Source organism: Typopeltis vanoorti, chromosome 20 (genome assembly GCF_054136105.1).
Source record: "Typopeltis vanoorti isolate ZY-2024b chromosome 20, IOZ_Tvanoo_1.0, whole genome shotgun sequence".
In the NCBI taxonomy this organism is placed as follows: Eukaryota; Metazoa; Arthropoda; class Arachnida; order Uropygi; family Thelyphonidae; genus Typopeltis; species Typopeltis vanoorti.
The window spans coordinates 65,219,646-65,278,256 of NC_143568.1; the positions used below are offsets into that span (position 1 = coordinate 65,219,646).

Here is a 58,611-nt window from a genome sequence, read left to right on the forward strand (position 1 = left end):
CTTGTATAAAATTCAATCAGGCACAGTCTAAGATAACACATCCAATCTCCAAAACAATTCAGTCATCTCATATCCGTAATTCCCGATTGTTGTTATGTCGTATTTATCTAAAATACGACGAACGCTGCACGTATTCACCTTTTTTGTGTATCTATTTCGGTATTTGTATAAACAAACAATAAATAAACTTCGTGAAGATTTTTTTTTAGGTTTGTATTTATTATATGTACTGTATGTATTTCTTTTTATAAGTGACGTGTTTTATTGTAGCTTCACGTTTATTTTCTGATTAATCTACCCGATAAGGGTCATTTCACTGATCAGCGTATTATTTTCAACATGATGCCAAAGAAAACTAAGAAAGAAGAGAAGAAAATCACAATAGAAATTAAGAGATTGTGGAAAAATATGAGAAAGGAGTCAGGCGAAGTGATCTGTGCAAGCCGTATGACTTGGTCCAAATCCACCATAGTTGCAATTGTCATGAAAGCAGATTTTTATAAGGAACTGGATGTTGCCAAAGGGGGTATCTATCGTGTCATCTCGAAGAAATAGTTATGGAAGAAATGGAAACTTTACTACTCGTCTGGATTAATGACATGCAACTGAAAGGAGATAGTGTATCTCAAAACATGATCTGTTTACAAGCTCAAACTATTTGCAAAGATCTTTTGCAGAACTTGCCATCCACTAGCAGTAGCAAAGACATTGGCAAAGAGTTTAAAGCTAGCAAAGGATGGTTTGAGAAATTCAAGAATAGAACCAGTATCCATAGTGTTGTTAGACATGGAGAAGGTGCTAGTGCTGACAAAGAAGCCGCTGAAAGGTTCGTGAAGGAATTTCAGAAACTGATGGAGTCAGAAGGTTAAAGACCAGAACAAGTTTTCAACTGCAATGAAACTGGGCTTTTCTCGAAGAAAATGCCTAAGAGAACGTTCATCACTAAGGTGGAAATGGCATTGTCAGGACACAAGCGAATGAAAGAGAGATTAACTTTGCTTTTTTGTGCCAATGCCAGTGGTGACCTGAAGATAAAACCTCTGTTGGTTTACCACTCTGAAAATCCTAGTCTTTAAAAAGCAGAAAATTCACAAGCACAAACTCAGCATTATGTGGAGAGGTAACAGCAGAGCCTGGGTAACCAGGCAATTTTGCTGTGAGTGGATGACAGAGGTCTTTGCTCCCACAGTGAAACGGTATCTACAAGAAAAGGGTCTGCCTGAGAAAGTTCATATAATGGACAATGGTCCAGCACATCCACCACAGTTGAAAAATTTGGATGAAGAGTTTAATTTCATCAAAATTAAGTTCTTGCCTCCTAATACCACACCACTCCTACAGCCAATGGATCAATGTTATTTCCAACTTCCAAAAGCTTTATACCAAAGCTCTGTCGAAGTTATTACCGACATAGAATTAACCCTCATGGAATTCTGGAAGAATCACTTCAATATTCTTCATTGTTTGTGTCTTATTAGTCATGCATGGGAAGATGTTTCTGTGAGAACTCTACAATCAGCCTGGAAAAAGTTATGGGCCGATGTCCAAGGAACTGCATTGGAAGGACCTAAAAGGAAATTGACATTGTAGATACAGTTGTCTCCCTGGTCAAGACCATGCATTTGGAAGTAGATGAAGCAGACATAGAGGAGCACAACGTTCAGCTGACCACTGAAGAGCTACAGGAGTTAAGAAGAGAGCAGGAAAAAGAAAGAGATGAGGAGAAAAAGCAAATGTCTTCAGAGGACAAAGAAGAGAGCAACAAAAAGGGAGTAATTCCAACAAGTGATGTAAAAAAAAAAACTAGGGAAAATTGCAAGAATTGGTTAACAAGTGGCATCCAAATCAAGGTGTTGTTTCTAGAGCCACCAATATCTTCAATGACAATGTCATTAATCACTTTAGAAGGATGTTAAGGAAACGACAGATTCAGTCAACGTTGGATAGGTTTTTTAAACCTCCCTCACCTAAGAGACAAAAAGAAGCAACTGATGACAACAAATCAAAAACTCCTGAACGACAAAACCAGCCATAAGAATTATTTTTTTTTTTTACAATTTAATGGAAGATGATTTTCATACTAATCATGTAAAACCAAAGATTTCATAAATAAAAATTAATATGTAATGGTATACAAAATTCATATTTATTGTGTAAAAATGCTCCTTCTCACTCCTACTCCATTTCTTCATTTAGTTGAGAATAGTTTTTTTTTTTAATTTTTGAATCTGGGAACGGATGAATTGATTTCCATAAGATATAATGGAAAATTGGGTTTCGAGATACGAACCGCGGTCAGGAACGAATTAAGTTTGTAAGTCAATGTACCACTGTATTAACTATTCAGTCAATGTCGAAACCTAAGCTCGAACCTTTAACATGTTGTATTGCATTTATATAATGTTGTAAGCGTTATTATTTATAAACACAAACAAAATTTAATTTTTTTTCGTTTTTGCCTTGGAGATGCTGCAGTGCTTATGTACAAGCTGCCACTGACCCCAATTTTAATGGTTTTGCTGCTAGATTTTTCATCAATCAAAGATGAAACAAGGTACACAAAGTTGACCCATCTACTCGGTTTTGTTCCATCCTTCCCCAACAGTCATTTCCTGTTGTGAAGGGTAAGAAAATTGAAACGGGCTGCAGTTTATCTCTGATTTGCTAATAATTCTTTCCTCTTTAGTATTTTTTTTTTTTAATTTCTTTAATTTCAAATGATCAGACAGCTTACTTTCAGTGTTTTATGTTAATATTGTATGTGTGATCTATTAAAAGTGAACACCACTTTAAAAATAGTTTAATAACAATATACTTATTACATCACTGCATAAAATAGTTATCTTTATTTAAATTGCAAAGTGAGTTAGAGACATATTTTATATAATATACAGTAATATGATCTACAGATAAAAATAAATAAATTCATAATCTGACAACTGATGCACATTTGCAATTCTGAAATAAATTTTAATTGTCATTAAAAATAAAGAGAATTTTTACAAGTGGGTATAAAAAGAAAGAATAAGTTATTAGATGCTCATTTATGGAGTTTACCCAAAGCTGACTCTTATTTTAAAGTAACACAAATAAAGCATCAAGTTTAAAAGCTTATCATTTGAAGACATTGCTACATATTTTGCAATGATGAAATCACCAGAACTAATTTCAAATAATATGAATGATTTTTATTAATAAAATTATTTATTAATTTTATTTATTTGTTTAAGCAACTGAGTCCACTGTGTTTCTAAAATAAAAGAGCTGAAAGTAAGTTATGTTACATAAGACAGGGTGAGTTAGGTTTCATACAACAGAAGATGGAATGAAAGATGAGGAAGAGAAGCTGGTTCATGAAGCAGGGACTAGACAGTAAATGGATGGTGATCAGCAACTTATCTTGTTATACACCCTTGGAAGAAAGAAGAGGAATGATGGTAGCCAGTTCAGAACAATCTCCATGAAAGTACCTATAGAAGAAATATAAGGAAGAAACAGAATATTTGTGAGATAGTGTCTGGGATGAATCTCTCAGAGGAATCATTAATCAGACTGCTCACTCACAAACAGCATCAAGCACAAAATCATCAGAGTGGTTTTGAGTGGTGTACTCAAAACTTCTCTAAAGGGGTTTTGGGTGCACTATCCCCAAACATGCAAGCCATATGCATGGATAATCATATTTGGGATTTATGCAGTGTTATGAGTTGTACAGGTGAGAAATAGTGACTTGGGAAGAACAAGTTTTTGGAGACTGCAGAAACTATTGCGGTGATGTTTGTGCCAGGCATGGCTGAAGGTTTAAGAAGCCAAAGGGAAAAACTCTGATCATGTTTGGATATTAAATGCAAGGACATAGTACAAGAGATCTTTCTTGCAAGAAATTAGACTGGAACTGTATTCTAGTTGCATTGAGTAGTCGGCGTCGGCCTGATTGGCCGAGTGATTAGCATATCCGCTTTCCAGCCAAAAGGCTGCAGGTTCAAATCCCGCCGTGGGCATGGATGTTTGTGATTGTCTGTGAAAATACTAGTGGTGGTGGTTGGCGGTAGATGGCATTAGTGTAGATCTGCGCCGACCACCACTAGTATGGCATTAGTGTAGATCAGGCCTGCACAACATGTGGGCCGCATGCATCCCGCAATGCTATTTATTTTGGCCCATCTGCTTGATTGAAATTAATTAATCATACCAGGGAATATGAAATTAGACGATTTGAATTAAAATTTTACTAAGACTCTGCATGTTTACATTCATGTGATTAATGTCACAATCATGTTCTTTCAACTCGACAATAAATTGCATTTGGAGTTATTCCCACTGTCGTATATTTAATAACAAATTATTACAATCACTTCGAGGTTTTGTTAGCGCTAGTGTCGCTGCGGGGAAATTCAAACTTACATCTCCGTGATAACGACTTGATGTCTACGAATGAGAACGAATCGTATTACGCAAAGTTGGCCGTGCCTTGACTGGCTTTGGCAGTGTAGTGGTTGGTTGTAGTTGGAGCAATACATTACATAACTGTTATCATAATCTGCATTATTGTGAGTTTTTCATCATTCGTTTTTTGTAACTAATATTGTCAATCTCGACACAATGAGCTTAAGTAAAAAGTTTAAAATAGATTAGGAACATAGAGTATTTAACCCTGAGTGGACAAACAAATTTTTTTTTAGGTTGTTTAAGGACAAAATAGTGTGCACTGTTTACCGGGAATCTATCACTGTGCTGAAAGAGTACAATCTGAGATGTCATTTTGAATCGAAACATCCTAACCTTGGCAAGCTGGATGCAAGTGAAAAGCAAATTAAAGCAGCAAAGTTATTGAAAGTTCTTAAGGGTGAGCAACAAGATTTAAAACAAGTGACATCTACAAATGAAGTTGCCACAAAGGTAAGCTTAAAAATATCACAAGAGATAGTTTATGCTGGCAAATCATTTACTGAGGGAGAGTTGATAAAAAAAGTGTCTGATGATTGCCATTTCCGAATTGTGTCCTGATAAGAAAAATAATTTTGAAAATATCAGTTTGTCCCATATGACTGTTCAGCACAGGGTAGCTGATATTGCCGAGGATCTTAAAGAGAGTTTAACGAAGTCGTACCAGCTGGGTGCAAACAAAGGACGTTAGCGAATCTATTCGACTGCAAAAACAGAGGGTGAAAGAGATGATAATCGTGGCAGGAACAAATGATTTGAAAGAGGACAAAATGGAAATGATAGAGGATGTGAGGGAATTACTTGAGGTAGCAAAAGAGAAGAGTGAGAGAGTTAGGATGGTGAGTATCTTACCGCGGTATGACAGCAAAGTTTTTAGGAGGGCCATAATTGCCAATGACTTTATGCGTGGGTTATGCATGGAGAGTGGTGTGGAGTTTGTGGATGTGTGGAATGAGTTTGATGGGCGAAAGGACTTATATAAGATGGATGGGTTACATTTGAATGGAGTTGGTGTACGGAGACTTGAAAAAGTGTTGATGAATGATGTGAAAGTGGATGTACAGACTCAGGGAAACTAGATTTATTAAGAGGGGGGGGAGTAGATATGCAGACTTTAGGGAGGGAGTTGAGTGTATGAATGAGCATATTATGCCCAAGCGAGTACGAAGGACAACAAATCAGAATGGGATAGTTAGTATAAGGCATCAAAGTAGGGATAGGACAAATGTGCTTCTGCAATTCATGTACACTAATGCCAGGAGTATTAGGAACAAGAAGGAAGAGTTTTTGGCCATGGTTGGCACTTCCAGGCCACAGGTTGTTGGTATTAGTGAAACTTGGCTGACAGAAGATGATAACGCTGGTGGGATTGAATGCGACGGGTATAGCGTGTTCAGGAGTGACAGGGTGAATAAAAAGGGGGGAGAAGTGTTATTGATGATAGCTGATGAGCTTCAGCCAAGGAGTATAGAAGTTGAACTGCAGGATAGAGAAAAGAGCACATTTGAGGCTGTTTGGTGTGAGATAGAATCTAGCAGAACAAAATATACAATTGGGTGCTGCTATAGACCAGGTGATGGAATAGATGGTGGGGATAGTATGCATAGGCAAATAGAAGAAATGAGTGGAAGGAGGGTAATTATTATGGGTGATTTCAATTATGGTAACATTGACTGGAAAGAGGAGAGGGCACATGGGAGGAAGGAATTGGATTTTATGCGGTTATTAAGGGACAACTATCTACAGCAACATGTACTGGAAAATACCAGGGGGCAGAGAGTGCTGGACCTTGTAATTGCAACTGAGAATGTGGCTGTAACGAACATGACCATGTTGCCACCAATTGGTGAGAGTGACCATAAGGTCATGACTTGGTAGGTGGCTAAAGGAGTCGAATTTACAATTAAGACAGGGTACATGTGGAATTACCGGGCTGGTAAGTATGACAAGCTTAGGTGTGTGCTTGGCTCAGTGCCATGGCATATAAAACTGCAAGGGCTGGATGTTGATAGTGCATGGGAGGTGGTTAAGAACTGTTTGCAGGAGGCAATGGTTGACTGTATACCAAGAGTCCGAATAATAAATCACGTAGGGGTTAAATGGATGAATAACACTATTAAGCTTGAGCTACAAAAAAAGAAACAATTGTGGAGGGAATTTAAGGAGAAAGGTGACCATCAGGTGCAGGAACAGTATAAAGCTCAGGCCAGGATGGTAACAAGGGTGGTAAGAAAAGCAAAAGCAGATTACAAAAGAAAATTGGCCATGCAGGCTAAAGAGAATCCCAAACAGTTTTTTCAATATGTTGCAAGTAAAAGGAAAAATGCTCATGGTAGAATGATCTTAAAAAATGCTGAGGGTAGGGAGGTAACCGAATCAGTCGATATTGTGGAATTACTGAGCGAGCACTTTGCAAGAGTATATCACCCAGGTGGTGACTTTGCAGGAATGGAAGAACCAACAGCTTATACTGGAATTGTGATGAATGAAGTAGAGGTAACTAGTCTATTACAGAACCTCAATGTCAATACATCTGTGGAATTGGATGGTATACCAGCTCGTGTCGAACGTGAAGCGGCTAAAGAATTGTCAGTGCCCTTGACCATTTTGTTTAATTTGAGCCTCGGGTCTGGGTCAGTCCCAAGGGGGTGGAAAGAGGGGAAAATAGTTCCGCTGCACAAAGGTGGTTCCAAGGCTGCTGTTGAAAATTACCGGCCAATCAGCATAACAGGAATCATTATCAAGGTCTTAGAGAAAATAGTCAAGAAGAAAATACAAGATTGGATAGAAGAAAATGGGATACTGTATCGGGGACAGCATGGTTTTGTGAAGGGTAGGTCATGCCTCAGTAACTTGCTCACGTATTATAACACAGTGACGGCTGAACTGGATAAGGGTAATGGGTTTACAGTGATTCTACTGGACCTTGCTAAGGCCTTTGACAGGATACCACGTGGAATTCTAATCAGTAAATTACAGCATATGGGGATGGACATAGGGTTGGTGAGATGGATAGGAGGGTGGTTGACGGAGAGATATCAGAGAGTGGTTTACTCAGGAGTAGAGTCCACAAGACGGCCTGTGACTAGTGGTGTGCCACAAGGATCTGTTCTTGGACCACTGCTGTTTAATTTGTTCATTAATGATATAAGGATCTGAGAGGAACAGTTCATTTGTTTGCGGATGATGCGAAGTTGGGTAGGGCAATAGTGAATGCAGATGATGTCAAAATTTTGCAGGATGATTTGGATAGATTGGAGGTCTGGGCTAAGGAGAATGGATGTCAATTTAATGTGGCAAAATGTAAGGTTATGCATTTTGGGGTGAAAAGATTGGCAGCAGTTTACTGCATTGGTGGAACTGTGCTCCAGGAAATTGATGAGGCACGAGATTTAGGAGTGTTGGTGGATAAGGAATTGAAATTTAGGGGACACATTGCAAAAGTGGCCAAATCAGCTCATCAAATCACTTGGTTGCTGAAGAATACGTTGACAAGCAGAGACAAGCAGGTTATTGTTCCTATGTATCGAGCCTTGATAAGACCCCATCTCGACTACTGTGCCCAGATTTGGTCACCTAGGTTTCTTCTTGATGGGGAGGAGGTGGAGAGGATCCAGAGGCGAGTGACCAAGATGATAGCAGGTCTGTGGAATGAACCTTATGTGAACAGGTTGAGGATTTGTGGGTTGCAAAAATTGGTTGATAGGTGGAGGAGGGGAGTTATGATTGAGACATTCAAATTACTGAATGGTTTCTATAAAATTAATTCAGAAGATATTTTTGAGAACAGGGCTGGTTGTGGGAGGACTAGGGGACATTCATGGAAACTGGGCAAAAGTGTGGTTAGTAAAGTTAGAGCTGGGTTCTTTACTTTTAGAGTGGAATGCGTTCCCTGAGTCTGTGGTAGATGCTGTGACAGTGAATGAGTTTAAGGCGAGGTATGATATATACTGTATGAATGTTGAATAGTTGTGATGAATATGATTTGGGGCCTCCCTCGATGAGTCTAATGACTCCCTGGAGTTGCCCGTAATAATAGTAATAACCTGCAAAAATTGGCTAATGAATTTGTCTATTATTCGCTTGCTATGGATGAAAGTACTGACGTGAAAGATACTGCACAGCTTTTAATATATGTAAGAGGCGTTAATAAGAATTTTGAGGTGACAGAGGAGTTGCTGGTTAGTGTTCAGTGAAAGGAAGAACAGGAAAGGAGATTGTAGAAAATGTAAAGATGTGTGTAACCAAAAAACTATCCTTAAATTTCAAGAATTTAGTAGCAGTTTGCACCGATGGTGCCACATCTATGTGTGGAAAAAATGTTGGTGCTGTAACATTTATTGAACAGTATGCAGGTAAACCATTGACAAAATTTCACTGCCTAATTCATCAGCAGGTGTTATGTTCAAAGGTTTTGCAGTTTGATCATGTGATTAAAGTAGTATTTGCTCTGGTCAACTATATTCGAGCTTGGGGTTTGAAACACAGAATGTTTCAGGCATTTCTAGAAATAGAAACACCAGAAATTTCAGAAAAAAATTTCAGGCATTTCTAGAAAATAATGCCGAGTACGGGGATCTGCCATACCACTGATGTACGTTGGTTTAGCCGCGGTAAAGTTTTGTCACGCTTTGTTTCCCTAAAATATGAAATAGTCTAATTTTTGGAATCTCAAGAAGATACGGAAAAATTCCCAGAAATAATGGATGAAGAATGGAATCAAGATTTATTTTTCTTGTGTGACACTTGAATGACCTTAACTTACAGCTTCAAGGAAAATAAGTTTGTTTTTCAGTTAATGTCTCTTATAAAAGGCATTCAAAATGAAATTAAGTTTGTTTGAAAATCAACTTGCTAAGGCGGGATATGTCACATTTCTTAACTTGTCAAAGAATATTCCATCAGAATATCATTTAATGGTGGGCGGAAAATATAAGAAGCACATATCACTTCTAAGTGAGGAGTTTCAGAAAAGAATGCCATTGGGTAATGAAGATGAAGTCTGCATAAAAGTGATTGAGGATCCATTTTCTGTCAAAGCAGAAAATCTACCTGTCGAACTCCAATGGAAGTTATTGATCTCCAGTGTTGTGAAAACTATCAGGTTAAGCATAATGAGAATACTTTACAAGAGTTTTATTCTGTTCTGGATCAGGATAAATTCAAAAGTTTGTTGGATACTGCCTACCAGGTATTTTGTATGTTTGGGAGCACATATACTGGTGAACAAACATTTTCGGTCATGAACTTGAACAAAACCAAACAGCGTACATCTTTAAGTGATATCAATTTAGAGGCCATATTAAGAATGCGACCACTTCAAACATGACACCAAACTTTGATAAAATAGTGGCAACAAAGAAATGCAATGTGTCACTGATATTTCACTGAGAATAAGTGCGATATTCTCAATGAAATTATTAGTAAACTTTGTGTTTATGTTTAAGTGGTTTTTATTGAGAAATTTTGCAGCTATATCTGTTTGTAAATAATTTTGATTATGATTTTATAATTATAATCAAAATTATAAGTAAATTATAATTTTGATTATAATTTACTGTAGATCTACTAACAAATTTACTTAACTTTAGCTGCAGTGGACTAGTCTAAGATTCAAGGTCCGAAGTGATCTGGTCCTAAAAGACAAGTTGTGCAGGCCTGGTGTAGATGATGAAAGTAGTTGCGGTTGGTGGAGATGGAGAATTGTAGAGTAGGTGCCCTCCCTTGATGAGTATTTGGACTCCCTAGAGGTGTTACATGATAATAATAAAGGTTTTTCTCATCCTGCTGAAGAATAGTAAGATCTGAGTTTATAATATACTGATTGTGGAAAAGCTATCAATTTGAAGTCAGTGAGAGGTCATTTATGTACAGGAGGGAAGAGAGCATATGTGTATGTGAGAGAGCACGAAGCTTTGCACTGGTGAGGAAATCAAATGAAACCATTTATCATGACACTGTGAGCAGCCAGAGAAGAAGCTGGCAGCCCAGTGGCAAAGAACAGAAGCTAAGTTATAGGATATCACATATTCTGGGTGTATTACAGAATCATACACTGAAAGAATGACCATAACTTATAAAATATTTACTTTTATTACTTGTTTGTTATCTGTACAAATATAAAAAAATAGTCGTTAACAATACAAGCGTTTTACAGAAATGCATGTTGAAAGTTTTTATCGCTTAGTTATAAATTCAATTAAAGATGCTAAGAAATACACTTTAATAAAGGATTAAACAAGAATATAATTTCTTGATATCCTTAATAAAAAAAAAACGCGTAGTACTCTACCTTACTTAAATCAGTCCAATAAGAACATTTATAAAATATATAGTAAATATACTATAGTACCTGTAAATCATATACATACAATAAATGCATAAACACATAAAAAAAGGTCTGATACATAATAATCCATATGACATCTGATCAGCTAGCCATTTGTTAAATGCACAACCTGGTTATTCATAAGTGCTTCACAGTATAAACAACACAAAGTGAGAGAGACAGAGAAAAAAAAAAATATATATATATATATATACACACATATATATATATATAATAAAAATAATATCAGCTATCTTGAGACTGAATAGACTGACTCCTTCAAATTAACTTTATGGTTATCTGGCTCCTAGACGGCTCTGTGGTAAGATATTAGTTCTGTTTTCAGTTACAATTTTGAATGTTCCACAAGTTGTTTGTGGTATGACTAAATATATATAATTAATTTACTAAACTTACTAATATTTCTCTGCTTTTCTATCAAGAAACTTCATACCACAAACCACTTGTGGTAGCAATTCAAAATTGTAACTGAAAAAGAACTAATGTCTTAACACAAAGCCCTCTAAGAGCTAGATAACCACGAAGTTAATTTGAAGACGTCAGGGTGTTTAGTCACAGGATGACAATCTCCCAGATCTTTGGAAAATTATTGCTGCCATACTTGTTAAGTCTAGGAGGAGTGCTTCATAGCTGATGCTGACTCTAAAAATATACTCTCAGATCAATAGCAACTTCTAAATAATACAGATGTATTCTTCCATTTAACCCTGCATGATTGAGTATACAGAGCATGGTCTGCCAATCTATCCTAAAATAGGCTAAACTGGGCACAAGGAACTTTATACACTGCAGATGCAAGAGAGTGAAGTTGACCCTTAGGAGTGATGAAAGTAGCTAGTTGAATGAGTGCAGAAATTATATTTATGGAGAACTTCAGCTGTCTTTTCTGATATATCATGAATATAAAGGGATGGGAATGGTTTTGCTATGATCTTGTGTATTGGTTGTGGGGAAAGGGAGGGGGGGGAGAATGAATGAATGCATGCCATACTTCATCTATTTAATAGGAGCTGTAGCCACTGGCTATGAAAGTTTTGCATATACAGAGCCAGAGCTATTGCTTTGGCTCTGTATATAAGTGTTTTGAAAATACTATACTGTTGGGATAGGTGATGGTGGTGGTGCAATTGTTTTTGTAAATACCTGCACAGGTGCAGTTTCTATAAACAGAAAATTATGTTTAAAAACAGAAAAATATGAGCCATTAGGTAGATGTATCTAATAGGGATACGAGTGTTATTTTCTTTTTCTATTTAATAGTTTATTTTTGGATGCTGGCTGTTTAGATGTGCTAAAAATGTATTCAATGTGTCTAGCCTATGAGGCCAAATAAAATGGAATACATCCATATTACAAAGAAGTTGCTATAGGTCTGAGAGACTATTTTTAAAATCATCATCTGCTATGAAGCATTCTCAACCTCAAGAAGTATGACTGCATTAATTTGCCAAATATCTGGAAGACCAGATATTTGGCAAAATATAAAGTAAGATGAAACAGCCTAACTTCTTGAAATTACCTTCATGGTCTATAGGCCTCAACAGAGTGCCATGTTAGGACATTACTTCTTTTTCAGTTACAATTTTGAATTGTTTTCCACAATAATCTAATTGAGTACTGTGCACTTGTCACAGTTATAATTTGTGCTGTGAATTTGTTGGGTAGAAAACCAGAGAAATATTAGTAAGTTCAATAAATTAATTATATATTTTTCTCTAGGTGTCATTTATACAATGAAGGACTTATCAGTAACCAATGACACCAAAGCCTTTCTATACATATAACAGCTTTCCATTGAATCACTGCATCAGAGATTGTACACACATCCTAAAACTTTCTGTGTGGTTCTCCAATCATACAATTTTTATAAACCTATATATGTTGATGCCATGAGTGGGCTAAGGATCTTTGTTTTATATTTTTCTTAATCTTTATATATATATATATTTTTTTTTTTTTGTATTATTTTTATTCATTTTCACATAGCCCAGAGACCTGCTCTAGAGAACACAAACAAAACTTTTTTCTATCCACTTCAGCGTGCTAAAAGCAGGGCATTTTATTGTCTGGGATTTTCTATGAATTTCACTGTCTCACACTGAACAATGAAATTCATTTCTCACTTCATTTAAAAAGTTGCAGATAACTTTTTCAATGAAAATTTTATGATTTTTTTCACAACAAATGATTGTTGTGAAAATTAACAATGATTGAAAAGTGTGAACATGTTTTGCTAACCTTTATTTTCTCCAGTGAGGATTAGTTATATGAAAAACATTTCTTTTTCAAAGCCTTCTCTTATCTTTATCAGTTCCTGAAAATATGATAAAGTAGGTGAGATTCTCATGTTCGACTGAACTGCCAAATATTCTTTGGCTCGAAAGGCTGCTAGGTGGGCATAATAAACAGGAACTGGAATAGAAACACTACGTGCACATCGTGCATATATGAAGCATAATGCATAAGTAAGTTTGTGCAAGTTATCAGCTGTAAAATTATTGTCATCATAGAGTACTACATAATGTGCAGGTCGACTTGTCCCTTGAATCCCTTCATGACTACAGAGAAAGAAGTCAAAGAGTACTGGATTAGTTACATCTCTGTCTACTGTTGTTCCAGCTGGTATGTTGTTATTCTTCCCTATTCCTATAGAAGGAGGTCTTGGAGCAAATCTAGTGTGATGACGTTTTTGCACAGAAATAAAAGTTATCTGAGGAAGATAATCACTTTGCATTTCCTTGCAAGCTTGTTGAATTTGAGGTACCTCAATATTCCGTACCTGCATAAATTGACCTTCACTAACCCCATCCCGGTAAAAAATAATTCTTTCTGGCTTTTTTCTTCCAGTTTTACAATAGAATGCCTTTAAAAGTTCCTTCACCATCCCTTTCAAATCTTCTATTATCTCCACCCTTTTACCTGTTTCATAACTTGACTTCTGAACTCTTAAGGATACTGCATACCTGGCTGGAAAACTATCTAGACTTCCTACTGCTGCTGCAATGGATGGCTTGTCTTTTTCAGTTGCAGCAGGATGATTCACATCAGCCCCAATAATAATTATAGGTTTTGTTAAAATTGGAGGTTTTTCACATGTCTCTAGTATACAATTTACACCACCCATTTTCATATTTATCTTCTGACACAAATTAACAAAATACTGTAGCCCACACTTTTTGGTATTAATAATTCCAGTGTCAACACACTGTGTTATCAAACCAAGTTTAGTTTCTGAAATAAATTTTATTTCATCATGAAGATTTTTGTTACATTTTTTAGAAACTACGATCAGTGCAAACATTGCTTGATCTATAGTTTTAACTTCCTGCAGTATGTTAAAAACATCTTTATCTACACATTTGTTTTTAATATGGAGAGGAGGGGACAGTTCTAATCCAATATTTTTGCCAGTTCTGATAAGATCACCAACAAATTTCTGTAAACTGTCAGGTTGACAGTGTGAAGGATAAAAATTCAACACTACCCACTTTTCAATTGTCACCGCCCTAAAAAACATTTGATTACTCATATTCCATGCACCATTTGTTGGCATTAAATTTTTATTCCGATATCCAATCTTTGGTGGACTGATTACTCTCCCTTGTAACTCCAGTGGATTAATATTTATTTGCAGGCCAAAACTGTCCAGTATATGTTTATTGTTATTTATCTCTTTAGTAGAGTTCATGATTTTTTGAAATCTTATCTCTGGTTTTTTAGCTGTTTCCCGAATCATTTTAGCTTTTGAAAATTCATCTAAATTTGGAACTGCTTGTCCTTCAATAATTTTACAAACTTCAAAAGGTAAGAAAATATTTTTACTTTTGGAACCAACTTGAAGACAAGGTAAAAAGTTGTACCTCAGTTTCAAATTATATGTTGTCATGAAATACTCTTCAACAGTCTTTTGTACAGTTCTGTGACCATCTTGCAGTGGAAATGTGAGTTGGTTTGCTGATTTGTTTGATATACCTACAATACGGTACTTTCTTGGATAGGTCATATGGGTTACTTGAACCATTAACCTAGTAATCTTTTCAGACAGTTTATTAATTTGCCATGTTTTCATACCACGTTGATCTCTAGTTATATCAGTTCTCAGAATTTCATTTGCAAATTCAATAACTGGTCCACTCGAATAGAAAGCTTTTGCTGTCATATCAACATTCAGTATTATACCTCTTTGACAGACACGTACACTTTGATAATATCCATACCATATTTCACTTATTCCATCTAGAGGATGGAGAGTCTGCTCACTAAAAGGGAAAAATGATCTTTTGCAAATAACTTCTTGAAATGGCTGTTTCTTCTGTCTCAAAATAACATCAAGAGCTGCAACAGCCTGTGGAACATCTTGTATAAAAGAAGAATCTTGTCCATTAACATAATTATGCAAAGGCTGAAAATCAATAACATTATCTCCGTGCTCTTTTCTAACTGGCTGTATTTCCACACTGTAATTTAACATTTTATTATTCTTATTCAAACTAACTGTGTATTGTTTTTGTAGAATTATAAGTGGTCCAGCTGTGTAGATATTTTTTTGCCCATCAAAAGCAAATTCAAAATTTCTGAAATCCTTTTTATTAAATATATCTATTATTTGTCGCCTTGTTTGGAGACTAATCCTCTGATCCGATCCATTTTTCTCTTTAATGGTAACATCATAGTGAAATATTTTTTTATTCTTAACAGAAAGCTTGAAGTAATTACATATTAGATGAATAGTTTGACCACATGAGCCAAAATCTGGTCTGTGAGGAAATGAGATTTTTTGGAGGGAAGTATGTTTTGTGTTAATCAAAAGATCAGCAGTCTCTTTACTGCAGACAGTATGTTCATCATATCCATTTTTCAGAGAACGGTTTGTTTTATGATTATGCAACTGAGACTGTTTTGCACTATGATCTGCAATATAATTATTATCTAAAAACTGATTTTGATGGAAATTAGGTGGACATACATTTTCATCTCGAGTCTTTTCAGTAATATCAAGTCTTCGTTCTTGGCGTTTAGTCTGCTGACCAGGTGTTATCTGCTTAATGTTTTCATATTCTGGAAATCCCCTTCCTAAGAAAATACAAATGAGAAAGTTAAAAACCTCATCTCATTAATTATATTAAAAGTGTGGAAATGTCTTTATGTATAGTTCTTCAGAACTGTGCTTTTAAGAACTATATATAAAGTATAATAAAATATTTTAATGATAGTAGTAAGTTCATCTAACTTGTAAATACTGACATTATTGTTTTATATTTTTATGAAAATTTTGAAGTAGTATGTAATAAATAAACGGTGTTTTATGAGAAATACATTTTATTATTATTTTTCTTATGCAACATCTCCAAGGAATCCCTCATTTCAACCTAGGAGAACACTATTCCACACAGCCCACCACCTACAACTGCTCAGGAGTAGTTGCAGTTTAAGGGCTATTTTGTCTTAAACACAATGCTGAAAGAGTTTTGAATCTAATAAATGTTATAATAAGATAATTTCTGTCAAATATTCTTTCAGTGCATTTATCTTTGTTTTATCAGAGAACACAAATTATAATCAAGTAATTACAGAACAGCTTAAAGTGTAATGGGAGAAAAGCATTATTATTACACAGGCAACTCCATAGAGTACGGAGACTCATCCAATGAGGCTCTTAACACTGTATCAAGTACTACAAACATCTGCACAATATCTGTCAAAGTTCACTTTGAACTCATTCACCAACATGGTATTCACAACACTAGCAAACTATTCTACTTATTCACACTCTCTAATCAAAAAAATCTAGTCATCACACCCTTGCTAACTACCACCTTCTTGCTCAATTTCCAGGAATGACCCCTTGGTTCTCCCCCCCCCCCACACACACACATACACACACCAGACCTGAACTGAAAAATTTCCTCTGTATCAATCCTATAAAAACCTTTCAGTAATCTAAGTATCTATCACATCATCCCTTTTCTGCCTGCCAACCAATTACTGTAACCCCAAAATCTTCAATCTATCCTCATGAAAAGTATTCCATTGATCTGCCACCATCTTGGTCACTTGCCTCTGGACCCTCTACAGCTCTTGCTCATCTCAAAAAAAAAAAAAAAGATAGCCAGTATCGTATACAATAATCCCTGATGGGGCCTCATAGAGACATAGTAACTTGCTTATCTCTGCTAGTCAGGGTGATCTTCAGTAGCCTGATAATCCTATTAGATGTTTTAACCACTTTTGCAATATGCCCTCTGAACTTTTAATTATTATTATTACAGCAACTCCAAGGAGTCCTTAGACTCATAGAAGGAGGCCCTAAATATCACATCAAAAACTATTCAGCATTTGCACAATATCTATCATACTTTGCTTTGGACTAATCCACAGTCATGGCACCCACAACAGACTCTAGTAGCTAATTCCACTCATTCACCACTCTCCAAGTAAAAAAACTAGTTCTAACACCCTTGCTAACTACACTGTTGCTCAATTTCCATCGATAGCCCCTAGTTCTCCCACCACCACACCTGTTCTGAAAAATTTCCTCAGAATTTATCTTGTAAAAAACCCCTCAGTAATTTGAATGTCTCAATCATATCACCCCTTTCCTGCCTATCAACAAGTTTCTGTAACCCACAAATCTTCAAACATGTTCTCGTAAGGTTCATTCCATAGATCTACTACCATCTTGGTCACTCGCCTCTGGATCCTCTCTACCTCCTCTGCATCACCAAGAAATCCTGGCACCCAGATCTTCCCAAGTGATCTAATGAACTGCTTTAACCACTTTTGCTATGTGTCCCCTAAACTTTAACTCCCTATCCACTAACACTCCCAAGTCTCTGGCTTTGTCAATTTCCTGGAGTACGGTTCCACCAATGTGGTATACTGTTGATAATCTTTTCACCCCAAAATGCATAACCTTACACTTTGCCATATTAAACTGACATCCATCTCCTTAGCCCAGTCAGCCAATCTATCTAAATCATCCTGCAAAATTTTGACATTATGTATATTCACTATAGCTCTACCTAACTTTGTATCATTGGCAAACAACGGAACAGTTCCTCTCCTATATCATTAATGAACAAATTAAACATCCAAGAACAGATGGTCCAAGAACAGAACCCTACGGCACACCACTAGTCACAGGCCTTCTTTTGGACTCTACTCCTGAATAAACTACTCTGATATCTCTCCATCAACCACCATCCTATCCATCTCACCAACCCTATATCCATCCCCATGTGCTGCAGTTTACTGATTAGAATTCCATGTGGTATACTATTATTATCACATGACACCTCCAGGGAGTCCAAAGACTCATCGAAGGAGGGCATCTACTCTACAACTCTCTATCTCCACCACCCACAATCCACCAACTACACCAATGCCATCTACTGTCCACCACTACCACTAGTATTTTTGCAGGCAATCACAAACATCCAAACCCACAGCGGGATTTGAACCTGCAGCCTTTTGGCTGGAAAGCGGATATGCTAACCAATTATTGCAACCCACAAATCTTCAACCTGTTCTCATAAGGTTCGTTCCATAGAGACCTGCTATCATCTTGGTCACTCGTCTCTGGATCCTCTCCACCTCCCCATCAAGAAGAAACCTTAGTGCCCATATCTTTGGCTGCAGTTCATTGGCTATCATCAATAACACTTCCCCCTCCCCCATTCTTTTCTCTCTATCCTCCCTGAACACACTATACCCTTCACATTCTATCCCACTAACTATATTATCTTCTGTTACCCATGTCTCACTAATGACAATAACCTTTGGCCAGGATGCACCTCTATCTTGACATCTTATACTAACTATCCAATTCTGGTTTGTTACCATTGGTACTAACTGAGGCATATTATACACATTCTTACACCCAACTGCCTCAATGATGTCTGCATATCCACTCAACAGCTTCCCCATCCCCCACCTAAAAGCTCTAGTTTCCCTGATTCTGCATCCAATTTCACTTCATTCAACAATAACTTTTCCAGTCTCCAAACACAAAATCCATTCAGATGCAAACCATCCTTCTTGTATAAGTCCTTTTGCCCATCAAACTCACTCCACCTGCATAACCTATGCATAGAGTCATTCATTATTATGGCCCTCCTTCTCAACTCTATTCTGTCATACCGCAGCAACAGACTCATTTGCTATCTTGACTCTCTCACTCTCTTCTTTTGCTACTTCTAGTAATTCTTTCAAGTTCTCTCTAATGCCATACTTTTCTCCCTTTAAATCATTCCCTCCGGCAACTACAATCATTTCTTTCACCATCTGCTTTTGTGCTATAATAGCCTCACTTACATTATTAATTTTCGTGCCAGGAAAGCATGATTTTGTCAAACTCTCATCGATCATACTTTTTACGATTGAATCACTGTATAATACTTGTTCCTTAATTTTTCTTTTTCTCCTGATCATGCTCTCATTTTTCTTACCTTACACTTGTTTCTTTTTGTTATTAGCTAATCCACTCAGAAGACATTTTTGCAATCGTTCCAGCTGCCGCTTCGTCCTATGTATCACTCCACACAACCAAGCTATCTCCCTCATTGCAGCTAACTCTTCATTTTTTATATCAGTCAAACTCTCTTGTTCGACACTTTTATTCTCACTTTCAACCGTGTCACATTTAATCTCGCTCTAAATGCTATCTGGCGTTACATCACAATTTTCAATCATATTCTGACTTTCATCCACTACGTCAATCTTGCGACATGAGACACTTGATCCTTGGCTTTCATGACACTATCCTACCACTATCGCTTTCAAACCAAACTCCAGCCACTCTCAGTAAAGCATACATTCTGCAAACTGGACATAGTCCCTTTGATTAAATTCTTTAAACAATGCCGATGACTTGGACGCCATTGTTCTACTTCAACTTTATATCCACCAATACTCCCAAATCCCTGGCTTCATCAATTTTCTGGAGTACATTTCCATCACTGTGCTACACAGCTGGTGACTTTTCACCCTAAAATGCATAACCTTACACTTTGCTGAATTAAACTGACATCTGTTCTATATGACTCCTTTGTCTATACTGCCAGTTTATTTAAATAATCCAGTAAAATTTCAATATCACTTTTATTGACTATTTTTCTACCCAATTTTGCATCATCAGCAAACAAGACAAAAAAGTGACCATTCGGTGACCTAGCTGGCTGTGTGGTTAAGACATCCACTCTCCAATCAACAGGCTGCAGGTTCGAATCCTGGATGTTTGCAATAATGGTGGGCATGGATGTTTGCAATTATACACAGGTAGGGGATGAATGCCCATTGCCCTCTTTATTAGAAGCTTGAAGTGACTTTGAAAAGTTCCATGTTTAGTCTGTAGGTCATGGTTTCTTGATAATGTAAATAAATAAATAAAAATACAAAAAAAATTTGTATATAATTAATAAAAATAGAAAACAAATCCTTAGACCATGCATGATATCAATGTACTATCATACATGAATGAAGACTTTGGAGGTTTTTTCACTTGATTATATTATAAATTAAAGACACCAAGAAATTATATACTTGGTTTAATCCTTTATTATTATTACGGACGACTCCAAGGAGTCGACAGACTCATCGAGGGAGGCCCTAACATCATATCAAGAACAACTATTCGACATTCACACAGTATCTATCATACCTCGCCTTAAACTCATTCACAGTCATGGCACCCACAACTGACTCTGGCAGCTTATTCCACTCATTCACCACTCTCCAAGTAAAAAACCTAGCTCTAACACCCTTGCTAACTACACTCTTTCCCAGCTTCCATGTATGGTCCCTAGTCCTCCCACCACCAGTCCTATTCTCAAAAATATCTTCTGAATTAATCTTATAGAAACCCTTCAGTAATTTCAATGCCTCAATCATATCACCCCTTTTCTGCCTATCAACCAATTACTGCAACCCACAAATCTTCAACCTGTTCTCATAAGGTTCGTTCCATAGACCTGCTATCATCTTGGTCACTCGTCTCTGGATCCTCTCCACCTCCCCATCAAGAAGAAACCTTGGTGCCCATATCTGGGCACAGTAGTCTAGATGGGGTCTTATCAAGGCTCGATACAGAGGAACAATAACCTGTTTTTGTCTCTGCTTGTTAAAGTATTTTTCAGCAACCAAATGATTTGATGAGCTGATTTAGCCACTTCTGCGATGTGCCCCCTAAACTTCAACTCCCTATCCACCAACACTCCCAAATCTCTGGCCTCATCAATCTCCTGGAGTATCACATTGGTTGAACCAATGTGATACTCCAGGAGATTGATACAACAGTATATCACATTAATTCAACCAATGTGATATACTGCTGCTAATCTTTTCATCCCAAAATGAATAACCTTACACTTTGCCACATTAAATTGACATCCATTCTCCTTAGCCCAGTCCTCCAAACTATCCAAATCATCTTGTAAAATTTTGACATCCTGTGCACTCACTATTGCGGTACCCAACTTTGCATCATCAGCAAACAAATGAATACTTCCTCTCAGATCCTTTCCTATATCATTAATGAACAAATTGAAAAGTAGTGGTCCAAGAACAGAACTCTGCAGCACACCACCAATCACAGGCCATCTTTTGGATTCTACTCCTGAATAAAACACTCTCTGATATCTCTCCATCAACCACCCTCTTATCTATGTCACCAACCCTATATCCATCCCCATATGCTGCAGTTTACTGATTAGAATTCCATGCTGTATCCTGTCAAAGGCCTTAGCAAGGTCCAGTAGAATCACTGTAAACCCATTACCCTTATCCAGTTCAGCCATCACTGTGTTATAAAACATGAGCAAGTTACTGAGGCATGATCTACCCTTCACAAAACCATGCTGTCCACCATACAGTATCCCATTTTCATCTAGCCAATCCTGTATTTTTCTCTTGACTATTTTCTCCAAGACCTTGACAACGATTCCTGATATGCTGATCAGTCGGTAATTTACAACAGTAATCTTGGAACCTCCTTTATGTAGTGGAACTTTTTCCCCTATTTCCACCCCCTCAGGACTAACCCAGACCCTAGACTCAAATTAAACAAAATGGTCAAGGTCACTGACAATTCTTTAACCGCTTCACGTACGACACGAGCTGGTATATCATCCAATCCCACAGATGTATTGACATTGAGGTTTTGTAATAGACTATTCACCTCCACTTCATTCACCACAATTCCTGTAGACGCTATTGGTTCATTCATTCCTGCAATGTTACCACCTGGGTAATGTATTCTTGCAAAATGCTCGCTCAGTAATTCAACTATATCAAATGATTCGGTCCTGAAGTATTTTCAGGACTGGGGAAACTCGTATAAGGAAACTAAGAGTTCACATCACTTGCCTTAGTATCCCATAATGCAAAGCACATCTCCTTGCGGACATGTATAATGCTATGCATTATGGGAATGGTCACTACCCAGACCGATTTCGACCTTTATTGAGGTCTTTTCAATTTCTTGGTACCTTTAATTTATAGTATAACCAAGTGAAAAAACCTCCAACAACTTTCTCCAATCCAGAGTAATTTAATAATAAGTTGTGACACCTTTTGGCAACTCGTATATGAAAATATGACTTCTGCATTACTTCAACCTTAGTATCACCTCTGGGTCTGGCTCCCACTGAAGAGACCTCAATAAAGGTCGAAACTGGTCTGAATAGTGACCCTTCCCATAATGCATAGCATTATACATGTCCGCAAGGGGATGTGCTTTGCATTATGGGATACTAAGGCAAGTGATGTGAAGTCTTAGCTTCCTTATATAAGTTGCCCCAATCCTGAAAATACTTCAGGTGCAAACTTTGTTTGCTTACACTTGGATAAAGGATTAAACCAAGTACAGTGGAGCATAGTAGTTCGTATTTAATTCGTTCCAGAAACCTGTTCGAAGTCTGAATCAAGATTTTACATAAGAAATAATGGAAAGCAAAATAATCCGTTTCCATATCCAAAAAATTTCAATTTTTTTTTTATTTTATGTATTTTAGCTTTTTAATGTTAATAACTTAGAAAAAATTAAACAAAATAATCTTATATTTATTTTATTAATTTTAATTATTACAACATAAAAATAAGTGAAGAATATTTTTTTAATATAAACATCACAAAGAACGAAATAATGCTCCCATTGTTAAGCATCTTCTTTCTGCTTCTTAGCTGGAGTTGAGAATGCTGATTCACGTTCTCTTTTTTCTGCAGAGAAGAATCTATCTAATGTTGTTTGGCGCTGACGATTTTCTTTGATATTTTTAAAATAACCCATCATGTTGTCATCGAATAAGTTAATATTCCTGGTCCCTACTGTCTTATTAGGGTGCCATTTTTCCACAATAGCTTGTGTTCTAACCCAAACAGAGAACAATTCTTGAAGGTCGGCATTGGAAATGCATCCTTTGGCGTCCTTCTCTTCCATAAAAATTCTTTTTGTTATTGATCGTGAAGATGTTGAAGTTCTTCTGTGCTGAGTTCGGTTTTATGATCATCTATTAACTCCTCTACATCCTCATCACTCACCTCTAATACCATAGCTTTACCCAAAGACACAATTTCATTTACAACAGACCTTCACAGTTTACTACTTCACTGACTGAAATACAATTTGGCCAGAGCTTTTTCCAAGCAGAAATCATTGTTTTAATAGAAACTTCTTTCCATGCCTTATCGACGATCTTTAAGCAATGGAGAATGTTGTAATGCTCTTTCCAAAATTCTTTAAGAGTCAGTTCTGTGGCATTGATTATTTCAAAGCACTTTTGAAACATAGCCTTAATATACAGTTTTTTGAAGTTTGAAATCACTTGCTGGTCCATGGGTTGTATGATAGAAGTGGTATTGGGTGGCAAAAACTTTATCTTGATGAAACTGAATTCACCAACTAAATCCTCCTCTAAATTTGGAGGATGAGCAGGAGCATTATACATCACTAGAAGAGCTTTTAATGGTAGTTTTTTTTTCAGTAAGATAAGCTTTTACAGTGGAAGCAAATTCTTGATAAATCCACTCAGTGAAAAACTCTGGTAACCCAAGCTTTCGTGTTGGCCCTCCATATAACACCGAATTTGCCATTTATGACATTGTTCTTTCGAAAAACGCGTAAATTTTCAGAATGGTAAACGAGCAAAGGCTTTATCTTACAGTCTCCACTAGCATTACCACAAAGCAGCAAAGTAATTCTATCTTTCATAGGTTTATATCCCGGTGCCATCTTTTCTTCTTTTGTGATATAGGTCCTTTTGGGCATTTTTTTCCAAAAAAGACCTGTTTCATCGCAATTAAAAACCTGTTGAGATACAAATCCCTCACTATCCACATACTCCTTAAAGGTTTTTACAAATCTGTCCACTTCTTCTACATTAGCACTCGCAGCCTCTCCGTTCAGGACAACACTATGGATCCCAGTTCGTTTTTTGAATTTATCGAACCAACCTCTACTTCCTTTAAACTCCCCATTTTCAGTACTGGTCTCAGGTGTGTGTTTCTTAAGTTCACTATGCAGATGTTTGACTTTCTCACAAATAATTCTCTCAGTAATAACGTCACCACGTAATCGCTTCTCGTTTATCCACACTAAAAGGAGTTTTTCCATCTCTTCAATAACATGTGATGTCCTGGAGGTCAATGTTGTTACACCTTTAGCCACATTTGCTGATTTTATTGCTTCCTTATTCTTAAGAATGCTACTTATCGTTGACTTTGACATTTTAAACAATGTTGCCAGATCCGTCAAACATGTACCACTTTCGTGTTTCATGATAATTTCTTTTTTCATCTCAATTGTCGATACTACAACTTTTCTTTTAGGTTTTGTTCTTTCTACATTCTTGGATGTCATGGGCAATAAAAAAAATGCCAAAAACAGTTAAAAATTCTCTATACAAACATATTGCACAATGACTAGGCTGTGTAAAGTAAGGGACAACGCACAGCAGACTGAGACAGACACACTGCGCAGGCATGGGGAAGTGAGTGAGGGAAATTAGTGGGGAGAAGCATGCCCAATGGCATACCAAAACTGTCTAATGCTATACGACTCTGAGTTCCTGGACTATAGTTCAAACTAAGAAACGCCATTCGAACTGCGAATCAAATTTCTTGTGTTCTCAAGCGTTTGAACTCTGGAATGTTCGAAGGTAGAAACATTCGAAGAACGAGGCACCACTGTATGTAATTTCTTGGTATCTTTAATTTATAGAATGAAGACTACTAATACTTGCAATGCACATTTATGGGTTGATGAAAATCTTTATCCCACAAACAACTGAAATGAAATTCCAATGTCGGCTTTCCACAAATGTGTGCACTTATGATAGCCATTCATCCTACCATTTATTTTTTTTTATGTGAATTCCACTCGTGGAAGGGTATTTAGCCAGAAGTATGTTATTAGTACCATGAGCAGCCTAAACATTAGATAATCCAGAAATTCTGCCCTAAAGACCAAATACAGAAAACTTTTTCAAGCAACTTCAGGCCTCCAATAAGCTATGTGATGGTCTCACACTGGGCAATGAAATTCTTCTGAACTAAAAACATTCAGAGAACATCCATGCCTACAGTAGGAATGGAACCTAGAGACTGTTGGTTAGACAGTGGATATGCTAATTACTCATGACTGACCATCTCATGTGGGAACACATAACTTCAGCTCATTTAAAAAATGAGATGAGTAGCATAAAGTACGATGTAACAAAATATAATGTGATTATTACTTGAAGCAATTATTACTACAAAATCATTTCAGCACTGAAATGTCAATGATAAATGGATAGTTGATACACACTTGCAGGTGGCTACACCAAATACTGCTAGATGGTGGTTAGTAACCAACTTGAAAGCTTTTGTCCCAGGAAAAAAACATTTTGACTTAAAATCATGCATGTTGCAAATTTAAAGTGGATAGTGTTTAAACATGCAAAGCTGAAAATTTTCCACAGAGTAATTGAGAGACACCTTCAGATTTCTTACTTCACAGATAGTTTGGAGTTCCATTTTGAGTAAAGGAGATGGTTGATTACATTTTCTACTAGAAATAGTCAATGCTGATAGCTACATTCTGAAAAGAAAGTCACTCAGTTATCCACAGGTGAACAGTTTTGTATATTTCAAAACTGTGCACTTATACAGGGTGTTCGGGATAAATTTGACATATTTATAATTAATTATATTTTTCCGTAAGTTACATGTATTAACACACACTTCTCTTCATTTAAAAGTTTGGACCCTTCTTCATTCATATACAAGATGTCAGAAAGGATGGATAGCTGGAACCCACCTGAATCATGGAAGAGAATAACTTGTATCATGATGATTCGTGCCCGCCATCAAAATAAGGATATTACGACTGCTGCCCAATGCTCCCTGAATACAGTAAAAACAATCAGGCATGAACTAGAGACTTGCAATGGTGACTACGAGGATGTAGCAAGAAGAAAGATCCCTAGCAGACGATCTGATTGCGTTCGTACAGCAGAATTCCTCGCAAATCTGCAGGAACAGGTGTTGAAGAACCCTGGCATTGGAATTCGGGCTTTGTTCGTGGAGTTGCTAACTGTAGTCAAGCCCTGGATAACAAGGGTAGCCAATGGTAGGCCGTATGTATGGCAGCAGGATTCGGCCCCTTGCCACACCTCTGGGAAAAGTCAAAAATGGTTGTCTGAAAATTTCTACGACTTCACCAGTCCAAATGTTTGGCCTCCAAACTCCCCAGACCTTAACCCCATGGATTATTTTGTATGGAGCGCAGTTGAAAAAGACACCAATCGCACTTCCAGTAATACAAAAGCCCAGTTAATGGATAAAATTAAAACAGTTTTTGCGGCCCTTCCCAGGGAGACTGTAGCATCAGCTTGTTCGAGGTTCCGAAGCAGAATTGAAGCTGTGATCGATGCTAATGGTGGTTATTTTGAGTAAATCTTGTTGATAGTATTGTAATTAACTCTGCCTGTAATGTTTTTTTGTCAATTCATTAAATTTAATAGATACAAAGAAGATTTTCTTTTTCCTTACGAAACTGTCAAATTTATCCCGAACACCCTGTAGATAACAAGTGACCTTCTTTTCTGAATGCAGCCATCAACTTTGACTGGGTTATGAAGCTGAAAAAGTAAGCATTATTTTATACTGAGATTTGTAATGATTATTAACTAAAATGTACGGGTCATTTTTTTGGCATTTCCACTAATACTGTCTTCTCTGAAAAGACCAAATATCAGAATATTCCCAGTCTAGTATAAACAGCCTGAATGTTATCTAACTGGATATTTCCAGGCATCTGATAAGTAAAATAATGTGAAAGAAGGTACAATGAAAGAAAAGAGAATTCTGGAAACAGTAATACTTGTGCAAGAATTTGATTTCTAACACTTCACATCTCTAGGGAATGTTGTAAAACACATGCTCCAGTTATAGATGCAAAAAGTCCAGCGAAATACTGAGGAAATTGCATTTTGACCATACAAAATTGCTGAATTCTTATGCATGCATAATGCTATTCGGTGATCAGTACTGCTTATATACTCCAAAGATTTATTTATTTGGATGGGACTAGCAGCAGCTGTTTTCATATATTTTGTTTATTGGCTGTATAGAATTTTGGCTAATTCAATGTTTCTCTGTTGTTATTATGAATCTTTGTTTACAATAATCATTTATGATATGCTGTTGATATTGTAGTAATAGTAAACAAGAGAACTAGAAGAAATTATGAATTAATTAAATATAGTGTCATAGTAGTATTATATATAAACTATAAAATAATAAAATAATCTTCTAAAGACAAATATCAAAAGAAACTAGGTAACAGAAGAACAAATAACAATACACATTAACAAAACAAAGCAATATAAAAATGTGTAAACTACCATGGAAGAACTTTTACATTAGGAAAAAGAAGCATTTATGAAGAAATAAAAAGAATTTGGCTAGAATGGATGGCTTTTGGCAAACTGAAAAAAAGTTCTGTGCAGTAAAATAAAACCAGAAAATACAGCCAAGCTTTTTAAATAGTGTGTCGTCTTGGTTATGACAAAGATTAGAGATATCGCCAATAACCGAACAAATACTGGAAATAGAATGAAGAAAACTGAGCATAGAATGGAGAGAGCCATGCTAAACACTGACTGCAAGACAAAATAAGGTATGGACATATTATAAAAAAAGAAACAAAAGTGTTAGATGTAAAGGAAGAGATTTTAAAATTAAAATGGAGAATAGGTAGGACATACTGCATGGATGAAAAATGACATATGAACAAAAGACAATCACCCAATGGCATCTGTATGAAGGAAGACGGATTCCTGAACAACCGGAAAGAAAATTGAAGGATCACCTAGTGGAGATGGCCCAAAAATGTTGGCATCGGGAAATCTTCACCAGAAAATGATAGGAACAAAGTGTGTGTCTGGGGGAATCTCTAACCAAAAATGATTATAAAAAAGGGCTTAAATAGAAAAAGAAGACTGCCTCATATAATAATGGCTGAAAGTGTGAGCCACATGGCTATTATTATTATGTGACGCCTCCATGGAGTCCAAAGCCTCATCAAGGGAGGGCACCTACTCTACAACTCACCGTCTCCACCTCAGTCCACCAACTACAGCTATATTGCTTTGATTTTTGTAATTCTGTGATGAATATAAAATATGCCAATGTTTTTGAAGCTGTTTGTTTTATTATTATTATTAACATCCGACCTCCATAGAGTCAGAGACTCATCATGAGAGGTACACACTATTGCACACAATACTCATCCAACTGCACCTTAAAATGATTCAGTGTATCTACATTCACAACACACTCAGGCAATGCATTCTACTCACCAACCACTCTCTATGCAAAGAATTGCTCACATCCTCTTTATACAGTTTCCAGCAATGGCCTCGTGTTCTACCTCCTCTCCCATGTTATGAAAAATCTCTTCCATGTCAATCTGAATACAACCCTTGATTAGCTTATATATCTCAATCATATCCCCCCCCCCCCACACCTCCTTCCACCTATTCATGAGGCTTTGCAATTTACATTCTCTCAATCTATCATCATGCTCCACATTCCAAAGACCACTGACAACCTTTGTGAATCTTCTCTGGCCCCATGAAAACCTGGTGACCAAATCTTTTGTTTTATGGAAAAGTTGTATTTAAAAAAAAAAACATTTCCATTGTTAACCTGGTATTTTGTACACTACCTAATGCTAAATTATTTCTGTTTATGTTTTTTTTTTTTATCTCTCCCATATGCACTTCTATATATGTATGCAAGGCTGCAAAGACTGACAGAAATAAAAATGTTCACTCACCTCCTTTCCTTTAGTGATACATGGTGATCAGCATCCATTTTAGACAAATTATGGACTCTACAACAGTGTTATAAATAATAATTTTTAATTTCCCGATGTTTCAATCTTCATAGCAAGGTCATCATCTGGAGTACACACACACACACACACACACATATATATATATATATATATATATATATATATATATACAGAGACAAGCTAAATTACATTTCACACAGTATGCTAAAGAGAGAGACAATGATTTGATCAACGGTTATTCTATTGGCCTGATCCTCTAGTGAAAATAAAATAATTTATTTTATTTCATTTATTTATTTTCGTTTTATTGTCATTAGAGGGCAGACCAGTAGAATAACCATTGATCAAATCTTTGTCTCTTAAGCATACTGTGTGAAATGTAATTTAGCTTGTCTCTGTATATATGTGTGTGTGTGTGTGTATACTCCAAATGATGACCTTAATATGAAGGTTGAAATGTTGGGAAATTAAAAATTATTTATAACATGGTTGTAGAGTCTAATAATTTGTCTAAAATGTTTACTCAGTTCCTTTTGCACCAGGAAGCTGAAAGTTTGCAAGTGACAAGAAGAATCCAAACACGTGAAATTTTTAAGTTTCCCAGAAATCTTTCAAATTTTTCCAGAGTGTAGGACTTAACCAAAACCACACTTATACTATACTTCTTTTGTAATTTTTGAATAAAAATTCTATGGAATCCCCTATTTCAAGTGTTCATTCTTTAATGAACAGAAAGAATAATAATAGTAATAATACATTCATGTTACACTTTAATGGAATAACTGCAGCACAAAGAAAAATAATTAAACAACAGGTTTAATCATTTCAATATTTTGTTTCAGTTACAGACATCTTCAGGAACATAATGCTAAAATTGTAATAACACACACAAAAACAATAAGTGCAAGAAATGAGATGAGAATAAATAAAGACTAAAGTCCTATGAAGGAAACTGTCATCCTCTATGGGTGGTATTAGCTAGTCATAGATGTTGGGCAGGAGCCCTAAGAATTAGATTCCCAAAGTTGGGGGAGTTTAATACAACCATATTTATTAAGATTATGGCTAATTTTTTTAAGTCTGCTACTATTTCAAAAAGAGTCTTTCAAGTTTGTATTGCTGCAATGGAGCATAGTAGTTTTCTTCCATATGATTCTGTGCAAAGTATTCAAGGCATGGTCTGTTAGAACTGACTGACCATAGTTGTGGCGACGAATGTTATCATACTATGGTCACACTGAGAGATCAGCTAAGTTGCAAGAACAAGGAACCTTGTAAACAACTGGAATATGGAAGGGAGAAAGTGGATATTCAGGAGAGTGGAGAAGGGAACCCAGCTTTGTTTGAAAGCAATGCAGAGATTATATTTATTAAAGTTCTTGCTATTTTTTCTGAGGTGCCCCAGATATATAGAGAATAGCAATGGCATTACTGTAGTCTTTATGTTGAGAGGGACATGAGGAGGTAGAAAGGACAAATAATTTGTAGATTTTGGCATTGTAACCATTGGGTAGGAAGGTTTGACGAATAAAGGCAAGTTCCATTATAAAGAACGATTGGGTGGAACAGAGGTTAGAGGCTCTGTTGACAATGGTTTTTATGATCCCATATTGTTGAGATGGGTGGTGAGAATGTTTATATATGTATCTACCTGTGTGGATAATAATAAAAAGATTGATATCAGCTATACTGAACCAGAAATATTCAAGGTGAATAAGATCACTAAACAACTGTAGCAAATTTGTTAGTTTTATTTTCCTCCATGAAACACACAATCACTTCCAAATGGAAACACATCTTCAGAGCAAATGCACTCACACTACAGAAGGGTTTACAATCAATGGCTGTGGAGACAATATTTTGATAGTAACAATGTCATCCTTCAAATGAATGCTATCAAGAATAGGAGATTTTTTTTTCCCCATTATCTATGGTGAGAAAGATTCGTTTGATCTTGTTTTGGTGAACAGTCTATGACACATTGATTATTGTGAAAGTGAAGCAGTTGGAAAATATTAACAGGATCATCTATGCAAAAACTAGAAGGAAGGGAAAAAAAAAGAAGATAAGCTTTTTTTTCTGTAAGTAACAATGCAACAGATCTATCCAAGTGTCAAACATGTGCTAGTAGGAGTTGGACAAAGTACAGCCAAAAGTTTGAGCAAGTGATCAGAAAGTAGCAGCATAATAATACATTTCAAACATGATTCGAGTTACCTGATTTAGATTTTTCCAAATTAGTTTTGGATGTGGTGATGTTGCTTGAAACTATTTCAAACATTAATACAAATGGAAAAAAGATGGAGAATCTGAACAAAGATTCAACATGCTTCATTCTTATCTTGAACTGCATCAGCTTACTTCATACAGAAAAATATGTTGATTTTACTGACTTTTAAAACATCAGGATAGCTTTGGGGGGGGGGGGGGTACTACCAAACACTTCAGTGTTTGGTAGTACACGTTAGTAGATTCCTGATACCAGTGTTTGTTGTATTCATGTGGACTTTTTCTGTTAGTATGTTGGCTCCACTAACTTTAAAAATGTCAGGTTAACTTTCAAATGCCACAAGTGTTAGGTATATATATGTATTGTCATTTCTTGATACAAGCATCTGTGGTAGTGGCATAAGGTCTTTCTATTGCTGTTTTCATGACCTGGGAATATTGTAAAATTTAAAAATAGTTATCACACATTCCCTTTTATTTTCCAGTACTATTTTACATTATTTTCATTCTGCAATGTGCTTGCCATTATTGCAACTTTACCTCAGACAAAAAAAAATACAACTGAACAATATTCTTATGGACATATCACATTTTATATGATCTTGTTACAATAAACCTCTTGCCTAAGCTTTCTCTTAAGTCATAACTACCAGTCTCATTATGAAACTAATGTCATTATCAATATCACCAAATTCCTGATAGGATTTACAGGATGTTACAACAGTGGTGCATGAGAAGTTTGCATCACTTCCAATTTCAAATTAATCTGTTATCTGTCAGGAGTCTGATATTATCAGATCTTATATTTTGGACTTCTAAGGCACTTTGTTTGCCCCTAGTAAAAAAAAAAAAACTACCATCCTGACAAAAGAAAACTTGTTTTTTAACCTTTTTCTTTCCCATTCTGTTTAAGTGATCGTGCTAACTTAGCTAGCTCTTCTTACTCATTCCTGAATGCTAACAATGTCAAGTTCCTTCTTAATATCCTCATTTTTAATATGATTCTGCTATTGATTCCATTTGTTCATTCCTCTATTTTTTTTTTTTTTTTTTTTTTTTTTTTTTTTTGAGAACTCTCATATCACTAGTCTCCACTTAAAGATGGAGACTACTGATATGAAAGTATTTTATTTATTTATTTTTTATTTCTAACCATTTTTATTTCTAATTCCACAATTTTTTTTATTTCTAACCCAGATCTCAGATCAGTTTTAACATTGTCTTATATACAGCTAGTTTATTCCATATAAATTTATTTAGCTGTTACCTATTCCCATATTTAATTTACCATCTTCACTAAAATTAGGCCTAAACAGCTGAAATATTTCACTTGTTTTATAGGTTTCCCATTCAGGATTCAGTTCATGTTTTCAGTATGTCTTTCTATTGCTGTTTTCATACCAAGTTTATTATCTTTTCAATTTTGGAGAGCTTATAGACTTGTAATGGATTTATTTAAAAGTATGACATCTGCATGAAGAGCTGATTTGAAGATCTCCAATTTTGATATCAATCTATTATCTACTTGTAGCTATCAGGCTATATCTATTATGGATATTCCTAGTTAAACGCATTTTACCAATTTACTACACATGGTGTTCCCCATATGCACAAACAACTTTTCATATGCAGTCACTTCACGCACATCAGGACCACTAAATGAGCTACAATTTGTGGTTATTTCTAGTGGTGTTTTATGTGCACAAATAACTGACTGTATATATACAGTGAAATGAATATTTTGAACTATTTGAATAACAGATTCATACACTGAATCAACACTGCACACACACTAACTAATGGACAGTTCTTCTTCTTCAAACTTTTGTTCTGTCCACTGCTGGATGAAGGTCTCCCCCATGATTTTCCAGACAACTCGTTTTCTGCCTCTCCCATCCATCTCACTCCTGCAATTTCTTCCAGTTCATCCCTCCACCTTCTTCTCTTTCTCTTTGTCTTGCTCCATCCATTAGTCTCCACTCTGTTGTTTTTCTAGTCCATCTCCTGTCACTGCATCTGGCAATATGACCAGTCCATCTCCACTTAGCCTGTTTAATGTTTTTTAAATATCCATGACACCTGTTTGAGATCTTATCCAGGTGTTTGTCTTCCTATCTCTTAATGTTATTTTTAGCATACTTCTCTCCATGCAATGTTGTGTTGTTCTCAGCTTTTTGTTTAAGGCTTCTGTTAAAGTCCATGTTTCTCTTCCATATGTTAGGACAGGAAGTATGCACTAGTTGAAAGCTTTCCTTTTTAGACTCATAGGGATGTTACTTCTGAATATGTCTCTCATTTTCCCATAAGCCATCCATCCAAGGTGAATTCTTCGTTCAATCTCTTTTCTTTGGCAATCCTCAAAGGATAACAATTGGCCCAAATATACATGTGAAGTAACTTGTTCTATTTCATGGTTTTCAACTTTGACAGTTCTATGGTTTATGTATTTATTCATCATTATTTTTGTTTTTTCTGTATTTATTTTTAATCCAATTACTCTGGAGGCTTCATTTAGCTGATTTAGTCTTTCTTCCAGATCTTCAAGATTATCTGCTATTAGGACAATATCATCTGCAAATTTCGGATGATGCAGCCTTTCTCCATTTATGTTTATTTCTTTTGTTTCCCAATCAAGGCTTCTAAAGACTTCCTCTAGTGCAGCTATAAATAATTTGGGAGATATGGTGTTGCCTTGCCGGATGCCTTTTTGTATTGGGATCTTTTCACTGTCTTTATATAATTAATTTAATTAATTTAATTTAATTTTATATAATTTAATTAATTGTACTTGACAATAACAGATATCAAAATTTCATAATTGTCACGTTCTGTAGTTTTATGTTGTTGTGTGTATACATATACCCACGTGTGGTGTGTGTCTTCTGTAAGTGAAAAAAAAAAAAAATCAATACTACTTTCTTTTTAAGAATTTATTTTGTTCTTAAAAAGAACTTTCTTTTTAAGAACAAATGTAAATTCTTTTTAAGAATTTACATTTGTTCTTTACCTACTGCTTCTTACTTGTTGAAGGGGGGTTAGAGTCTACCCATCGATCTCTTCCCGGCCAGGCCACGGGGAATCTTCATAAGTGTATTTCACTTGAAGGAAATCACATCACGTTTGTCTGTTTGGAATTCCGACAAAATCAACTAAGGTTGCGAACCAGTGTATTATTTCTGTTAACTTTTAATGTGTGTTCTTCTAACCAGTATGCCTATTTCGCTGGTTGAAAAATTCTGCCTCATCCGTATGAGATATACGGATAGGGCAAGATTGATATCCCCCGAAGGATATGCGGATTTTTTTCATCTTGTCAAACAGACAAACTAACCGAAGGAGAACACACACAATTAACAATATATTCGCTCTCATAAACTTGTTGCATCTGCTCTCTCACCTCGCTCTCCCATTTCATTCCTGGACTATAATAATGTAACTTACAGCGTAACATTTTAAATTGTTCAAAATGGTTTCAAAAATATACCTCTCAGCCCTGAACATTTTCTTGCAATTATGACAGCAATTCTCAAAAATCACTCTAACAGTGCCTTATGACAAAATAACTCACCAAAACGATTTAGTTTATCAATAAAAATATCACAGCAATTCCAAATAAATTAACACAAATCAGACCTGTAGTAATAAATTAATAACATTAATAATTTGGATTTACCTTTACTCCTGCCTCTTCCTTTACCCCTGGTATGCTTTCCACTTAGCATATTTAATATATAGTTAGTATAAATTGCTACCACATTGAAATAAATCCAACGACCGTTTACACCGAGCTTTCGATATCAATATTTGATAATCAGGTCACATGAGTTTCATCAGTGTGGTTTTGCGATCTTTATATATCACCAAATCGAAACTGAAAGTCTGTTAGTGTCACCAATGCACAAGAACTAGCAAAACTACAAATAGAGACGACTAGAGTCGCAATACGCTACGCAACAGCTCGCAAAACGATAACGCATCACGTGTTCAGCAAACTTCGATTAGATGACGTAATTTGTTGACTACTTTTTGAATGGTTTGACTCGTCGCAAATCTTCTCTAGAATCAAACTGTTTTATGCAACATATCATTTATGTATTAACTAAAAATTATTATGCATGTGTTAACTAAATTATGTACTAGCTAAAAATTATTAGAAATAAAAAAAAAAAAAAAACGAATTAAAGTCAACGGTAAACTTGAAATAAAACGTCACTCTGAAATATTTGGCCAAACTGTATTTTTGTTCCTTAAAAAGAGAAATTAAAACTTGACAACGGGCATATTCTGATACAATTATAATCTCCATTTTGGACACTAGTAGTTTCTGTGTTTACTGATTTATAACCGAAGCAATTAAGACTGGGAAACCAGTAGGTCTATTGCTTGCATGTTTTTCTGGCCGGTTTGCATGTCATGTGGGATAAAAACCGGTAGTTTTGTGGTAGAAAAACTGTCCGGCCCCCTCCGTATGAAAGTGCTGAAGCCCTATTTTATCAAACTAATCTTAATTATAATGACTGACTTTCCATCCCTAAAGTTTGGGAAATTGTTATCCTAAAATGTTATGTTATTTTTATATTTTATCTTATTACTTTTTATTATTGGCCTGTGTAGCCCTGTGAAAATGACGTTTGCATCTATAGCACTAGACCATAGGTTGCCAAACTTTTTCGGGCCACCGCCCACTTTGCAAGACATAAATTTTGTAACGCCCCCCCATTATAACAGTTTGAATAAACCCATATTTCAAAGATTTGAGACTGAATAAAACCATATTTTAAATACTCAATACTGTACTGTCGACATTTCTTCTTATATTCAGACATAATGAAGTAATAAAATTTGCAAAAATATTCACAAAATAAAAGATTTAATTTACACTTTGTATGGCTCCATTTATCTATCACACTTTCGACTGATGCTTGTTGGCAAAGCACACAAAAAATAATGAAACTTATTCCTAAACCACTGGTATTTATAGATTTGAAATCTAGCCCGAATCGACTTGCATGCATTGACTTGTTTGCGATCCCATCATACTCGTGCTTTGAACAAGTCACTGCAAGCACCCATACTCCTGTCAAAACATGCTGAATTGATGAATTACCTACGTAATAGTTGACCGACATACTACTAGTTAAGACTCGTCTGCTGCGTGGATAGACTAAAGCCTGTATGGCACGATCAATTTTTGCAATAGCAAAAAATGAATAATTTTTTTAAGTATAAAAATAGAAGTTAAATATCCTGTATGACACGTTCAATTTTCTTATTGACATAGAAAATTGACATCTATTTCTATCTGGCATGATAGAAATAGATTTTCAAATGATTAAATAATTGAAATAGAAAATTGATAAAAAAAAAATTGATCGTGTAAGACGGGCATAAGATGAATTAAAATTCAATATTTAAATTTTAAATGATTATCTAATCGCAAAATCACGAAAATAAATAATTTTTAAATATATATTATTAATTTCTTCTATAAAGAGCCACCGACCCCTAGACCGCCTGAATACCCCCAAATGCTTCTGATCCCACTTATAGCCCCCCCCCCCCTAGAAGGCTTCAGCGCCCACTGGGGGGCGGTACCGCCCACTTTGGGAACCTATGCACTAGAGTAGACCATCCTAAGAAAGACTGTTCTAAGCTCGATTATATTTGCCGAATACATAAACTTTTGTTTAGTCTTTCTTTGACCAGATCCCAAGTTATTCGATCTCTGGTATGGCCTAGAGGGTTTTTCTCCAGAAACACTGGTTTTTCATTTTGCAAACTAAAAAAAAAAAAAAAATTGACTATTTCATACAATAAAATATAGTGTTAGAGACTACGATATGGCAGTAGGTGTCTACCCTTACTCTTTTTCCAGGATGCTAATTAAAATCACTGATAGCTTTGGGCCACCTGTTCTGTGAATGGCTAAGGGTGGAGGCGAGCTGCCTACTTGTCTTCAAAAGTTAAGGCTAAATGGTCTTGCCTACTCCCTTTTGAGAATAGAATGCATGTGGATATTTTTATTAATTTTTTGTTATGTTTTTTAACATAACCAAAAATTAAAATTTCCAGTAGTGTTTCTATCATAACATTATTTTTTATTAATTTCTTTATGTTTTTTTTACAGACCAGTTTTTTTATCATAACACCTGATTACACATATAGAAGAATTCTAATGAAGCGTATGCACTACTGTTTATTTTATTCATATACATGCCTTTTATTCTTCATGTACAGTGATGATATCTTACAAAATATAAGATGAAATACTGGTACAATAAATAATTTTTACTGTGGTATACGTGCGACTTTATAACTAGTAACCCTGAACATATTTGGATGCAGGATGCAGGACATATATGGCACAGAGGGTGAAGCACGACACTTTTCATATTCCCTGTTGTCTGTTTCGGGGGCAGTGATGGGAGAGATTTGTGAGCTATTTTAGCTCGCCCTGAGTGGGCAGAGGTGGTTATTTGTCGTTGGGTGTTAGGATGGCTTTTGGTCTTTTATGTTTCCAGTGGTCATTACCGTCATAGTTTCTGGCTTGCTGTATTAGTTGGTTTGGATGCGTAGAAGTCTTCATAAAGAATTTCTCTGCTAGGGAGCATAGTAATGGAGAGATGTAGGGGATATTTATGTCCCGGTAGATCTGGGCGTTCCTGATGAACCACAGGGCATCCAGAATTATTTACGGGCATTTGTTCTGTAGTCTTTGTAGCTTGAGGATGTTTGTCTTGCAGGTATGGCTCCAGGCTGGGGAGGCATATATGACTGTGGGATGGATCACTGTCATGTACAGTAGTATTTTATTTCTTGATCTTAGTTTGCTGTGTCTGTTGATCAAGGGATATAGCTGGGTGATAACTTTTGAAGCTTTGGTGCATGTGCTCTTGATGTGGCTGTTGAAGGATAATCGCTTATCGAGAAGTATTCCGAGGTATTTTGCTTCAGTTTTCCAGGGAATTTTAGAGTTGAACAGGGTGATGTCTCCTTTGAGGGATGCTCGTCTTCTTGTGAAGAGTATCGTTGTGCTTTTCTGGGGGTTTAATTGTGGTCGCCAGTCTTTAAACCATTTTTCTAGATTCAGGATGGTGTCTTGTAGTTTTTTGGTAACGAGATGTGGTTGGCGAGATCTGGCTAGAATAGCCGTGTCATCTGCATAAAGGGCGATGGTGGATGTAAGAGGATTTTGAGGGATGTCTGCCATATAGATGTTGAACAGGATCGGGGCTAGCAGTGATCCTTGAGGAACTCCAGCGAGGATTTTCCATTGGGTTGAGACTGTTTCATTGATTTTGACTTGCATCCTCCTGTTGGAGAGATATGATTTGATCAGGTGTATCATGTTTAGTGGAAGGTTAGCGATGATAAGTTTGTAGAGGAGGCCTTGGTGACAGATCTTATGGCAGGCCTTTGAGATGTCTAGGAAGACAGCTCCAGTGTGTTGATCCCTATTAAATCCTGTAGTGATGTATTCTACCAGTCTATGGATTTGATGGGTGGTGCTGTGATTTTGACGGAAGCCAAATTGTTCTGGAATGATATTTCTTTGGTTTACATGATCTTGGAGTCTGATGAGGATGATTTTCTCAGCTATTTTCCCTAAATTGGATAACAGGCTGATGGGACGATAATTTTCAGGTAGGTGTGGGTCTTTGCCTGGTTTGTGAATTGGGATGATGTCAGCTATTTTCCATGACTGGGGGAAGTGCTGCCATTTGAGGATGGAGTTTATGATGTTTGCCAGATGTGCTATGGCTTTGCGTGGTAATGCCTTGATGACTTGGTTAGTGATGCCATCAGCACCTGGGGCTTCTTTGATCTTGGGATGGTTGATGATGCCAATTATTTCGGTAGGTGAGATAGGCATTATAGGACTTGGATTGACATCAGGACGATTTACTGTGAACCTGACTTTACGATGGATTTTGTATACGTGGCTGATGTTTAGGTTCTCATATGAAGGACTGCATTGTTTCTCTAGGTTTCTTGCTATGGCTTCGGCTTTGTCAGCATCTGTGTATGCAAGGTGCTGTTCTTCTTGCAGAGGGGGGGGGATTTGCACTTGTTCCTGAGGTTGTTTAGGAATTTCCATATAGAATGATCTGCTGTGGAGATGGAGATGAGCTTGTTGTCCCATTGTTGGTTCCTGTGGTTCTGAAGAGCTTCTCGGACAGATTTGTTTAATTTGTTGAGGGCTGTTTTGTCCTGGGAAGCACGAGTGTTGTGATATCTTTTTCTTTGTCTGTTTTTTTTTTTCCCTTATTAAGTCCATGATTTCTTCCAGGAGACGATTTTGTTTGTGGGTAATCATGGATACTGTGGCTGCTGTTATGGCTTTATTGATTTGATTGGTGAGGTTCTTTATTGCTGTCTATTGCTTCCTTGGCTCTTATATGGGGAACTGGACCAATGTGTTCTGGTAGCACTTTCTTAAGTTTCTCCCAGATGATGGAGGTTTGGGGGGGAGGTGACTGATCTTTGTTCCCTAAGTGAAGTAGGATTGGGTTGCAGTCTGATGATAATTCGTTCAGTGCTTGAATGCTGTGCTGGTATTTGATGTTGTGTAGAATGGCGATTTCTAGGATGTCGGCTGTGCCAGTTGGGCTGTGGTAGGTTGGTTCAGTGGGTCCTGTTACGACAGCGTTGTTTAATCCTGTGTAGCTGAAGAGGATACGGCCATTTTTATTTGTGGTTCTGCTGTTCCAGGAGGGATGTTTGGAGTTTAAGTCCCCAGCAACGATGATGGATTCATTTTTGCCTAGTACAGCATCCAAGTCAGTAGAGTCTTAGCAGGGGAGTTGTAGGCGGCGTAGATTTTAAGTCTTCCAGTTGAATTTGTGTGGACTTCGACACCAGTGAGTTCTAGGTTGGAGGTTGGGGAGGGTGAGTATTTCCTTGTGCCTGATGCAGTTCTTGATAAGTATGACTGTACCACCACCTCTGTAATCCAGTCGGTCATTTCTGTATAGTGTATAGCCTCTCAGTTTTGGATTGTCTGCAGGTCTTAGATGAGTTTCATTAATTAGGATGACGTCAGTCAGGGTTGTATCTGTGAGAGAATTCTTGAAGCTCCAGTTTCTTGTTTTTTAGGCCATTGGCGTTCCATGCGGCGATCTGTAGTGAGTCTGGGAGTAATCTAGTTTTATTCATTAACAAGCATTGATAATATGGTTTGAGTTTCTTTTAGAAATCTTTTTGTGGAGTTTGGTGAAGAGTTTGATTTACTGAAGTCTTGAAGCATGTTTGCCAATGAGGCTGTGATGACTGTTGTCATGTTTGGAAGAATTTCTTCCTGCTGGATATCTTTAGATGAGCGGGCTACTTCGGCGTATGTCCTGCTTCGACGGTGGCTTTCCAGACTGTTGGTATTTTCCATTTGTGAGAGCTGGTATTTTGTTGTCTTTTGTTGGGTGTCAGGCAACTGGGGAGCCGTCAACTCTGGTGCCTATGGGCAGGGTTGAGAGATCTGTTTCCTTTTTTGTCTGTTTTATTCTTAGGGTAGTGACTGCAGCCTCTGTAGTTTGCCGGGTGGGGACCCCCGCAGTTCGCGCATTTGGCTGGTGAGGTCCTGGGTTTTGAGCAGGTTGCTGTGGGGTGGTTTTGCCCACATTTGAGGCATTTGTAGTCTGCTCTGCAGAGTTTCTGTGCGTGTCCGTACCTCTGACATCTGTAGCACTGGCCTGACGAGGCTCTTTTTCTTAGTGGTTCTATTGTGATTTTCAGACCACAGATCGTTGTTAAGTTGTATATGTTCTTGTGTGTGTTGGGTATCTCAACGAGTACTAGGGGGCATTGGACTCTTGTCAGCCCGTAGCATTCTGCTAACCTTGACAGGTGGGAGATCGTGGAGGTAGAGGTCTTCAGTAATTTCATCTGTGCAGATGTTTTCTGTTACTCCCCTGAGTACAACTTTTAGGTTTTTCTCTGACTTCAGTATGATATTTAATATTTGACTCGTCCATGGTTTTTGTGAGGAGTCTGTAGTCGCCTACTGTTGTAGGCTGGATTTTAACTCCGTCGTCTACGTTTTTTGCCCATGAATAGGCAATTTGGTGGTTTTGCATAATAGGCCTAAGGGCCGTCCAACGTTCTTTTTCCCGTAGAACAATTGGAGGAACTTTTTCATTGTTGGGTATGGGGAGGTCAGTGTTGGGGGTATCTTCTTCCATCCGCTTGTTTATGAGTCTCCGCTGTTTTACGTTTTTTCCGTGCATGGGTTTCTGTATCATGTTTTGGAGTGGGAGCAGAGATTATCAGGTTCATCGTCCCATCTTCTCCTGATGTTGAGTTGTCCCCTTCTGTGGAGTCGTCTGTCGCTGAATATAGGTTTAGAAACCCTGGCCACTCTACCTCAAATTTCTTCAACAGTTTTTTGAGGAGATCGAGCGCCAGCTTCTTATCCAACGATTGGATAAAGTCATCGGGACTTAAACTGGTCATTTTTAAAATATTCAAATATATGCTTACCTGAGCTGGATCTCAAGGACTTCCGTATAGCGTATAAACACAAAATATAACACACTAAAGGACTATCGTGAGACCACAATCACTAATTAACAACACAGTCATCAGCTACTTGTTTACTTTCGCTTTCCGCTTATATCAAAAATCTGAATCAACACTCCGTATTATTCATAACAACTATCAAAATCACTGATCATATGAATAAACACTTGGCAACCGCCATCACGCACCAGCGCCATCTCCAATGAACATATTTGTAAGAAATGCAAACAGCAGAAACTGAATGTAAGTGCGAACGAGAGCGGTGCGAGATGGATCATTTACCAACCTAATTGCTGTTTTCTGTACTGAGTGAAGTATTTTCACAAAGTGCTAAGCTTCTTAAAAATACTGTACTTCCCAAATGTGAGAGCAGTATTCAATAGTTGCACGGATTTGTGGTTTGTATAGTTAACAGTAAATAACTCTTGTAGCAAAAGTGAGAACTACTTTTTTTGATGCTGAGGAGGACATGTTTGTAATATGTTTATGAAAAGAAATGATTGACAATATGTTTAATGAGATGCTACTTATATTTATTTTTAATGTGATAACTGAATGCTGCTGACGATATATAATTACTCAATAATGGCAATTAATGTTTCCAGTGCAGTCAGATATCAGTTGCACTAAAGATATATCATTTATAGCAATTACCAAATTATCAACTACATTTAATTGCACAATTAAGTGCAGTTCGTTTTTATTAAGTGAAATAATGCTCTCTAATAAGACAATCAGTTAAATAAAATGTTGATATACAGGGTGGCCATTATTAAAGAGGAGGTGTTCAAAGTCCTGTAGCGAAAAATGTATTGGACGAAATTCCACCAAATTTGGTGTAATTACCCTATGAAACATGGGATATTTATTTATAGAAGATAACAGTAGTACAAAATTCTGCCACCAGAGGATATTTAGCACTATAAGCGCGTGATATTTGCATAATATTGCTGTTTTTAATCACACTGACGAATTGGTGGAATAAGGAAGACCAAAACGGATTCGCATCATTCTGATAAGACTGAAGTGCTATGGATCGCACCTTACCGGAACGTACGTTGCTAGTCAAGCTTCACTCTCAACAAGTGTTATGCTGTACTTCGAGGCGCAGCATAACAAAGCGCGATATTTTACGCTTCGAGAATTCTGGCGTTTGAAGAATAGGTCCAATGATAATAACAAATCTTAGAAATGTGATTTTACTATTTGAAAATGACGAGGATACAAACGGATTATTCCTCAACAAGTTGACGAAGTTGCAACTGCCTTCGTGGAATACGGAATGAATAACGCACACGGGATCTCAACAGTGCTCGGGAAATATCAAGGCAACTGGACATACCATACTCAGTTTGCATACCAAACTCGACTGCAGTTTGCCCTGGCGTTCTTAGCTCGAATGGCTATAGATGATGCATGGCCGTGGAAGATCTTTGAGCATGACGAGGCACATTTTAATGTCATTTTTAATTCTAATGTTAACTCACACAATTGCCACATTTGGACTGTTATTAAACCCTTATGTGTTCCATCAGACCCTTTTACACTCACCGAAAGTCATAGTGTGGTTTCACTGTATCGATAATAACGATGCAGTGAAATTCGTACTTTTATATATTATTGATTGACATAGTGTCGATCCGTACTTTTTTGAAGTGACTTGTATCGTCTCTGCTGTTAGATATCGAGAGACGCAGTGCAATTTTGTTGTTCTGCAACTGCAGCAGCGAAGATGCCTTGACTTTACCATATTCATGCAGGATGGGGCAGCACCTCACACTGGATTGCCGGAAACTCGACTTAGCGAATGTTACGAAAACACTTCACAGAACACAGAGTAATCAGTCGCGCATTTCCCAGAGCATGGCCACCACGTTGGTCTGATCTCAACCCATGTGAATTTTGGTTGTGGGCTCATCTGAAACGCATGGTGTATGAAGGATATGTTCCTGATTCAACAACCTTGAAAGACAAAATAACGCAGCGTGTGAGGCAAATGAATGAGCGCAAACCTGTTGCGTTTCGCTGTAGAAAATGCCATTCACAGAATGCAGTTCTTAGAACATCTGAAAGGAGGATATATTGAACCACATCTGTAAGTTTCAAACACGAAATTTGTTTCATTTAGCCATTCTATCTCACCCTTCCATCTGATTCAGATGGATTGGGTCTCCTAATGAGGAGTCACGGCAAAATAATGTAGCCGGCACGCCACTCCTCTGCTACATCCCTATTGGAGGTATTCATGACTGTAGTCCGTGTGTATGTTCACGGGGCCGGTTTGCCTGCTTGCAGGATGAAAAAATCCCAGCAAAACTGGGAGGACAACCAAAGTAAAAATTAGATTGATGGCGGCTCGCGTGTTAGTGTTTCGTATCGTGTATTATTGATGGTGAATTGTGAATTTCACTGATATGTTTTTAGCGATTTATGCTTATTCATTAGTAATAGCAGTTAATTGCTTGCTGCCATAAACAGACACTTTATTTTTCCATAGTGGTTTATCCAGGTAAGTCAATTGAATTTACAAGGGCGATACGCTAGGCCTACTGCCGCTAGTATCGCCATTGTTTTATATCGTGAAATTTTATTGCTGGAAGACACCTTAGTGTGTCTATGGGATTTGCTAGTGGACCCTCAAAAGTCCGCAGGATTATCTTTACCTGCTCGGAACACCTGAGCAATCTACTCTCTCTCTACCTGTGTCTTAACACATTTCTAAATTATTGTCATGGCAAAACTTCTGGATGAGGCCAAATTCGAGGAAGTATACATGGAATTCCTCAGACTAGGAAAGCTGCTGAGTGATAATTGGCCAGGAAAAGTCAAGCTCTTTGACACCCCCCCCCCCAGCAGTCACAGAGGACAATATGGATGACATATGTGAAGAGCCCATAACTCTGATGCAATCAGATTTTCACACTCCCCAAGTATGGAAGATGCTACATCCCAAGACAGCAGTTATCATACCTTGGAAACAGATACAGAGTTTCAATTGGTCAAAAAGAAGAGGAAAATCTCCATCAATGTGGAAGAACTCAAAAACAACAGGGATAAAAGCACTCAGTGGTCCTAAAGAAAAGATACCACCAGTCATATTAAGGGATAAGGAAAAATGGATCCCTGTCTCATCAGTCCTCAGAGAACAAAACATCTCATTCTCATGGGCTAAAAACTCAGATGAGGGAGTTAAAATACAACCCACTACTGTCTCGGATTACAGACAGATGACCAGATTTATGGACAATGCTAACGTCCCATATCACACCTTAACTTTACCCAGCGAAAAGAACCTGAAGGTAGTTCTACTTGGAATAGCTGAAGGTATCACTCCTGAAGATGTGACCACTGATCTCTCCAGACAGGGCCTGTCCCCAGTTAAAGTAAGCAGAATGCTCAGATCAGATAAAAGACCAACGCCTTTGGTGCTGGTGGAAATAAACAACACACAAAAGCAGATCTATGAACTGACTGTAGTATGCAGTCTCAAAATTTCAACTGAGCCTCTTAGGAAAAGAGCATCTGCAGGTCAGTGTCATAGATGCCAAAGGTTTGGACATGCCCAAAAATTATGTAAGGCAGGCCTTCAGGTGCTTGAAGTGCGGCGAGGGACACCAGACCATCACTTGCACCAAACTACGCACAACTCCAGCATGCTGTACAAACTGCAAAGGACCTCACCCCATCAACTACAAGGGATGCCTTTCAAATCCAAAAAATCGAGGATCAACAAAAGTCAGTCTTGCTCCTCCACATAACAACATTTTAAGCAACCAAACAAATCGTCCTCCAGTCCGAAACACCTTGCCTTCTACCTCACAGGAAGGAACAACCATGACCAAAACATACGCTGAGGCTGAAAGAACTAAGCATCCTACATTTCACGAGCTAAAAAGCTCCAACATAACATCCATTTTAACAGCCTCACTTGCCACTATGCTGCAGGAATTCAGAAAGACATGCCCCTCAACATCTTCCAGAAAGAGATTCCTGCAAGGCACTCAAAACATTATAACAGCAATCTGTCATGAATAATAAATTCAAACCAAAAGCTCTTAAGATAATCGCATGGGATGCAAATGGATTGATGATCAAGATTTTGGAACTTCAAGAATTTTCAACTAGTCTCAGTGCTGATATCATCTTGATTGGTGAAACATACCTAAGACCAGCTAATAACCCAAAAATCCGTGGATACACTATGTACAGAAACGACAGAATTGGCACAAGAGGTGGAGGCACAGCCATATATATTAAGAGTTATTTGAATCATAATACAATAGACAAGCCCCAAACAGTAAACCTGGAGGTGACCGGTGTGGAGGTACTTACCTTCAATGCTGGGAGTCTCAAGATCTGTGCTGCTTATAACCCTCCAATCATTCCTCTGCTGACAACAGATCTGGACTCCATACTTGGTCCAAATGACTCCATAATAATAGCAAGAGATTTCAACTCAAAACACAGCTTGGAACAGCTCATCAACTAACACCAAAGGCCACACACTTTTCAGCTATGCAATGCTCAACTCTGTTGTTGTGGCCGGCCCTACCGAGCCTACCCACTTCAGCCCTTCGGGTGGCTCGGATGTGCTGGACATTGTCATCTTTAAAAATGTAAGATACCAATTCAAATTGGAATCAGTCAACGAATTATCTTCTGACCACAGTCCCATAGTGCTTAATCTAGGTTCATCAGATCAATTCTCTCCTCTGCACACATTCATACCATGGGACAAGTTAGCCAAGGTGCTTCCCGATCATATTGGTCCGGTGCCCAATATCAGTAAAAAGGAAGAGATTGACACAGCAATAAATGACTTAACCATACAAATTCAGAAAGCATTAGAATCAGTGAGACAATCCACTGTCTTCCACCCAACCAACCGTATCCCTGAAGAAATCATGGATCTAATCAGAGCAAAAAATAGAGCCAGGAAGAGATACCACAATACCAGAGCCCCACAAGATAAAACAGTATTGAACAATCTAAATAGGCAGGTCCGAGAAGCTCTTCAAAAACACAGAAACCATCAATGGGAAACCAAATTGGCTAACATCAATACTGAAAATCATTCTGTATGGAAATTCTTAAGAGCAATCCGCACCAAAAAGCAACTCATACCCCCTACACAAACCGAGAAAGGGACAGTTCACAAAGATGAAAAGAAAGCCGAAGCACTAGTAGATAACCTAGAATCTCAGTGCAATCCATCTTATACAAATCTGAATATCAACCTTATGTACAAGATTCATCGTCATGTTAGGACAACCTTAAGACAGAACACTGTTAACTCCGAACAAATCACTCCTACAAATCCGGCAGAAATGACAAATATCATCTCCCATCTTAACAATAAAAAAGCTCCAGGACCGGATGGCATAACTAACAGAATAGTAAAACTACTTCCAAGAAAGGCCATAGTCCATCTCGTCAACATTACAAATGCCATCTTTAGATTCCAGCATTTCCCTACTATATGGAAAACAGCCACAATCATACCACTGAAGAAGACAGGAAAAAATGCTCACCTTCCCTAAAGCTACAGACCCATAAGCCTATTGTCCAGCCTCGGAAAGATGACAGAGAAAGTGATCCTCTCAATATTCCAAGCAGAAACAGATAAGTTAGGAATTTTGCCTAATGAACCGTTCGGCTTCCGTAAGGCTAACAGTACACCTCAACAAGTGCACTGGCTGGTAGAAATCATTACTAAAGGTTTCAACTGGAAACTCAATACAGCTGCCATCTTCATCGACGCAGAGAAGGCGTTTGACAAAGTATGGCATCAAGGCCTTATCTACAAACTGATAAAATTTAACTTTCCAGTCAAGTTAATAAAAATAATACATTCTTACCTGAAAGACAGATATATGCAGTCAGGGTGGGCGAAACGGTTTCGACCAGACGCAGGATCTCGGCAGGCGTACCTCAGGGATCTCTTCTGGCACCACTCCTGTTTTCAATCTATGTAGCAGACATCCCTCTGAACCCAAGAACAACATTCACTGCATTATATGCAGATGATACTGCACTGATGGCAAGATCACTGAGCCCAAAACTGGCAACTAAAAGACTACAAACTAGCATACACACTAGAAAAGTGGATGGCAGACTGGAGGATCCAAGTTAACCCCCAGAAAAGCTCAGCTATATTGTTTACTAGAAAGAAAATCCATACCATGGAGGATATTTATTTATTGGGAGTAAAGATTCCATGGCAGACTGAAGTTAAATATCTTGGAGTGATTCTTGATCTCTCCTATTTAATAGTAAAATAGTAAACTCCTATTTTCAGTAAACATATTAGTTACATTACCTCAAAGACAGCCAACATCTTTGCACAGCTCTACCCTATGATCAACAGACAAAGTAAACTGGACACGCAAACAAAATTAACAATTTACAAGATGGTAATTCGACCGGTTATCACTTACGCATCCCCAGCATGGAGCCACACCACAAATTCAAACATTCTAAAACTTCAGAGATTACAGAATAAGTGCATGAGGATGATTCTGGATGCCCCTTGGTTTATATAAGAAACACCCAGATCCACAGTGAAGTTAATATCCCTTATATCTCTTCCTTTCTCATAAATCTAGCTGAGAAGTTCTTTACCAAGACAAGTAACCATCCAAACCCGTTAATCAAGGAAGCTTCGGAATATAATGAAGCAGAAATCAACAAATATAAAAGACCAAAATCTATCTTAAGTTCAGCTGAACACAACTAACTTCACTGCCCTCAATGGGCGAGCATATAGCTCACAAATACTCCATTCAAAGTCTTTCATTACAAGACAAAGGGGAATATGAAAAGCAATTTTGCTTCACCCATCTAGCCAGAAATGTTAATGTTAATGGGGCGGAAACCCTACTGCCCGCGCACAAGCCCAGCTAACTTGGCTATGGCTGAGGAAGATCCTTGAGCTCCTCACGTCTCAGATGGGAATCAAACCTAGGACACTCCTTCCCCAGGCAATGGTTGCAAAACGCACAGCCACTAGGCTAACCTCGCGGACCATTTAGCCATTACTGTTTCTTCTTCTTATTGTGCTATCTTCTATCGAAGGTCAGCGACCATCTTGGCGAACAAACTGTGCTCTTGCTAATCTGAGCAGTTGTGCACTGCTCTTTCCTGTCCACGTCTTGATGTTGTCAAACCATGATATTCTTTTTCTTCCTCTAGTTCCTTTGCCACCAATTCTTCCTATCAAAATAGTTTGTAGAAGTTGGTATTTGCTGTTTCTCATGATGTGGCCAAGATATGATGTTTTTCGTTTCTTGATTATTTGTACAAGATGTTTAGCTTTGCCAATGGATTTTAAGACATCTTCATTGGCAATTTTTTCTGTCCATGATATCTTTAGCATTCTTCTGTATAGCCACATCTCAAAGGCTTCGATTTTCTTGATGGTTGTCGCCTTCAATGTCCATGTTTCAACTCCATAGAGCAGAATAGACCACACGTAGCATTTCAGCATTCGGCATCTGACTTCCATGTTTAGGTCTTTATTGCAGAATAGTGTTCTCATTTTCATGAAGGACTGCCGTGCAACTTCAATCCTTGTCTTTATATCTATTTCTGGATCTCACCGTTCATTAAGCCAGCAACCAAGATATTTATATCTTGACACTTGATCAATATTTTTACCATTGAGTGTCAGTTTCACTGATGAGGCTGGATGTTTGCTGATGATCATGTATTTTGTCTTGTTGATGTTTATATTTATTCCCAATCTTTGGCTTTCTGTGTATACTCTGTCAATGAGTTTTTGGAGATCCATAATATTATCTGCAATTAGCACGGTGTCATCTGCATATCGAAGGTTGTTAACAATCTTTCCATTTATTGTGATTCCCTCTGAACATTCTTCCGGTGCTTTTTTAAAGATTACCTCTGCATATATGTTGAACAGGAGTGGTGAGAGCACACATCCTTGTCTCACTCCTCTTTTGATGTTAATATCACTGGTGGTAATGTTGTGTAATTGAACGGTAGCTGACTGATTCCAATACAGATTTGTTATTAGTCTTATGTCTTGTTCGTCTAGCCTTGTTTGTTGAAGGACTTCTATTAAGTTAGTGTGTCTGACTTTGTCGAATGCTTTTTCAAAATTTATGAAACACATAAAGACAGATTTCTGTTTTTCTATGCATTTTTGTATCAATATTTGGTTACAGAAAAGGGCCTCTCTAGTACCAAAACCTTCTGAAAGCCGAATTGTGTTTCACTTAGAGTTTCTTCACTTTTTCTATAAATACGATTCTGAATTACTTTTAAAAATATTTTTAATGTTTGGCTCATTAGACTAATAAGTCGGAAGTCACCACAGGAATTCGCTTTGGGACAGTGATAAATGTAGATTTGAGCCAATCTGATGGAAATTCATCACTTTCATATATTTTATTAAATAGTTTTTCAAGAAGTTTGATGTTATCTGGTTCTATTAATTTTAAAAATTCTGTTTGCACACCATCTGGTCCACTGGCTTTTCCTGTTTTACTTGTTCGTATAGCATTCTCTATTTCGCATTTCATGATTGCTGGTCCTTGAATGTTATCTTTTATATTTATAGGCTTCTGTCTAGTATCATTGAAAAGTTCTGTTACATATTTTATCCAAATCTGTGCTTTATTCTCTTCTTCTAGAACTATTTTTCCATTTTCGTCTCTTAGAGACACTATTTGCTTTTTCCTCAGTTTTCCAGAAATTTCGTTGATTTTCTTATACAGATTGAAATTATCATGTTTCTTCTGAAGCAGTTCAATTTCAGTACATAAATTTTTCATCCAACTTTCCTTGGCTTCTTTTATTTTTTTCTTGATGATGTTATGTGTTTCTGTATACCTGGCAAGGTCTTTGTTTTTGTACATTCTTCTTGTATCAATAAGAGAAATAATCTCATCTGTCATCCATTCCTGTTATTTTATATTATTCACATAACCTACTTCTTCAATACTTGTTACGATGGCATTCTTTAAGCTATTCCAAAGAGATTCCACACTTTTATTTTCTTCTATGTTAATCTGTTGTAATCGCAGGTTAAGCTGTGTCTTGGCACTTTTATTTATGTTCGGGTCTTTCAGTTTTTCTACATCAATTTTCTTTTTCTTCTTTTGTGATTTTTTAGCTGATTTTAATCTAACGTACTTCTGCAACTATGGGATTGTGGTCTGATGAGATATCTGCTCCAGGATAAGTCTTTGCACTCTTTATACTACTGTGGAATCTTTTATTTATCAGTATATAATCAATTTGATTTCTGACAATGTTATGTTGGTTATTTTGAGGCGATTTCCAAGTGTACAGTCTTCTGGGTGGAAGTTTAAACCAGGTATTTGCTATTGTTAGATCTTCTTCCTGACAGAACTGGACTAGGCGATCTCCTCTGTCGTTTCTGGTGTCTAAGCTATGTTCGCCAACAATTTCTCCATCACCCCCTCTTCCCACTTTTGCATTGAAGTCACCCATTACTATATTTATATCATGTTTCTTTGTTAGGTTTTTAATCTCTTTTAGGTGTTCATAAAACTCTTCAACATCTTCTTCACTTTTGTCAGATGTGGGTGCATAAGCTTGGATGATATTTATGTTAACGGGGTTTCCCTTAAGTTGTAACAGCATTATCCTTTCAGAAAATGGAATCCAATTTATTACTGATTTATTGATTTCTTCATCTACTATTACAGCTACACACCATGTCGATGTTTGTTCTCATCATTCCCAGAGTAATACATTGTCGTATTATCTTGTTGACACTTCCCAGATCCTGGCCATCTTGTCTCGCAAATTCCCAAAATCCGGATGCCCACCTCTTCATTTCTCTTGTGGCATTTCTTAATTTGCCAGCTTCAGAGTTCTGACATTCCGAGTTGCAATTTTAAAAGTGGACACCATTTTGAGCCCGGAGATTCTTCGCACCCTTGTCCCATTTAAGGGACGCCGGGAAACTGGGGCCAATTGTAAGGGTTTGCTTGCCATGGTGGTTGTTCTGGAGATAAGGTAGAGCAGTAGTTTCTCCGTTTGCTTTCTGCTCTGCAGTATTACAGACGTACACAATATAATCATATTGCCATCTGCAAATCTCTGATCACAAGCTTTTCCGTCATCATTTGGCTTCAACCTTGTGTCAGTACTGACAATGCTGCTTCCCAATGTCAGGGGCAGTGACCCCAGCAGGTGCTTTTTTAATGGCGGCACTACTCGCCATGTCACCGAGTTGTCATTGGGCTTTGTGAGGTTTTAAATGAAACAGAGTTGCCACTTCTACTGCCCCATGCCCTGATAGCTCAGTCGCTGTTGGTCCACGGCTGCTTATTCGCCAGATTGCTCTGCTTAGTCTCCATATCTGAAGGCTGTTCCCCGATCCGCCACCTGGGGACGCACCCGGTAGTAGTCAGCTCTGCCCCATTACTGTTTACTTAATCCATAACCATGCGTTTTTAGCGCCAGCTATCCCCTGGTGACAGAATTTTATACTACTTATCTTCTGTAAAAAAAAAAATGTTCTAGAGTGTACTCACACCAAGTTTGGGTGAATTTCGTCGAATACCTGTTTTGCTACAGGGCTCTGAACACCAATTTATTTATGGCCACCAGGTATATTTATAAGTGGTTCTCATACACGTAAGGTTATTTGCAAACTTATATTACATTTCTTTTGTAGGTGGGATAAGGTGTTTTTATTAGGTTTCGATTTTTTTTTTTTTAATTAATTTTACATAGGCCGGAAATCCTGTTCCTGAGACCAAGCATTCAGGCCTCCAATAAGCGAAGTGGTTGTCTTTATACTGAGCGATGAAATTTATCTCCCACCAAAAGCAATCACAAACATACATGCCGAGGGAGAAATTCGAACAGTCTGTTGATATACAAAATATGCTGTATGCTAAATGCATAGCAGCTGAAATGAGAATTATCAAGATCTGTTATTCTGAAAGAATCCACTGTAGTTTCTTTAAGTGTTACAGTAGTTGAATAAATAATTAATGCACCATCAATATATCTTCTAAGCTATCTATTTGCTCGAATTCCACTACCATAATGAACAAGCACTAGCAATTCTCAGGTGATAGATGATTCTCATCGCTTATTGTGAATGCACAATCCTAGTTAATGAAGATGTGAAGCGACTTAAAAAGCTCCATGTCTGGTCTATAGAGAAAGGCTTCCAGATTTTCTAAACCTTAGCCTACTCATGGGATTAACATACGATAGTTTACAACCTTCCTTGGATGGTATTCGCATAGAAAAAAATCAATGAAAAGTGGAATCCAACCAGCACCTGTCTGTAGACTGGAGGATATTATGAGCTTTCTTATTGCAATAATGTGAAATACGAAATATTTACATAAACATATTTTCTTTATTCATAAAATTGGCATTCAAACAGGTTATGAACATATTCTGTATGATTTCAAGCAGCAACGACAGTAGAAACGCAAATGACAGAATGAACAAATGAAGATATAGCAGTTTCAATAAGAGATGTGCGAAAAAACTTAACACAGGTGCGAAATATGCATTATTACTTCTCACATTGAAAAAACGCAGTCTATATTATTGGATCAGATTTGGATGCAGTAAAAATTTCCTCACACACTCTGCATGAGCCTGTGTAGCTCAGTAGAAGTGGCGTTTGCACTCTACGGCGCTTGGCCGCACGACAAAAGGCGTTCGAGTCTAGTCGCCGACTAGAGGAACGTTTTCTAAGCCTTTTCTCGACCGGTTCCAGAGTTAGTCGATCTCTGGCACGGGCTAGCGGGTTTTTCCTCCCGGAAACTCAGGTTTTTCGTCCTGTAAAATTCAAGAAAATCGGTCGCCGAACCCACACTATTTTCAGACATTAAATATATTGTGTTAGGGACCACCAGATGGCGGCACTTACTAGCCACCTTCTTCACTGCATGCCAATTAATTAGTGATAGCCTTGGGCCAGCTATCTTTGATTAGCTACTAGTGGAGATTGAACTGCCCACTCAGTCTCCAAAATTAGATAGGGCTTAAAAACGGCCTCGCCTACTCCCTATATGGGAACAAAAAGGCGTAAGCTGATTTTTTTTTTTTTTGACTGCATGAGGAACCTGCTCGTATATATAGGATTTGCCGTTTTTCAGTGAACCTTCTGTGGGATGAAAGCGCGTTCCACAGCTGGAGTCTGTGGTGATCAGGTCAAAGATTCCTTGAACGTAAGATATCGCCTCGCAATTAACCTCTTCGCGACCTGTTGAAGATGGAGATCTGTATTTGTTTCAATAACTTGATCATGTTAATGAAAGTGACACCCACCGCCTTTAGATATATTTTGTTTTATTTCTTGTGACAAGGTACGCATGAAGGAAACGTTATGCCAATTGAAAAGTCTTATAGCGCCAGATTTTATTTTATTTATTTTATTTTATTTTTTTTTTACATAAATGATAGTCTGGCCGAGCATAAATACATCCTCTGCATGTGCTTTTCTGAAAAGTTGAAATTGATGGCCTTCACCGGCTGACAGGGCCATACTTATGCTCAGACACACAAGGCTCTAGCTGGGGAAAGCAAAAAACTAGGACCAATTTAAGAGTTCCAAACAATAAGATGAGGCCTCAGAGCACTTGAGCGCCTCGGGAAAAGTGTAAATACGGCCCTGCCAGTTGACAAAATAGGAGATCCAAACGCAAGTTTGGATATCCTGTTTTGCATTGTTTTGTGTGTGGGGGGGGGACTTCCTTCCCACAGTGGTTTTCTTATTTTTTATTTAAATTAATATTTAATGAATTTTTGACTTATAAAAGTGGCCTTTTTTTACCTTCACAAAATATCTCAAGATTCTTATGTCCACCAAAACCTCCGTATCACTCCATGAAAAAACCAGGCGTTTGGGTTTCATTGCTCGAGGCATTTGTTATGCGGGTGTCAGACAGGAAGGTTGGGTGAAATCCGCATATCTGAACGCGTAAAAGACGTCGAAAAAGGAAGAGTATAAATCAGGCCTGGCATTCCACACAACTACTGCAGGCCATCAAGTACTTTGGCAACAAACAAAAAATGTTTGTTTGTTTGTTGCCACAGTACCAACAACAAACAAAATTGTCATATATCGATCGTAACTGTTTTACAAAAAAAAAATTAAAGAAGCCTCGCAAATGCTTAGGATCCATACACAGCGCAATAAAAATCAAGGTTTAATTTTACCTCAAGTATGGTCTGCTTTCATCAAAAATTCAACTGCCACGGATCTAGGATATAACACGCGTGATATCACAGAATGTGATAGCAACAACTAGCAATGTTCCGACATGCATACAGTAACGAATTTACCTTTTGTATTTTGGTTTATCAATTATATGTAACAGATGTGTAGTTATCAAAACATCTAATATGTATAGTTAATTGTTAATAGACTTTTGTTGTGTAAAACTTCTCTGTACCAGTACACCTGATGATGCAAGTCTTACGACTTAAGAAACTTGTCCGATTTTAATTGCTTATTTTTATTAAACTCTTTATTTACATCATAATATGATCTGAATACCGAAAACTTCCCGCAAAATAGGAGATCGTCTTAAAAAAAAAAAAAGCAGGCAATTTCAAGTCTGTACCTCAGGTGAATGGCATTATTGTTATTCACAGTTCGTAGAGATCTATTAATAGACTAAGAAAGTTGTGCCAGCAAAAGTTGGTCGAGTGGTAGAGCCTCTGCTACTAATGACTCGCAAAAAGTTAAGCAAGTTTGAGCGCGGTTAGTAGTTGGAAGGGAAACGATCGTTCGATGCTGTTGGCACACTCTCCCTCAATCAGTCTTTGGACTCCCTGGAGGTGTCACGTAATAATAACCTCAGAATATTACAAAAAACGTCATTCACGAATTCTGTTTTATTTATTTATTCATATGGAATTTATTCCCTTTTCTTCCCCGTCCCTATTGGGGCGAGTTGAGTCCCCTCATGGAGGATTAAGTATTTATGGCTGTAGATCCGTGTGTGTTCATGGGGCCGGTTAGCCTGCTTGCAGGATGAAAAACCATGCTGTCTACGCTCAACACCGGCTAACTTGGCTATGGCTAAGAAAGATCTTTAAGCTCCTCACGTCGACGAAGGGAATCGAACCCAGGACACTCCTTCCCCAGGCATATGGTTGCGAAGCACAAAGACACTAGGCTAACCATGCAGGCTGTAGTACACTGAAGGCTTATAATGAATATTGCAGAGGAAAAGTTTAAAATTCTCCATGAAACAGTTATCTCATTTGGGAAAAAGAAGACTTCGCATCATCGTTCGATTTTTTTTTTTTTTTTTTTGTAGTACACTTTAATTAGATTATCAAGTAATATATTGGAGCGTACTGCTATTCTAGAACTGTTGACCTTCGTTACCTTCCATACATTATTATATGATACCTCCAAGGAGTCCAAAATACTCATTGAGGGAGAGTACTTACTCTACAACTTTCCATCTCCACCACTCAAATCCACCAACTACAGCGAACCGCATCATCAACACCAGTGTTTCTCAAAGTGTGGTACGCGAAAGGTCGTTAGGGGGTACGTGGCAATTTTCGGCTATGCATAATTAAAGGAGTCATATTTTTCAACAAAAAGTGCGATTAGAGACAACCGGGATAAAACGGCACTAACTAATGAATCACATCCCCCTCTCCAACCGAAACTGCTATGTAGACGAAGCAAAACCATATGTTGCCGGTGGAACATATGGTTTTGCTTGACGCCACCCTCGTTGTTAATGTGTTAAAACTAAGAAATATATAGTGAATATGTTTCAGATATTATGGAATTCGGTTGAAGGGAATTAGCATTTCAACTCAACTCTTGAAATGCTAATTTGTCTTTGGTTTGCGCGATCTTTTGTTAATACCGCACCAATCATATGCAGTTCTTCGCTGCTCTACGTATCTCAAGTCTTGTAAATTGCTGGTAATTTTTGCTTGAAATAATGGGAAAGAAGATGACTATTTGGGTAGATTACTTTGACGATGCACACATAGAAACTGTTCTCAATGCCAAAAGTAGTGATAGCGAGTAGGAGCTTCTTGGTAAGTAGCACCATTTTCAGTTTTTTTCTGAAAACTTTAGTTTCCGAAAATTCCCGCACGTATCTCGCAACACGATTTTTTAGCTTTAATTTTGGGGAAAAAATTTAGTTATATTCGAGTAAATACAGTATTTTTTTTTTTTTTTTTTGTTGCTTTCAAATTATTACGTATGGCTCATTGGTTTTATTAGATTTATTTAGTTAATTTATAAAACGATTGGATTTATCAAACCCCCAAAAGAGAGCAATATAGCAAATACAAGTAGCTGTAAGCAACAAGAAAATGTTGATACTGCATCTGGATCAAATGAAATTGATGAGTGTCATCTGACATCTCTAGAGAACCAAAATTTAAACATAAATCATTTTTTTGTTTACATGAACATATAAATTCAAATAAAATAGATATTTAATTTTAATGAATATTTTAAATTAATTTATAAAAAAAATCACCTAAAGCCTTTTTATTCCCATATAGGGAGTAGGCAAGGCCGTTTCAGCCCTATCTAACTTTCGGAGACTGAGTGGGCAATTCAATCTCCACTGGTATCTAATCAGAGAGAGCTGGCCCAAGGCTATCACTAATTAAGTGGCACACAGAGAAGAGAGACGGCTTAACAAGTGCCGCCATCTCGTGGTCCTTAACACAATATATTTAATGTCTGAAATAATGTGGGTTCTATGGTCGATTTTCTTCAGTTTACGGGCCGAAAAACCCGAGCTCCCGGGAGAAAAAACCCGCTTGCACGTGCCAGAGATCGACTAACTCGGGAACAGGTCGAAAGAAGGCTTAGAATTTCTTCTAATCGCCGACTAGATTCGAAACAAAGTCCTCCTTCGTGCGATCAAGCGTTGTGGTGTGCAAATGCCACATCCACTGAGCTACACTGATTGAGTCTACAGGACATCTATGCAGACTCAGACCCACGATCTTAAGCAGTGATTTCGCACCTTGTTCTCCTGGTATGAGTTGGATTGATGCTGACGCCCTGGTGGAGTCACTGGACAGAGAACTAGCCATAAATATACTAAAAAAGATTCTGAAAAAATTTGAGCTTAACTTATATTCTACAATGTTGGGGGGGATGAGAACGAGGAAGGACTTGGTGATCCCCCCCCCCCCAAGACATCACAGAGGTCAAGCGCATGCAAAACCACAGCCTCCGAACCACCAAAAGAGAATGGAATGGAAGAAGACGGTCTTGTTTTGGACTCCTCCACATCCACTAAAGAAAAGATACCTCCGATTATACTGATCGAAAAACAAAGATGGATATCACTAGAGATTACGATGTCCAATCTACAGATCTCATATAACCATGCAAAGAATGTCACTGATGGAATAAAGATTCAGCCCACCACAGTGATGGACTGCCGAAAACTCACAAGTGAAATGAATGCCAGAGGCATTCAGTATCACACCTTTTCACTTCAGAGAAAAACCTGAAGGTAGTGCTTAGAGGAGTATCTGAAGATGTATTCATAGAAGTGGCTGCTGATCTACACCAGCTAGACTTACCAGCGATTAAGTTCAGCAGAATGACCAAAAAAGACAAGACTCCGATGCCACTAGTATTAGTAGAGATCAGTGAAGCTTATAAACACATGTACGACCTGACATCCATCTGTGGACTGAAAATCAGCCTAGAACCCTTAAGGAAAAAGGGCTTCAACAGGACAGTGGCACAGATGTCAAA

General features: G+C 37.4%; 1 long non-coding RNA gene and 1 pseudogene across 1 annotated transcript; both read right to left on the bottom strand.

The window, feature by feature from the left end:
* Positions 1-2,783: 2,783 nt before the first annotated feature.
* On the bottom strand, positions 2,784-35,296 carry LOC150095522 (uncharacterized). Its single transcript, XR_016550080.1, has 3 exons — positions 35,035-35,296; positions 15,762-15,868; positions 2,784-3,470 (listed from the first exon to the last, which is right to left on the bottom strand). It is a non-coding gene; the product is annotated as an uncharacterized LOC150095522 (long non-coding RNA).
* Positions 12,649-15,755, bottom strand: LOC150095523 (protein argonaute-2 pseudogene; annotated as a pseudogene).
* Positions 35,297-58,611: the final 23,315 nt, after the last annotated feature.